A 72,089-nucleotide genomic window follows, 5' to 3' on the forward strand; every position below is an offset into this window, starting at 1 on the left:
AACCTGTGTACAGAAGAGATTGTCTTTAAAGAGTGTACAGAATTTTTGATGGTTAAGTTTTGAATGGGAGCTTCAACAAAAATATTAGTTCATTTAACTTATTTTAACCATGTACTACTCACATTTTAACCAAAATGTCAGAATCCCGTTACACTTTTTTCTAATATGCCGAAATGTCAGTACCACAATGCACATCATGAGGTATGTCTGCCAGAAGAAGAGGAGAGAGAGAGCGGGAGAGCGGGAGAGCGGGAGAGCGGGAGAGCGGGAGAGCGAGAGCGAGAGCGAGAGCGAGAGCGAGAGAGAGAGAGAGAGAGAGAGAGAGAGAGAGAGAGAGAGAGAGACTGATCATGAAGTAAAATAAAATATGTCAAGCGACTGGTAGTAAAGAGCATTAATTAAATACTTACCATGAATGAAATCGTCTCTTCATCTGTGATCACCAAGTTAGTGACACATGATAGAACTTTAAACAGAAATTTAAAGAGAACAAGAAATGTTGTATAAGTGTAAACTTAACTTATCAAATGTAAAAACATGTTTACTAGTTTACTTACATGTGTGGTGTATAACACCATCTAATATTAACAGTCCGTAGCTCTTTGCTTTGTGAGGGAACACGGGTTTATTCCAGAAAAAAGCATTCTGAATTTACTGTATTGATGATTGCTATATCGGTGGCTGTGAGTAAAATGGGCAATACGCCTAATCAATTCAGTTTATAATCAGTTACTGGCTGCCAAAATATCCACAACGCTGTTGTGCCACAGTCAAAATGGACTGCAAAGATTGTCTGCAGAAAGAAAGTCTGTAGTTTTCAGAACTATATACAGGACAAAGTAAAAAATTTTCCATTTAAGGGGTTTTCCCAGGCCACCACACACACTGCGAAGCAACTAGAGACATATCTCTACTGCTTAATGAACCGAAAGTCTAGCTGAAGCAGCATACTGTTACAATAACAGCATGTTGAGCTTAACACATTACAAGACTTTAATGAAAATGTAAAGCCAAAAACTTTGTGGATAAACAAGAAGTGTGACCCCACTGACCCTTGAGTCAAATTACTGGGACCAAAATTGCTTAGTATTGGATTTCAAATCTGTTCAATATTTCAATTCTGATTATCTAGGGCAAATTTTCCCAAGCTTTAACACCTCTAAATGACTGATACTGCACTTTACGGTTCATCACACCATAATCACCATAAAAACATAACACACTCTTTAAGACTGAATGTAGGAAGAACTTTTTGCTAATATATACTAAAGTCTACGCTTTCACCCCAGACTCACGCAGGAATGTATGTAATATTACTCTACATTGGTAATACTTACTTACTGTGAGCTATTACCAGTGTTAGATCCATTAAATAGGGCATAAAGCATGCTAAACATAGTTATTCACATACCTGCTGTTTATCAGTTCAGAACAATTGTGTGCATGAGTGATCAGAAGCTGGAAAAGGGGATGAAGAGGTGTTTATTTTTATTTTTATTACTGTAACTTTGTTTATTTAGTTATTAGTAAACTGATTGGTGTCATTGTGACGGTACAGCACTCTTATAAGCCACCTAGGTACATAGTCCACTCTGAGTGAACTGTAATGCTGTTTAGGCAATTTTCATGTTTCATGCCTTTTTTGTTGTTGTTTTTTAAAGGGAATGCACTTTATTAATTAATAAATACATGTTCGAGGTGCATCATTATTTAATGAGTCATATATAGTGCTAGTGTCTTTATTTTTTAACTTGTGATTTGTCTGTAATTCTGTTTGGACCACAGACACCTCTGAAATATTATGCAAATGAAATATGGTAAGTATAGCAACGTTGCATTCATTTGGCATCGATTTGTGGTTTTGTTTTTGTTTTTATTATTATTATTTTTTTAATATGTGATATTTTGCCTAGTTCTGAGGCCATCTGTGACCCTCATATCTTCTTTTCTTCTCTTCTCCTCCAAGCACAATGCTGTGGGTGAAAAATGAAATGGGAACACTAGCACTCATTATAGAGCACTGATGTTATGCTGTATGGTATATTATCACTAATCACACGCTTAATACATTAATGTCATTGCTTTATGGTGTCTATATCAACTTCCAAGATTAAAAAGATGTTTACCAAAATTTGTTACTTTTTCTCTATTTTAAAAATGGAGGGTATGTTCAGGGGTTTAAGAAATGCACTGATCGTTTTTCCAAATGTATATATTATATTTACAAAAGTATTTTAACAGTAACTAAGCATTACTTGGAATCATATTTTACAAACATCACATATTTACAGTGCAGTCAGCATAGCAGTCCTAAACCCATTCAATCAACATTATACACACTTTTTAGATCCGTTTCTGTATAAGTAAGGCAGAGCGCGTCCTTTAACACTGGTGCAGTCTAAAATCAGGTGGTTTGAGGAAATCGGGCAGGGACTCGAGCTGTTCGTCAGGAACAGAGCGCATCACATTGCGCATGCATTGCACGAAGAGGGACGGTGGACACTGACCGATGAGCCACTGGAGCCCCTGCTCCCCGATGATGCGGCTCCACAGTGCGGGGTTCTCGCGCAGATCATTGCGCATGCGGAAGTGTGGCGCGGGCATGAACAGCACCAGATATCCGAGGCACACGCGCTTCGTCCTCATGTCTATGCCGCTTTGGCTGATCTGCTGAAGCAGCCAGTCCAGAGGCGTGTCTCCTGAGCGGTCTGTGACGTACGGGCACGCGCCGTTGGCTAGCAACAGTATCAAGCACTCTGGGCGCGCGAGGTCGCACGCCAGGTGCAGCGCCGTTTTGCCGCCCTCTGTGTGCGCGCACCCGCGCTCATTCAAGAGCGCATTTTTCTCGCTTTCGTCGCCCGACTCCTTCAGGGTGCTCATGATCATCTTGAGAATGCTCACGCGGTTGTAGCGCACGGCCACGGCCACGTGCGGCGCGGCGGAGTGCACGCAGCAGCGGAAGCTCGCGCTCGGCATGGCCAGCGCGCGCACGGAGAAGCGCTGGAGCAGGTGGCGCGCGTACTGCTGGTGGTCGTGAACGAGCGCGTAAAGGAGCGCTTCGGAGGGCGTGAAGGCGCATGCGCGGCCTTCGTCCTCCCAGTGGAACGCCTCGGTGGCGCGTATGTCCTCCAGCAGCCACACCGGCAGCAGATCCCGCACAGCCTGGTAGAAAGCCAGCGAAGTTCTCTGGCACTGTTTTTCAGATTTGTAATCTGCACGGCGCTCGTATATTCCAAAATCCAGAGGCATCGTTACCCACCTACTCTGTTCTCCCCACCCACCTTTTTGCACTCTGTTGTGATTGAAGTTACGATTATTGGGCTGGTTGCTTTGACTTTGAGGTCAGGGAACACCTGAAACATCTGCACACTTACTAGAGGTAGTTTATAGCATTTCTATTTGTCTTTTTTTGCAAAGCCTGAGCAGTTATCAGTATAATGTGTTATCACGCATCAGCAGGCAAAATGACAGATCACTAACGTCAATAATCCATGTGGGTATTAACCGGAAAAACAAGAGCAGCTTGAGTGAAGCTACTGCTTCTGTCCTCCGCCGTCAAAGCCCGCTGCAATCCCATTCAGTTACTTTTATACTACAGTGCAGAAACACGCCCCACCTACTGCTCTCTTCCCTCCCACCCCCTCCCCAAACCACTCAACACACACACACACACACACACACACACACACACACACAGAGCTCTTGTGCATGTGGTTCATTGGCCATGAATGTAAGCATGCAGATGTGACGTCAAAAAGGTCTGAATGAACTCTATAAGTTTCCATATAGAGAAGAGCAGCAGTGCGAGAGATCTTTCATTACCAGCAGACGTACGTAAAGGGTTAAACGGAAGGGGCAGGGTGTGTCAGATAGCCTGGGCTTCTCACATTCGGAGAAACGAAACCTTCTCTGCCCTTGATTTAATAGACATGACCTAAAGAATTCATGTTTTCTATATTCATATTGTGATCACATCACCAACAACTTTGCACAACCAAACGTTGTGCAGTTTTACACAGATATAAAATAGGCAATTACATATTCAAGCCATTTCATACATAAATTAATTTATAACTTTTTTTTTTTAAGTTCCTAGAAACATAAATTGGGGGGGGGGGGGGGGGGCTGAAATAAGAACCAAACGCAATTCTTCTTCTATGCAAATGAGAACATCCACAACCACAAAATCCACAAGGAGTCTATGTGTCCATCATTTGTAGCGTTCAGGTCTATATATGGCCAATAGCCTATATATAAAAATGACAAAATCTGTAAATATTCTTTACATGTATTCTGCACTGGTTTCAGAGCAAAAAATCTATCTAGAATTTAACAAATGGAATCTGGCACAAATATACCACAGGCATGAATGAATGGTACTAGAGAGTGATTTGGTAGATTGGATGTGATCCACTAGATTTTAGAGCACAGCTGTATTCATTTGTGATCTTTTCCACAAGAAGATCGTTAGTACGTTCAGGGGTGCGGTCGGTATTACGGTTCAACCCAAATGTTGTTTGTTCTGGTTCATGCACAGGGACATTGTCATGCTAGAACACGTTTGGTCCTTTTAGTTCTACTGAAGGGAAATCTTTGAGCTACAGCATAAAGACAACTGTACAACTGTATGCTTCCACCTCTGTGGTAACGGCTTGGGAAAGAACTGCATATGGGTGAGTTGGGCATGTGTCCCTTCGTTTTACACGTAGTCTATCACATTCTGCCGAATGTATGTAATAAGGGGTTAACCCACAGGATAGTTTAACAAATTCTGTGACTAATACACTGAAGGTTTAGCGGGAACTTGTTTTACCTGCCGAAGCCGAATGTGCCACGTTTTCCAGCATAGGTTTGATTTGCATATTCATAACTTTTGACAAATTATTGAAGGTGCATTGTTTGTTGAACACACTGTTGTTTTGCTACTAGTAGCTAAAAAAATATAGATATTTAATATTAAAATTAGGACTTAAAGTTGCATAAACGAGATATGGCATGGAGATTTGCAAACGAGCACAGTTTAAATGTATTTAAAGCCTAAATTTACAGTTTATTCATGCTGGTCCCTGTCCTGTTTACACTAACCATTATGGTGAAATGTTTATGGACATGAGACAATGAGTCTTGTATCTGAGAATTTCTCAATCTGTTGTCACTAAATTGGCAGCTCAGAATTGTAATTATCTTAGTTTGTTGTAGCATTACAATTTTCTTTCACTGGACGTATAATCACCAAATGTACAAATGCATATAAAAATTTAATATCATGAAAAAGCTATTTTAAAAAGTTGTCATGAGAATATTTTTGTAGGAAAATTAAAAAATATAGATATTGTAGCGTTTGTAAGAAGAGTGGAGAGGCACATAATCCAAGTTGCTTTACATCCAGTATGAAGTTTCCACAGTCGGTCATGGGGTGCACTGTCATCTGCTTGTGTTGGTTTACTGTGTTTTATTAAGTCTAGAGTTAACACAGCCATTTACCTGGAGATTTTAGAGTAATTCATGTTTCTGTCTGCTGACAAGCTTTATGGAGATGCTGATTTCCTTTTCCAGCAGTATTTGACACCTGCCCATTGTGCCAAAATTACTACCAACTGGTTTGCTGACCATAATGTTGCTGTGCTTGATTGGCCAGCCAACTCACCTGACATGAACAAAATAGTGAATATATGGGGAATTGTTAAGAGGAAGATGAGGATACACAACACAAAACCCAACAATACAGATCAGCTGAAGGCTGCTATCAAAGCAACTAGGGTTTTAAAAACACATCAGCAATGCCACGGGCTGATCACCTCTGTCGTGCTGCATAGATGCAGTAATTAATGTATTAATTACATGATTTACTGTATAATTAATAAAAAATAAAAAAAATGAATTTTCCACATTTTAAATGTTTTTTTGAGATGTAAATGTATGTCAGCATGACAAACTCACTGTGCAAGTGAGGTCCTTAAAAGATGGTTTGTCTAAGACTGAACACTGGAACACTGACTGCACCCGAGGGCTCTTGGGGCAGAGTCTAGGCGGAGAATCTGATCTTACTAATGCTCTAGGGGCTCTATAAGCAAATTCCCATAACCACACTCTTAATATCTAGTGTTAAACTATCCAAGCACATTGAGTGTGATGGACAGTTCATTATTTTTCATAAATTATTATGTATAATTTATTTTCCACCATGCACTCATTATGCAAATCTTTGCATGAAAAGTGTGTGACATAATTTCCAATCTGGATGTTTCATTATCTGCACTTTCTCCTTACATTATGCCTGCTGGAGGTCACAAATGACTGATTACCTTCTAGTGATATTTTGTTATAGATAGTAATATGTACGTACACTCATGGTGCTGTGACGTCACATGATCACATCCCATTGGGCTTGTTGGGTAATGCTGTGTGTTATCAAGTGACACGTGCATACAGAACATTCAGCACCCGCAGCTCACCTTGTACAACATCCCTCAGTGCAAACACCAAGCTTAGAGCTGGGGTCATTTAACAGACCAACGTGTTTTTAGGTATTATAGATGTATTTCAACATCTATGCATCCATTTCACATGTAAAACTTCCCACTTATCCATTATAATTTATATCTTTAACATGCACTTTTACCCAAAGGTATGCAGCTGAGCTATTCTCAGCTTTCTCGATGACACAAAAAGAAGTCTAAACCTGGGATTTAATCTAAGAACCTTCCAGACATTAGCACAGAATCCTAAATCTATTTATCTATCCAACTATTTGTTAAAAACTAGTTGTTAAAATAATAATGGGATTATGTTGAACAAAACAACAGATAAGCATTAGATAAGCATTTAAGCTTGGGTTACACACCCAATGAAACTTAAAATCTGATTTAATATGAAACCTAATCAAGCTTGAAACTTGAACAATTAGTCAGCCATTCTAACTGTTTATTTATCCAGCTACCCATCAATCAGTTCTTAATGTGTGAGAACTTAATCAAGCCTGAACAGCAGCAATCAAAACAAGGCCTGGGAAAAGTAGGAGATCGCCCTGAAGACATACTAACCACAACAACCACACCACCTAGTGGATGAACATTTAATGCAAATTTCAAACAGGCTCCTTTTTATACTTCACGTTGTTATTCAAGACTTCTCCAAGAAGTATTAAAATCCATTTTAAATTAAATTAAAAATTATTTTTTTTTTTAACCTAGGGGCAGAGAATGGTATTCACCTACTTTGTATAGAACGTAAAAAGAAAAAGAAAAAAAGAAAACTTTGGTGCAAGTGAAATGTACTTTATACTACTCTTACTAAAATTAATCAGTGGTTATTTCATTATCCAGAGATAATGTCAAGTAAAGAGATAATGTTCAATAGATTTTTTTTTTCAGGTGATAGGACTAGACAGACAAGTGTGTGTGCTGATCAAAGTGATTGCTCATGTACTATTGCAAACATTAAATTATTTTGTGGCTGATGTTGTATAAAAAACATCCCAACTGAATCAAACTCAAATCAATAATTGTAATATAAATTATAATAGTCTATAAATGTTCAGTGGATTTTAAACAAATATTAATGATATAAAACAAATAATGTCTGCTTGGGAATTGCATGCCTGCCTGTGGAGGTGGCTTTAAAGACAGACATAGTTTTTACTGCCATGTTTAAAATTTAGATATTTTATTTATGAACTGAATGATCTTTTAATATAATATTCTCCCTTTTCACATCTGAGAGTTAAACACACTTTGAAATGCTAGAACATTACTGGTTGTGAGAGATGCAAAAAAAAAAAAAAACATTTCATTTTCACTTTCAAAATTTCTCATAGCAGAAGTTAAAGTTTCACCATGGGAAGGTTGTTCCCAGAATGCTTCATGTATGTATCAGTTCAGACAAAGTTACACCATTGTGCATTTTCTTCACTGAATAATGAATACTGGATATTTTGAAAGCTGTATATTTTAGTTCACTTATAAACCCTTTGTTGAAATGATATGTATTTGACAAAAATGGGAATGCTGTTTTGTCTTACACAGTAGTTTAATAATAATGTCTGTCAGTTTTAGACCATAAACCAGTCATTTTCATACAAAGCAAAGTGAAGCAATAACAGAGTAGTCTTGAAATTAAAGTAACCCAATCATGTCACATAAATGCAATGTATAAAGTCAAAAGCTTTAGTTAATGTTCAAATCAGATATCAATATGAGGTAAAGATGTGATCTAATTGATTCTGTCTAACTGTGGTATGTTTGCTGGTGCCAGACTGTTGTTCTACCTAACTCTGAAACTGCTGATCTTCTGGGATTTTCACATACCACAGTCTCTAGACTTATTACAGAATGGTGTGAAAAGCAAAAAAAACGTACAGTATGCCACAGTTCTGTGGGTGAAACCTCTCTATGTTTTGAAAAAGGAGAATTAACCGACTGGTTACAAATGACAGGAAGGTTTCATCAATCAAATAATTACTGTCTACAACCATGTTGAAAAGAAACGCATTATCTGAAGCTCTTGACCTTTATCTGTGCGATTTTATGTATTGTGCCACTGTGATATGATTGGCAAAGAGTTACATACATATTGTCTTTAAACAGTCTGCAAGATTACGGAAATTGGTGTAATGACTGTTATAAACTTCTGATTGGTCAATTGTCATAATAAGAAGTTAATGGTAGGAGATCTTTGGCTGTGAAAGGGCCTTGTTTTAAAAACAACTCAGCCAAGACCACTACAAGTCTGGTTCCTCTTTATAAGAAATTTTTTACTGAAAGCACCATGAGCAATTACAAAAATCATGTGACCTAACAGAAATTTCATTATTCCGGAACAAGGCACAAATGAACTCCCAGGGTTATTTTGGTCAGGGGAAAAAAAAGAAAAGAAAAGGCACTGTCACAAACCTCTCACAAAAATCTTATAGAAAATGTGTGGAATGAACTTCAGGTTCTGTAAATCAGGTGTGTTGCAAGGAGCAGCACAAACTTGACATTGCACCAGTTCTGTTAGGAGCAAAGTGCAAACATTCCTACATAATATTGCTACTACCAAATACTATAAAAGTGACTTTTTGACTTGGTAAAAACATTTGACATGTGAATAAATCTGCCTCTTAGCCATTATTGTTTAAATGATTTCTTATGGAAACAAAGAAGATACAATAACACATTCAATACAGGACATACCATGTAACATAAAGTGTGTGGAATTGTATAAAACTTTCAATTTTGTAAAATATGTACATTATCATTAGAAAAAACATTTACACTATAACCAAAATATAATTAAATAATCAAGCAAGTCTGCAGCCACCATAAAACCTATATGTGGTATTTTTTATCTGTATTGTTGGAGTTGTGATCATGAAGTCTTTATCTCTTATTATTTTGAATCCTGTCTGACACCCTACTTCTGGATGAAGATTTTTTCATTACGAGACCACTCCCTTCTACTGAAGATGGTTCCACATCCGCATCCACATGAGGCAAATGATCCATGTAGTTACTTAGCATGGTATACTTAAGACCCATAATGATGGTTTTGCACTGTAATGAATATAAACATTCTGCTACAGTGGATTAGAACTACAGCTGCCATGAATGTTTTTGCATTTAATCATCCATGTGAACAGTTAATAACATCAACAATGATGAATCTATTATGAATGGACATTTTGTGTCACCCAGATGAGGATGGGTTCCCTTCTGAGTCTGGTTCCTTTCAAGGTTTCTTTCTCATACCATCTCAAAAAAGATTTTCCATGCCACTGGCTTACTCATTATTACTCACTATACATCTAAAATGGAATGGAATGGAATGGAATTAGACTACATGTAATACAGGCTTCTGTCATGAAATGAACAACTCATGGACATGGACATGGAAACAAAAGAAACTGTAACCATTTTAATAAATTCTGAAGGTCTTACAAATAAAAGTGACATCTGTGGTGCCACAGGTCAAATTTGACCCGCCAAGAGTATTGACTGTTATATGCATCCATGCATCATAGAAAAGTTATGCACTGCTCTAAAAATTACATTTGGCTTAACTACCCACATCAAAGACACATCTTAACCCCTCCCCCACCTACCCTGTTTTCTATAGGGACACATGACCCAAATGTTTCTTGTGGAATATTGATACTCATAATTTTGGGGGGTTTGGTGTGAACAATATGAATTGTGAAATGAATATGAATTGTCTGAACATTGTTATCTACAAATACGGCTCATGTGTGTTATCAGCTTCATTCTGCATCATCAGTCTATTTCAACATGAGCAAGAGATTCAACGTCTTTGGGCTGTCCTCCTCTTCAGATGTGTCTTCTTGTTCAGGATCATACTCCACATGACCAAAGGAACCACTCCTTCCATGACCAAAGATATGGTCCATAGATTCGGTGTATGTGGGGTTGTTGACCATATCTTTGGTCATGAAAGTAATATTGAGGACAGAGAGCAAAGTGATGTGAAGTTTGATCCAGAACAAGAAGACACATCTGATGAAGAGGACAGCCCAAATGGCAAAGATGCTCAAAAAAGAACTCTTCAAATAAAAAAAGGAACATTTCATGGTCATCAATTCTTTATGACAACCAAGGCAGAGCACCAATTGAGAACATCATCAGAATGGCCCCGGGGCCTACTAGATATGTATGCTTTGTCACATTTTCAAGTTATTGGGGCAGCATTTGAGTTGTTCAAAACACTATGTAGTTTCATATAACTATACACCCCTGGGCAAAAAAAAAAGGCAAAATATTAAGCAAAATGATTTTATTGACAAATTATTGGTCAGAAAATGATTAAGTATTAAATAAATACTATTAATACACTAAGAGCTGTTGTGCCACCATTAGCTTGTTTGTATTATAGATGTAGTTAACTTCGTGGGGAAAAGTTGGAAACAGGGAAAGTTTGACGTGAAATTAAATTCATATCTGGGTCCACAAAATGTTTCAACTATGTATCAACTATGTGTGTGTATATATATATATATATATATATATATATATATATATATATATATATATATATATATATATATATATACATAATTTTTACAATCTGTAATAAGCGGTCTGAAAAAGGGGATACACTATCCCATACTTAGATCACCAAAAGCTTAACAACTTTTTTAGTTTCAACTTTATAGTTAGAGGTGAAACTTCAGTTCAGAGGTGAAACAAATAACATCTTATATATGTGAACTTGTACTTTTTTTCAAACTAGGAGATGGCTGAAGGCAAGTAATACACCAATGTTACATGTATTAATAATAATATGTTTACTTTAGAGCAAGACTCGAGCTTTGAAGTGGGACTTCAAATGTGCAGGGAGATTTTCATTAGAAGACCACACATAGTATGAGCTACGAGCTATAAGTGTTCACTGTTTTCCAGGAAGTGAAGAACTTTAAAATTCAAGTATTTTTAATGGTAGTGTGTTGTATTGGTTCCCCTAAAGGCAACAAGGAATGGTATAGAAAGCTCAGAGCATCAAACACCTTGAATTTAATTTCAGGGGCACTTTGAACAGGACCAGGGGCTTTGAATGGATGCTGGTGAATCGAATCATTTATTTATTTTTTATGTGGTGTATTTTTTTTGCACCTCATGTGCACCAACTGCACTTTTAAGTGACCTTATACAAATGAATTAATAAACTAAGTGATGAATCTCCCTGACTTGGCTATCCTTGTGTCTAGTTTTCCTCTCCCTCCCCCTTGTTTTCTCCCCCGTCAGCAGTTTGACTGAGTGTGTTTTCTCTCACACACATCTCAGTAGGGCTCTTCACTGTGGAACTAGTGTGGAAGTGCAGAAGTGAAGTTCACTACTCTCTCCGTATGAACAGGCTCATACTTTATTCAAACACAGTTGCGTTTCATATCAAAGCGACGTTTTTTTTTTTTTATCCATACCGGACCTCGACGCGTGTCCTGGAGAAAAGCCAGTTTATATCGAGGAGGGTTTTAAAGTGTTTCGAATCTCATTCCGGGGCCGAAATGATCCAATTAAATTAGCGTTAGCCGATGCTATTTCGCTAGCACGCTACCAGTGCTCGGCTAAAGCTTTACCACACAGGAGTTAGCCTGCTAGCTAATGCAATAGACTTAATATTGTTCTCGGGGAACTTAGCTGGCTTGGTATTGCTAACTTCATAGAGCGAGGTAGTTATAAAAAAAAGATCGATGCAGTTTGGAGACTCGATGATTGGTGTTTTAGATGTTTGGACTCGTGTTTGAGAGGATTTTGCAAGTATTCACACTTCAGGGTTTTTTTTTTTTTGACAGCGAGGCCGCGAATTAGCCAACATCTCAGTCTCGGCTTAGCTTAGCCTGTTAGCTAGCTAGTCTTGTGTGTGTGAGTGAGAGAGAGGGGGAGAGGGAGACAGGGAGGAAAAGAGAGAGGTAAAGTTCGTCGCTGTTGCCTCGAGATGCCCGCGATGTTGGAAAAGGGGACGACGGAGATTTCAGGGAAGAGAAGAGGCAGAAACTCGGTGAGCAATCCGACCAAAAGTTTCACGTCGAACGGCAACAGTAACAACTCTTGGGAGGAAGGAAGTTCGCCTTCCTCCAGCGATGACGAGCACGGTAAGTCAGTCACACTTTGGTAGCCTCGATCACTCGGCACAAGTTCGGACACTTTTTTAACCTTTTTCCTATCTGATTTGTCGCCTTGTTTTTTCTCCGCTAAGGTGCAGGAGGGATGCGAGTCGGCCCACAGTTTCAGGCTGTAGTTCCAGACTACGACCCCGGTAAATTGTGCGGCAGTTTTCTGAGCTGTAGTGAAGGAGCAGGTTCCAGCGCGGACGAGCCTCGAACACTGCCCGTTGTTTCACTCGTGTTTAGTTGCATCAGATCTGCAGCGCACTGCACCACTGATCGCTTTCATTATTCATTACTAATGATTTACTTCATTTTGCTGTATTTATTATTGTTATTATTACTATTATTATTATATTATTATTAGGGGGAAATCCCATTATTGCAATAAAAAACAGAGTCGTTTGCTTCCCTACATTGGAGTGCTTCATACTTAGTGTTCAAGTCAAGTAGGATTTTATTGTCCTTCCTTTTAAAAGTTCATATACACCAGAAACAAATGCCATTTCTAATGAGTTAAATAAAATGGCCTATTACTTACTCGGGAAACCTGCCCATTCTCTCATCTATCTAATCAGCGAACCATGTCACGTTTATTTCTATAGTGTTTTTCACAACGGATATTGTCTCAAAGCAGCTTTACAGAACACCAGCACACTACAGTCACAGAAGTCCAGGTTCTAATGGTTATTGTGAGCATTAACCACAGATCTTGAATTTAATTTGAAATGTATTTATTTATTTTTGTGCTGCTGCCGCATGATTTAGATAAGTGAGTAAATGTACAGAATTCTTGCTTGGGTTTATGGGTGTAAATATACACAGACAAATGCATTTTTCATCTATCCTCCTACAAAAAAATGCAGTTTGTTGAGCTAAGTAGTCAGACTTTTAGATAGAACCAGTTTTTAATGAAGTTATTAGGATACTGGAAAATAACAATATAAGATATAAAGATCTGGTCTACCAGCTTGACTAGTTGAACCTGTAATCTGTCAGACTACGCTTGATTTTTCAGTTGGGCTGTTATATTGTTTTATTTTCATGTGTGAATAGTATTATTATTTACATGTTACCTTTTCTTATCTTTGTACAACAACACAAAGAGCACTGCACTTTAAGGCTGTTGCTATCGATCATTTTAGGAATCAAGTACAGTATTTTACAGATTATTACATCGATTAATCAAGAAATTGGATAAGAGGTTATTTTTTTCTTATTAAAGAGCAATACTAAATATACACGAGAAAACAAGATGGGTTTCTTAAAATGACCAAGTGATTTGTTTCTTTTTTTTGTTGTTTTTTGTTGAAAAATTTACATTTTATTGCTGAAATTACGTACAAGAATATCTGTTCTAAACTAAACCCATTTAGTGCATTTAATTGCCATATTACAACAAAATAGAAATATATGAATAAAAGATCATAAATAAAAATATAAAAATTAATTTCAGATTACTTTATAAAAAAAAAAAAAAGAAAAAAGGAAACGCACTGTATGGTTTTTTTTTTTCTTTCTTTGTTTTAGTTTGAAATGATTCCAAATTCTGGAAACTTTGTAAAAAATTTTTGTCATTAAGCCTGTTTCTGCCACTGGAAAAATGTTTGCCCAATTTAGTTCAAAACTTCATTACGCGCAATTCTGACCTTATTTCTCGCAATTACGACTGTTTGAAATGGGCTTCCATTTGAATCTTTTCCTCGCGCCTCTCTGTTTTCACCCCGTTCTTCAATTTTTTTATTCTGCAGCATCTTCTGTCTTTACCTGTTTAGTGCAGGGGTCACCAACGTGGGGCCTTTTTGCTCTGTGTGTAGTTAAATAAAACAAAAAAAATTTTGTAATCGAATTACTTGAGTTACTCGTGGAATTGTTTCAGCCCTACTGCACTTTGCACTGTACAATATTCAAGCAAATGTATTTAAACACAAGAGGATCTCATTTTCTTAACTGACACAGAGATCATGTTATCACAGAATGTTAGCATTTAGTATAGTATAGATTTTATTTTATTTATTTATTTATTTTTTTATCTGTCCCTGCAGCATAAAACAGGCTTAAGGAAAAATAAATGTATATTAAATCACATGTTTTTTTTTTTTTTTTTTTTTTTTTTTTTTTTTTTTTTTTTGCTTTGCTATGCTTGACGCTTGTGTATTTTCTTTATTCCAGAAGTGGCCAAGGCGAGCCAGGAGAGGGAAAACTTGGGAATGCTGGTGTGGATTCCTAACCAAAATCTGTCTGAGTCTAAATGTGAGTCATTTGTTATGGTGTTAACATTTGGGAGGAAAAAAAATAATATAACAATAACAAGTTCTCCCCAAGAGTTATTGTCAAAAGCGAAATCTTAATGCACTCAATCCTCCTGTTTTTGATTCAATAAATGAAATCATGTTACATAAACAGTGTCTTTATAGCATAAACAATTATCCATAAAGATTTGTTTATTAAAAAGTCAAAACTAATAAAACACGACTTATTAAATGGTTAAGCCTGTACTAAGAAGCTTGAAATTAACTGTGTCACATCTTCTCATTAATTTAGAGATGCTTGACAGTCTTTATTAAAGTGAAATTTAGTTGATTGGACATGGTACATTTTAAAGAAATAGATCCCATAGATCTCTGGTGCAGCATTTCTAGCTGACTGGTTGGTCTGAATATTTGTGTGAATGTAATATTTAATCATTTCAATCAGTTTAATACAAAATGCATAGTCAATTTTATAATTTTATAAAACTTTGGGAAACTGTTTGATTTGTGACCAGAATTACAGGATAATAAATAATCTACACTGTGCCTTTTGTTTTTGTTTGATACAGTGGATGAATATATTGCTATTGCCAAAGAGAAACATGGGTACAACATGGAGCAGGTAAATAAAAAAGATGTTTTTTGATTTTAGTGCATTTATGTGTTTCTCGATCTTTTTCTGCAGAGAACATTGATACTTTGTATTTACTACAATGATGGTTAGTTATTTACAAAATACATTTACCTATGTATATACTTAAATGTGTATGTGTACAGACATAAAAAGGATACTTTGATTTCTATGGTTTTATGTATCAGGACATCATAATAATAATAATTGGGTCCCTAACAGGTTTTAGTATTAGTTAATACAACTTTAGATGAACAATACCACAACATTACACTGTGATTATTTATTTTTTACCAAAGTTAAGCTGAAATGGAAAAGCCATGTGCAGGGTTTTTAAAAAACCTAACATTTAAAAATCTACATTTTAGGCCTTAAAAAGTCTTAAACTCACTGTTCAAGGTCTTAAATAATTTTAAACAGGTCTTCATTTTTCAATGTCCATAAAACTACCTCTAATGCTCATTTTATTTTTTGTTTTGTTGCAGTGTTGTAGTTCTTTCTTTTGCTAGTCCAAATATATTTGACTGTGTTACGACTACAATCAGCTTTCTTTTACTGGCACAAATCTCTCTTGGATTGTACCACAGAGGTGAAACTGATTTTAATTTTCAGCAATGGGAATGGGCAAGTTTAGGGATGGCTAGAAATGAATCAATTTAAATTTCATTCTGAATGGTCTTAAAAACATTTGACGTGGTGAAGCCTGCAGAAACCCTGCATGTGTTAAAACTAGGGCTGCAACTAAAGCAACTAAAATAATCGATTAATCTGATTATTATTTTTTGATTAATCAGTTCATCTGATAAAAAACAAAACAAATTTTTAATTAGTTATTTTGCTTATTATAACTATATAAAACCCTAATTAAGGGTATTTATTATTAAAATTGTAAAAAAAAAATGCAAAGCCACATGGAGTTTAACAATCTTCTGAAGATATAAGCATCGAGAATATATAATTTATTATATAGAAGCAGTTGAACGTATATAGTAAAGCTGCAGTAAATCATTTGTGAAAACAGAAGTTACTGTTGTATTAGACAGATGCTATAAAAAGAGAATGGATTGGAGAAATGCAGCAAGATAACAAGCTGGATTCTTAAAAAGGAAAAAAAATGCATTGGTGTACAAATTTGCTGAAAACCACAAAAGTGACAAAAAATGTTATTGTTGCTGCTGTTATTTGCTGCTTTTGATTTCGCGTTTGTTCGCACCGCTTTAATTGAATCCATCATGTCGCGAGCGAGCTGATTTCGCAACCTGATGCTCGCGAGTCACGACAGAACAGATCCAGTGCGACTTTTACACAATAGCACTTCATTAAATTCTACCATTTACCATTACCATTATATCTTGCTGAGGAAATAATCTTTGCTCACCGTGCTGATGTTTCGCCCTCATTCGTGATAACAGTGTGTTTTCTTTTCCTGCTGCCGGTAGAGTTCCAGTTGACTCTGACTCTGAATGTTTTCCACTTGTAAAGTGCTCACCGTAGAATGATGGTTAAAAAGGGCCTTATAACCCTTCCCAGATTGATGGGCAGCAACAGTTGATTTTCTATCATTGATGTCTTTCGTCCTTGATGTTGTGCAGAACTGCTAAAACGTATGCTTCAATAGAGTTGATCATACTTGCAGATGATCAACTGATCAATCATTTGATTAGCATCTTATAAATCCAGTGGAAGCAGCACGGGTGTACTTAGGTTTATCATGTCCTCATACATGACACCATAGAATCCAGAGGGTGTACCTTATATATTTATACACACACACACAAACACACAATGATACCTTTATCTTTTAACAGGCATTAGGAATGCTTTTCTGGCACAAACACAACATCGAGAAGTCTTTAGCAGACCTTCCTAACTTCACCCCATTCCCTGACGAATGGACAGTGGAAGACAAAGTGCTGTTTGAACAGGGTTTCAGCTTTCACGGCAAAACTTTCCACCGCATCCAACAAATGGTGAGCAACTACAAGCAATTACTACACTGCACTTATTAAGAAAAAACTTAAATGTACCCGAATTGTGTCTTGAGGAATTTAAATGTTAATTGAGCCCTCCACAGAAAGTCTGTAGTTGCCAATTATCCTGCCAATCAAGTGTAATAATGGTGATTAGCATACTTCTATTTGCTGTTATCCAGGTTAATGACTGAATATTCGTGGCATGTTCAGCACTTTCATTTGGGTGTATTTTTTTCAGCTTCCAGACAAGTCTATTGCAAGCCTTGTTCGATTCTATTACTCCTGGAAGAAAACACGCAGCAAAACCAGTGTCATGGACCGCCATGCTCGCAAACAGAAGAGAGATCGTGAGGAGAGGTCAGCCATTCATATATGTACAGTCATTACCATAAACATTTGGACACCAACTGTTATTATTTTAGCTGCTACAAAAATGTAAGTGTCCAAATGTTTATGGACATTTTACAATTTCATTATATTGTTGCAATTTAAGTAGGGTGTCGATTTCTTTCTTTAATTTAAGGATATAGATCTTAAAAAAAATGTAATGATTAGTGTAGGAATCACAAGACTCTTTATATCTGATGCCCCACCCCGCACTCTGTATTAAAGATATACAAAGCAAATTACCTTTATTTCAGGTTAATATTAAAATCATGGTTGTAAATGTCTGAAGTCTAAAACCTACACACACCACTTGATACGGGGGGGCTTTTCCCTTTATGTTCTGCTAGGGCTTAACTGCAGCTGTTTTCAGTTCCTGTTTGTTCTTCTGGCATTTTGCTTTCAGCGGGTAAAATCCATGCTCAGTCAGATTCAGATTAAGTAATTGATCTGGCCAGTGCAGAACACTTTGCATTGTCTTCACATCGTTCTGGTACATTCCAGATGTTTTTGTCTAACTCTAATTGCTTCTTCCTGTTTTTGAGGCTTATTATTTATTAACAATGTGTGTATATTGTAAAGTCTTTTCTTCATTGTTGACATTTACACAGATATGGCTATCTCTTGGAGAGTGTTCTTGAACTAGCCAGCAGTTTTAAAGCGTTTTTTTTTAGAGAAAAAAATCCCCCTGCCATCCATTACACTTTCTTTCATTGGTCATTCAAATCAAACATTAGTATTAGAGAAATAATGTTTCTTACTGACCTTGACTGTGGTATGATTTTCAGTGCCAAAGTTGCTGCTTTGTGTATGTAAAAAAATTCATGCACAATAGCTTCATGTTTTCCTCCTATTCTATTTTGTGTCGTGAACATGTAGTCGAGTGATTACCTGATTGGGTCATTGCATGCATGTGTTCTTATTAAAATGATTGTGTATATAATGGTGGTTGGCACTTTATTTATGGCTGAGTGCAGGCTAGCATCTAGATGTAAATGTTTTTTTTAATATATAGTTTTCAAATTCTATAAAAAAAGAAAAAAAAAAGCCAGTTAAACTCTTGGGTTCTGTCCCATTTCTTTGTTTCATATTATCCCTGAAAAGTGAATAAATGATGCTGTCGGTTGCAGCGTTCACTTAGTATTAATTATTAAACAGATACACTGTGTGAGCTGTGAGTTTGTTGTATTGCTCAAATAATTTAATTCTGTTTGAATTTCTCCTCGTTTTGTTTTTAAGCGATGACGAGGCTGATGAGACACACTGCAACTCTCCAGGTGACAACGAATTAGAGTCAAACAAGGAGGAGAAAAAAGAGGTAACATAATTTTTCTTACTTAGGGTAAAGTTGTCTGCATATGAAGTAAAATTAAGCATTAAATGATCTCACTTGTAAATTTGTTTTTTATTTTAATTTTTTTTTTTTTACTTTGATCCATATTACAAGGTATTTGCTCCTTTTTCTTTTAAAGAGTGTGCAGTATTTCTCTTAGCAAATCCTCTTTTTTTTTCCTCAGGGTGCATCTGCTCTTGAAAAACAGGATACAAAACCTGCACTTGTCCAGAAGGTACCAGTGCAAATTGAAATCAATCCATGGCCTGTCTACCATGACACTCCAATAGTAACATTCACTTTATACAGTCTTGCCTTTTTACATATACGTTAGTAGCAGTTACACGGCATGCTTTTTAGCATAATGTTCATTTTTGTCCTGGTGGGGAAAAGTTTCCGAACAGTTATTGTTTTCCTGTTCTAACTGAGTAAACCCCCTCAATTATGCTCTTTTTTTAATAACAAACTATTAAATCCATTTTTTTTTAGCAAGCACCTCACACAGAAAAGCCAGCTCATGTTAAAAAGGAAGCACAAGGTCCAAGGAACCACCACCGTGCCAAGAGAAAGCCCCCCAAAGGCATGCACCTAAACCAGAGTGATGTGACAGCCATGTCAAGCAGTGGCCCTGCCGCAGCCAGCGTTCTTAGGCAGCTGGACATGGAGCTCATTGCAATTAAACGACAGGTTTGTTCTATCCGATCTATGTCAACTTGGCATAATGAGCATAGGCTCGGCGCACTTTTAAACGAGTGATTGTGAAACCTGTCTGCAGATTCAGAGCATCAAACAGAACAACAGCGCCTTAAGAGAAGCGCTTGATACAGGGGTAGAGGAGTTTCGGCCAGCTGAGGTAATCACGCTGTTTAGATGTAGAATCATGTTTCAAAATGTCAGATTTTCCGCTTGCTTGTTGGACTTTTTAAAAGTGGAAGTTGAGTCACAGCTGTGGCCCATGCATGGAGTCAGTGTTCTGTGGTGTTGGGCTTCTGATTGTCACGAAATTCTTTTTCCGCCATATTATTTGTCTTTCTGAAAGTCTAATTTAAGTGCATTGTTTTCAAAGGTGAATCAGAAATTTAACACACGCTGGACTACAGAGGAGCAGCTTCTTGCAGTACAAGGTAAAATTATAGAGCTTTTTTTCTTTTTTTACTTTTGTTTACATTTAGCTTTTTTTTTTTTAAACGTATGGAATTCTGAGAAGAAGGATGATCGATAAATACATAATGTATTTCCCTCCAATCCTTCAGCCATTAGGAAATATGGAAGGGACTTTCAGGCAATTTCCGACGTCATCGGCAACAAGTCAGTGGTTCAGGTGAAGAACTTCTTCGTAAACTACCGTCGACGCTTTAATTTGGACGAGGTGCTGCAAGAGTGGGAGGCAGAACATGGTGTAGAAGCCTCCAAGAGCTCGGAGGAAGAAAAAATGGAGGTGTCCTCTGAGGAAGGAACCACAACACCCGTACCACCAGAGGACCAGAAAGAGGTCTGAAAATCTTTTTGACAGGTCTTAAAAACAGTCCTGCTGTCTAAAGTTAAATAGCATTTTTTTATTGTTTATATTTTGTTTACATTTTTGTCAGTAATGCCAGGCACTACTTAGTTGTGCAGGAAAAATATTGAGGAGAAGGAGGCAAGTGCTGTATGTAATAAAACAAAAAAAAAACAGAGCCTTTCTGATTTTGGTGTCTCCAAATTTTTACAGGAGTCACTGTGTCCTGCACTAAAACAAAGAATAAAGAAAGTAATCTTAGGAACTCACTTTGAATAACAGCGTGTTTCTTTGTCCAGGAACCGATGCCTACAGAAGCACAGACCCCTTCTGCCTCTTGAGTGCACACATCTGATAGATCAGACACTTCTGATCTATATGCGATCTGCAATACTCTTGAAGGCATGTTGCGCTGAAGAGGCACCGACTCGTATCCACCATTCCCACCAGTCTCCTTGCTGCTCTGCTGAAATCTATGATTTTTATATGTCCTACAAAGTGGAATCTCAAACTATCCCAACCCATGGGGTACTTTTGTATTGTCACTGCCAACAGGAATTAGTCTCTCTGTCGGATCAGTGTTGTGCCTGGTGCTATAAGCACCGTATTCACTGAACCTTCAGCAACATTGAGGGTGCTGGATGGATTTTGTGACAGAGGAAGGCTTGACTTCTTTTGAAGGTTTAATAAACATTGTTTTGTTCTCCCTCATAACTTGCAAGTTACTTTAGTGTAGCATCCAGCTCCTGCATACATTTTTCCTTTATCATTTTGTACAGTAATCATATTTAGTATGTTTGATTTTAGATAGATTATCATTATTGCTATTATGACTTAAGCTATTCATCTATTTATTCACTTAAGTTGTTTTAAAGAAATAATAGTTTTTCCAATTACTAAAGAGCCTGTATTGAAGTGATCTCAATACCTGAATCTGAAAGTCATATGAACTTGTGTTTTCAAAGAGCCATCCTGTGATTCTGTTAATCGGTAGGACAGCCAGCTTTTGGCAATGCAAGTAAACAATATTATTAGCTGCCTTTATTAAAGATATGACAGTAAAGTCGTTTAGCAAAATTAGTTTTAGTACTTTTATTTATTCAGCCATGTACGGCATGTTTAACATGTAATTAAGTGGTTTTCCTCAAGTGAACCAACCAAATGTAGAGAAGTAAAATCATTTACTGCCTTTTTTTTTCTCCCTAATACTCTTTCCGGAGTCCCTCAGTAACGTACTACAGAATACAGTCGTCACTGTGGAACTCCGAGCAACTCGGCTTTGTTAAAGCTGGAATGCAGATGCAAGTTTCACTTCAGCTTTATTTTAACTTCTGGACAGTTGGACGGATAAAGGCTTTTAAATGACCAGAAATGATCTATTAAATTATGAATAAATGATTTACACAGGTGCATGTTAAGTGTCAAAATATAGAAATTCCCCATTAAGATATTCAAATAATTGAATTCAGTAGGCAAATTTTGCAAATTTTTTCTTTCCAAATAGCGTTTTAGTATATCAGGTTCTTACTTAAATAGACTTTAAGTAAGTTGCTTTTGTAATTCATTAAGGAATAATGGGCAATTAAAAATTGTTGAGGGATCTATGTGAATATTGCAGAATAAATGTCCTTAAAGGCAATGGAACTAGGGCTTTTAAATACAAATTTCCTGTAATAGTATGCCGGATTTCTATTATATATATATATATATATATATATATATATATTTTTAATATTATTTTGGTATCTGCTTTTCTGTTGGGTATTAAATGATGTGTACTAAGGTCTTTTTGCATGCATGGGCAAATATTTGGTGAACTTGGTCCAAGTTTGAAGGTGTATTTTTCCCAGTATGAGGTCACATGTTACGAGTTGTTTCAATTATTAAAAGCACTACACCCGTCATAGATGCAGACTACTGATTTTCTTTTTTTTTTAAGGGAAAAAAATCAAGTCTGTCCTGAGGTTATTTTTTTTTTCCATTCATACTCATTTTCTTACTGTGCCAGAACCACAAATGGGAAGACTGATTTATATTTTTGTGTGTGCGTGCGTACATGCTTCAGTGTGTCTCAACAATACAAACATATAACCGGTTTGTCACATTAGCCACTGAATAAACAAATGGGATTTAACCAAATAATGAAGTATGTGTGGTTTATTATTCTAATTCAAACACCACATTCTCAAAACTCAGCACGTTGAGTTTAATACATTACAATACTACACAACAATAGTTAGTTATGCAGATTATTCAAGATTATTGTCGAGATTATTGTAGACTGTGCAACGAGTGAATTTTTTGTTGTGCAATCTCTTTCACTTACAGGTAAGCTTGCATAATTTTTATTTTGCCACACAATTTAAACTCTTGTTTATAATAGTTTTATTTACCCAGAATTATGACTTGTACAATATGTAAAAGAAAAAGTGAATTTCTGTTGTAGACCTAGCTATTGTGCTATAAAAAAAATCCAGAAATTGAGGCCCATAAATGTATTTATTCAGAAAATATTGTAATAAGCAAAATTGTCCAGTTAATCCTCAGAAGTAAAAGGGATCATGTGTATACTAATCATTTTCATGGTGGTTCTCAAGTAACTGACGTTTTAAGTCACTAAAAGGGTTGTAACTCTAGCTTGGGGTATTGTTTTGTTCTGAGCAGAAACTACCACATTGCATTGACATTACTTGTGTACCTTATGTAACTTTAAGCTGAACAAAAAGCTATCATAATAAAGAAGAAGAATTATCTCTGCAAAAATGTTTATCAATGAAATAGAACGTGAAAGTGAAAACAGATCCACATCTGAAGTATTGTGTAATAATCTATTGTGTTTTAACATTCATATATAAACCCGAGAGTAACTTCTTTTTCAAGTCACCCAGAACCGTGGTCAGAGTACCAGTAAAGAACAGGGTGTGTTCACTCCCAAATCGAGCTCATGGTGATGTAAATCATTATTGCATCATCCTTGCACGTATTTGAAGGACATGTAGGTAGGGTAAAGCTACAGAGATGCCATATAATGTCATTATGCGGCTATTCCTTTCATAATAAGAAACAACCAGGCATTATTATTGCATTATATTGTCTTGTGCATAATCAGGTTGGTACACCCTTCATAGGAAAAATCAACCATGAATGACTTGTATGCCTTTTTTTTTCATAACTGTGATGTACAAACCCGTTTCCAAAAAAGTTGGGACACTGTACAAATTGTGTATAAAAACAGAAAGCAATAATGTGGAAGTTAAAAATTTCAATATTTTATTCACAATACAACATCGATGACATATCAAATGTTTAAACTGGGAAAAAAATGCATCATTTTATAGGGAAAAATAATTTGAATTTAAATTTCATGGTATCAACACATCTCAAAAAAGTTGGGACAAGGCCATGTTTACCACTGTGTGGCATCCCCTCTTCTTTTTATAACAGTCTGCAAACGTCTGGGGACTGAGGAGACAAGTTGCTCAAGTTTAGGAATAGGAATGTTGTCCCATTCTTGTCTAATACAGGCTTCTAGTTGCTCAACTGTCTTAGGTCTTCTCTGTCGCATCTTCTCTTTATGATGCGCCAAATGTTTTCTATGGGTGAAAGATCTGGACTGCAGGCTGGCCATTTCAGTACCCGGATCCTTCTTCTACTCAGCCATGATGTTGTAATTGATGCAGTATGTGGTCTGGCATTGTCATGTTGGAAAATGCAAGGTCTTCCCTGAAAGAGACGACGTCTGGATGGGAGCATATATTGTTCTAGAACTTGGATATACCTTTCAGCATTGATGGTGCCTTTCCAGATGTGTAAGCTGCCCATGCCACACGCACTCATGCAACCCCATACCATCAGAGATGCACGCTTCTGAACTGAGCGCTGATAACAACTTGGGTTGTCCTTGTCCTCTTTAGTCCGGATGACATGGCGTCCCAGTTTTCCAAAAAAAACCTTCAAATTTTGATTCGTCTGACCACAGAACAGTTTTCCACTTTGCCACAGTCCATTTTAAAATGAGCCTTTGCCCAGAGAAAACGCCTGCGCTTCTGCATCATGTTTAGATACGGCTTCTTTTTTGACCTATAGAGTTTTAGCTGGCGACGGCGAATGGCACAGTGGATTGTGTTTACTGACAATGTTTTCTGAAAGTATTCCTGAGCCCATGTTGTGATTTCCATTACAGTAGCATTCCTGTATGTGATGCAGTGCCGTCTAAGGCCCGAAGATCACGGGCATCCAGTATAGTTTTTCGGCCTGACCCATACGCACACAGATTGTTCCAGTTTCTCTGAATCTTTGGATGATATTATGCACTATAGATGATGATGATAACTTCAAACTCTTTGCAATTTTTCTCTGAGAAACTCCTTTCTGATATTGCTACACTATTTTTTGCTGCAGCATTGGGGGAATTGGTGATCTATATTAAGTTGTAATCTTGCGTACCAGTGTAGATTTATTTATTGCTAGAGACTCAAAGCACTTTTGTATGTCGCTCTGGATAAGGGCGTCTGCTAAATGCCGCAAATGTAAATGTAAATGATTCTCTGCGCATCTTGACTGAGAGACACTGCCACACTTAGAGGCTCTTTTTATATTCAATCATGTTGCCAATTGACCTAATAAGTTGCAAATTGGTCCTCCAGCTGTTCCTTATATGTACATTTAACTTTTCCGGCCTCTTATTGCTACCTGTCCCAACTTTTTTTGGAATGTGTGGAATGTGTAGCTCATATGAAATTGAAAATGAGCCAATATTTTGCATGACATTTGAAAATGTCTCACTTTCAACATTTGATATTTTATCTATATTCTATTTTAAATAAAATATAAGTTACATTACACATACCAACCCACACTACACTATACCAACCCACATTACACTACACTAACCAACACCACACTACACAGCACTGTACTCTAGTATAGTACTGTACACTACACTATACACAGTACTGTACACTACACTATATCATACCAACCCAAACTACACTAACCCACACCACCACATTACACTATACTACAGTACAGTACACTAAACTACACTATACCAACCCATATTACACTACACTAACCCACACCACCACACTACACTATACTACAGTACAGTACAGTACTGTACACTACACTATACTAACCCACATTACACAACACTAACCCACATCACACCACCAAACTACACTATACTACAGTACAGTACTGTACATTACACTATACTAACCCACATTACACAACACTAACCCACATCATACCACCAAACTACACTATACTACAGTACAGTACTGTACACTACACTATAGTAACCCACATTACACAACACTAACCCACATCACACCACCAAACTACACTATACTACAGTACTGTACACTACACTATATTAACCCACATTACACAACACTAACCCACATCACACCACCAAACTACACTATACTACAGTACAGTACAGTACTGTACACTACACTATATCAAACCACATTACACTACACTAACCCACACTACACCACCACACTACACTATACTACAGTACACTATACCAAACCACATTACACCACCACACTACATTATAGTACACTACTGTACATCCTACACCACACAACACTACAGTGCAGTACTGTACACTACACTATGCTACACAACACCCCACTATACTATACCAACCCACACTACACTAACCCACACTAAAATATTACACAATACTACACTACACTAAGCCACATCACACCACACTACACAATACTACACTATACTACAGTAAATAACACTACAGTATACTATAATTTGCCATACCACACTACACTACACCACACTTACACCACACCAGTGGTAGACGAGTAAAAGTCGTACAAACGTATTTGCCTTCAAATGTACTTAAGTGTCCAAAGTACTATGATTCATTATGGCTATACTGTTCCTGTTATCATTTTTGTCACAAGAATCTTCCTCAGTTTATGTAAACAAATCCTAATGTTACTCTTAGCACACCAATCTATTAATGGAATTATATTAATGAGTCAAACACTGATTGATTATTATATGCCCCAAACCTTCTTTTTAATTACTTCAAAAAATCACTACACAGATTATTTTTCTCAAAATGTGTATTTTTGTGCTAAGTAGATAAAACCAAGTGGCACTCAAAACCCTAATTGGTGGCTTGCTGTGTGCTTGACCAGTTAATTTTGTGTCCACTCATAAATAAAAAGGAATGACTGATTTCACAAAATGTAGTTGAGTAAAAAGTAAGATATTTAACTTTTAAATGAAGTGAAATTAAAGTAAACGTCTCCCCAATTGGAAATACTTTAGTAAAGTACAGATAAGCAAAAAAATACTTAAGTACAGTAACTAATTACATTTACTTACCCTATATTACACTACACTACACTATCCCACATTAAACTACACTACACTACACTATCCCACATTAAACTACACCACACCACACTATTCTAACCAACACTAAACTACACCACACTACACTATGCTTACCCACACTAAACTTTACCACACTTACACTACACTACCCTATATTTCACTACACTTCACTAACCCACACTGAACTATACCACACAACACTATGCTAACCCACACTAAACTACACAATACTTACACTACACTACACTATATTTCACTACACTACACTAACCCACACCGAACTGTACCACACAACACTATGCTAACCCGCACTAAACTACACAATACTTACACTACACTACACTATATTTCACTAACCCACACTAAACTACACAATACTTAAACTCCACTAACCCACACTGAACTATACCACACAACACTATGCTAACCCACACTAAACTACACAATACTTACACTACACTACCCTATATTTCACTAACCCACACAACACTATGCTAACCCACACTAAACTACACAATACTTACACTACACTACCCTATATTTCACTAACCCACACAACACTATGCTAACCCACACTAAACTACACAATACTTAAACTCCACTAACCCACACTGAACTATACCACACAACACTATGCTAATCCACACTAAACTACACAATACTTACACTACACTATATTTCACTAACCCACACAACACTATGCTAACCCACACTAAACTACACAATACTTAAACTCCACTAACCCACACTGAACTATACCACACAACACTATGCTAACCCACACTAAACTACACAATACTTACACTACACTACCCTATATTTCACTAACCCACACAACACTATGCTAACCCACACTAAACTACACAATACTTAAACTCCACTAACCCACACTTAACTATACCACACAACACTATGCTAACCCACAATAAACTACACAATACTTGCACTACACTAACCCACACTTAACTTTACCACACCATACTATGCTAACCAACACTAAACTATACCACACTACACAATGCTAACCCACACTAAACTACAACATACTTACACTACCCTATATTTCACTACACTACACTAACCCACACTGAACTATACCACACAACACTATGCTAACCCACAATAAACTACACAATACTTGCACTACACTAACCCACACTTAACTTTACCACACCATACTATGCTAACCAACACTAAACTATACCACACTACACAATGCTAACCCACACTAAACTACAACATACTTACACTACCGTATATTTCACTACACTACACTAACCCACACTGAACTATACCACACAACACTATGCTAACCCGCACTAAACTACACAATACTTACACTACACTACCCTATATTTCACTACACTACACTAACCCACACTGAACTGTACCACACAACACTATGCTAACCCGCACTAAACTACACAATACTTGCACTACACTACCCTATATTTCACTACACTACACTAACCCACACTGAACTATACCACACAACACTATGCTAACCCGCACTAAACTACACAATACTTACACTACACTACCCTATATTTCACTACACTACACTAACCCACACTGAACTGTACCACACAACACTATGCTAACCCGCACTAAACTACACAATACTTGCACTACACTACCCTATATTTCACTACACTACACTAACCCACACTGAACTATACCACACAACACTATGCTAACCCACACTAAACTACACAATACTTACACTACACTACACTAATCCACACTTAACTTTACCACACCACACCATGCTAACCAACACTACACTACACCCCCACTACACAACACTAAATTACACTACACTCCCCTACACTACACTAAACCACACTACACTCCCCTACACTACACTAAACTAAACCACACTACACTCCCCTACACTACTCTACACAAGAAACTAACCCACACAACACTACACTACACTACACTCTCTACTACACTAAACTAAACTAACCCATACTACACTACACTAAAGTAAAACACACTACACTACACTAACCCACACTCCTCTACACTACACTAAACCACACTACAATACACTCTCTACTACACTAAACTAAACTAACCCATACTACACTACACTAAAGTAAAACACACTATACTACACTCCCCTACACTAAACTAAACCACACTACACTACACCCCCACTACACAACACTAAATCACACTACACTACACCCCCACTACACAACACTAAATCACACTACACTCCCCTACACTACACTAAACCACACTACACTCCCCTACACTACACTAAACCACACTACACTCCACTCCCCTACACTACTCTACACTAAAAGAAACTAACCCACACAACACTACACTCCCCTACACTAAACCACACTACACTACAGTCTCTACTACACTAAACTAAACTAACCCATACTACACTACACTAAAGTAAAACACACTACACTACACTAACCCACACTCCTCTACACTACACTAAACCACACTACACTCTCTACTACACTAAACTAAACTAACCCATACTACACTACACTAAAGTAAAACACACTACACTAACCCACACTCCTCTACACTACACTAAACCACACTACACTACACCCCCACTACACAACACTAAACTAAACCACACTACACTACACTTCCCTACACTAAACTAAACTAAACCACACTACACTTCCCTACACTAAACTACACTTAACTAAACCACACTACACTACACTCCCCTACACTACTCTACACTACAAGAAACTAACCCACACAACACTACACTCCCCTACACTAAACCACACTACACTAGACTCTCTACTACACTAAACCAAACTAACCCATACTACACTACACTAAAGTAAAACACACTACACTACACCACACTACACTACACCACACTACACTACACCACACTACACTAACCCACACTCCCCTGCACTACACTACACTACACTCCCCTACACTAAACTAACCCACACTACACTACACTACACTACACTACACTACACTACACTACACTACACTCCTCTACACTACACTACAGTACACACCACAGCACACTAAACCACACTCCCCTACACTACACAAACCCACACTCCCCTACACTAAAGTAAAACACATTACACTTACCCACACACCTCTACACTACACTACACCACAATAACCCACACTCCCCTACACTACACTAACCCACCCTCCCCTACACTACACTAACCCACACTCCTCTACACTACACTAAAGTAAAACACACTACACTTACCCACACTCCTCTACACTACACCACACTACACTAAACCACACTCCCCTACACTACACTAACCCACACTCCCCTACACTACACTAAAGTAAAACACACTACACTTACCCACACTCCTCTACACTACACTACACCACACTACACTAACCCACACTCCCCTACACTACACTAAAGTAAAACACACTACACTTACCCACACTCCACTCCACCACACCACAATACACTAAACCACACTTCCCTACACTACACTACACTAAAGTAAAACACACTACACGTACCCACACTCCACTCCACTCCACCACACCACACTACACTAAACCACACTCCCCTACACTACACTAAACCACACTCGCCTACACTACACTAACTTACACTCCCCTACACTACACTACACTAAAGTAAAACACACTACACTTACCCACACTCCTCTACACTACACTACACCACACCACACCACAGCAAACCAAACCACACTCCCCTACACTACACTAAAGTAAAACACACTACACTTACCCACACTCCACTCCACTACACCACACCACATTACACTAAACCACACTCCCCTACACTACACTTACCCACACTCCCTTACACTACACTAACCCACACTCCCCTACACTACACTAACCCACACTCCCCTACACTACACTACAGTAAAACACACTACACTTACCCACACTCCTCTACACTACACTAACCCACACTCCCCTACACTACACTAACCCACACTCCCCTACACTACACTAACCTACACTCCCCCACACCACACTACACTACACTAAAGTAAAACACACTACACTTACCCACACTCCTCTACACTACACCACACCACACTACCCCACACTCCCCTACACTACACTAACCCACACTCCCCTACACTACACTACACTACAGTACAGTAAAACACACTACACTTATCCACACTCCTCTACACTACACTACACCACACCACACTACACTAACCCACACTTCCCTACACTACACTAACCCACACTCCCCTACACTACACTACACTAAAGTAAAACACACTACACTTACCCACACTCCTCTACACTACACCACACCACACTACCCCACACTCCCCTACACTACACTAACCCACACTCCCCTACACTACACTACACTACAGTACAGTAAAACACACTACACTTACCCACACTCCTCTACACTACACTACACCACACCACACTACACTAACCCACACTTCCCTACACTACACTAACCCACACTCCCCTACACTACACTACACTAAAGTAAAACACACTACATTTACCCACACTCCTCTACACTACACTACACCACACCACACTACACCCCACCACACCACACTAACCCACACTCCCCTACACTACACTAACCCACACTCCCATACACTACACTAACCCACACTCCCCTACACTACACTAACCCACACTCCCCTACACTACACTACACTAAAGTAAAACACACTACACTTACCCACACTCCTCTACACTACACTACACCACACCACACCACACTAACCCACACTCCCCTACACTACACTAACCCACACTCCCCTACACTACACTAACCCACACTCCCCTACACTACACTAACCCACACTCCCCTACACTACACTAAACCACACTCCCCTACACCACACTACACTACACTAAAGTAAAACACACTACACTTACCCACACTCCTCTACACTACACCACACCACACTACCCCACACTCCCCTACACTACACTAACCCACACTCCCCTACACTACACTACACTATAGTACAGTAAAACACACTACACTTACCCACACTCCTCTACACTACACTACACCACACCACACTACACTAACCCACACTTCCCTACACTACACTAACCCACACTCCCCTACACTACACTACACTAAAGTAAAACACACTACATTTACCCACACTCCTCTACACTACACTACACCACACCACACTACACCCCACCACACCACACTAACCCACACTCCCCTACACTACACTAACCCACACTCCCATACACTACACTAACCCACACTCCCCTACACTACACTAACCCACACTCCCCTACACTACACTACACTAAAGTAAAACACACCACACTTACCCACACTCCTCTACACTACACTACACCACACCACACCACACTAACCCACACTCCCCTACACTACACTAACCCACACTCCCCTACACTACACTAACCCACACTCCCCTACACTACACTAAACCACACTCCCCTACACTACACTAAAGTAAAACACACTACACTTACCCACACTCCACTCCACTACACCACACCACATTACACTAAACCACACTCCCCTACACTACACTTACCCACACTCCCTTACACTACACTAACCCACACTCCCCTACACTACACTAACCCACACTCCCCTACACTACACTACAGTAAAACACACTACACTTACCCACACTCCTCTACACTACACTAACCCACACTCCCCTACACTACACTAACCCACACTCCCCTACACTACACTAACCTACACTCCCCTACACCACACTACACTACACTAAAGTAAAACACACTACACTTACCCACACTCCTCTACACTACACCACACCACACTACCCCACACTCCCCTACACTACACTAACCCACACTCCCCTACACTACACTACACTACAGTACAGTAAAACACACTACACTTATCCACACTCCTCTACACTACACTACACCACACCACACTACACTAACCCACACTTCCCTACACTACACTAACCCACACTCCCCTACACTACACTACACTAAAGTAAAACACACTACACTTACCCACACTCCTCTACACTACACCACACCACACTACCCCACACTCCCCTACACTACACTAACCCACACTCCCCTACACTACACTACACTACAGTACAGTAAAACACACTACACTTATCCACACTCCTCTACACTACACTACACCACACCACACTACACTAACCCACACTTCCCTACACTACACTAACCCACACTCCCCTACACTACACTACACTAAAGTAAAACACACTACACTTACCCACACTCCTCTACACTACACCACACCACACTACCCCACACTCCCCTACACTACACTAACCCACACTCCCCTACACTACACTACACTACAGTACAGTAAAACACACTACACTTACCCACACTCCTCTACACTACACTACACCACACCACACTACACTAACCCACACTTCCCTACACTACACTACACTAAAGTAAAACACACTACATTTACCCACACTCCTCTACACTACACTACACCACACCACACTACACTAACCCACACTTCCCTACACTACACTACACTAAAGTAAAACACACTACACTTACCCACACTCCTCTACACTACACTACACCACACCACACTACACTAACCCACACTCCCCTACACTACACTACACTAAAGTAAAACACACTACATTTACCCACACTCCTCTACACTACACTACACCACACCACACTACACCCCACCACACCACACTAACCCACACTCCCCTACACTACACTAACCCACACTCCCATACACTACACTAACCCACACTCCCCTACACTACACTAACCCACACTCCCCTACACTAAAGTAAAACACACTACACTTACCCACACTCCTCTACACTACACTACACCACACCACACCACACTAACCCACACTCCCCTACACTACACTAACCCACACTCCCCTACACTACACTAACCCACACTCCCCTACACTACACTAACCCACACTCCCCTACACTACACTAAACCACACTCCCCTACACCACACTACACTACACTAAAGTAAAACACACTACACTTACCCACACTCCTCTACACTACACCACACCACACTACCCCACACTCCCCTACACTACACTAACCCACACTCCCCTACACTACACTACACTATAGTACAGTAAAACACACTACACTTACCCACACTCCTCTACACTACACTACACCACACCACACTACACTAACCCACACTTCCCTACACTACACTAACCCACACTCCCCTACACTACACTACACTAAAGTAAAACACACTACATTTACCCACACTCCTCTACACTACACTACACCACACCACACTACACCCCACCACACCACACTAACCCACACTCCCCTACACTACACTAACCCACACTCCCATACACTACACTAACCCACACTCCCCTACACTACACTAACCCACACTCCCCTACACTACACTACACTAAAGTAAAACACACTACACTTACCCACACTCCTCTACACTACACTACACTACACCACACCACACCACACTAACCCACACTCCCCTACACTACACTAACCCACACTCCCCTACACTACACTAAACCACACTCCCCTACACTACACTAAAGTAAAACACACTACACTTACCCACACTCCTCTACACTACACCACACCACACCACACCACACTACACTACACTAAACCACACTCCCCTACACTACACTAAACCACACTCCCCTACACTACACTAAAGTAAAACACACTACACTTACCCACACTCCTCTACACTACACTACACTACACCACACTCCCCTACACTACAGTAAACCACACTCCCCTACACTACACTAACCCACACTCCCCTACACTACACTAACCCACACTCCCCTACACTACACGACACCACACTACACTACACTAAACCACACTCCCCTACACTACACTAAACCACACTCCCCTACACTACACTAAAGTAAAACACACTACACTTACCCACACTCCTCTACACTACACTACACTACACCACACTCCCCTACACTACACTAACCCACACTCCCCTACACTACACTAACCCACACTCCCCTACACTACACTAACTTACACTCCCCTACACTACACGACACTACACTACACTACACTAAAGTAAAACACACTACACTTACCCACACTCCTCTACACTACACTACACCACACTCCCCTACACTACACTAACCCACACTCCCCTACACTACACTAACCCACACTCCCCTACACTACACTAACCCACACTCCCCTACACTACACTACACGACACTACACTACACTACACTACACTACACTACACTACACTAAAGTAAAACACACTACACTTACCCACACTCCCCTACACTAAACTAAACTAAACTAAACTAAACTAAACTAAACTAAACTAAACCAAACTAAACTAAACTAAACTACTCTTCTCCAAATCAAACTACAAACACAGGCGGAGAGAGAATTGTTGAAGTGAATTTACACAGAGCACAGCTTAATCCAATCAGATTGCTCCCCTTATGTAAAACTCCGCTGAGGTTTGCGTGCGCGCACAGCGCCCTCTCGCGGTCCCGCGTTTCGCTCACTTCAATGGCGTCCTTTTACTACGCTTTTTTTTTTGACGGGGATTTCCTGAGGAAGTCGGAGGGGGCTTTCCAGTTACTCGAATTGACATCAACAGCGCACAAGGCTTGAGCGCTGGTGGATTTTTTAGCTTCTCCACGGGCCAAATTGCGCACTTTTTCTTCTCCAAACTGGACATCCGACCATGAAAAGGTTTGGTGTCTCGGTGGCGGCTGCCTGTGCGAAAGCCAACGAGGACGGATTTTTCTGTGAATTGTAGCCGCTGGAAACCTTCACGGCGTCTGGGAGCGTTCATGAAGTGGACAAGCCACCGAGGCTCCGGCTGTTACATTGTTCAGAGGCGAAAACCAGTGTTGCAATATCGGACGACGTCCATAACTGATTCATGTAAGTGCTTGAACCCAAATGTTGTGGTTTGGAAGTCCAGCTAGCTTTCCACGTTTAGCGAGGGCACGAGAAGCGTGGCTTAGTTAGCAACAACCTGTGTCAAGGCAAGCCCAAAGCAGCCATGGGCTCATTTAACCACAAAGCTATGTGGCTAGCACCCAAAAGTTGCCTCTTTGGGACAGGCCTTTCTAGCTAAATATTTTAAGAAGAGATAATCTATGAAAAGTCATTTTCGAGGAATGATTAAAGAAATAGAACAAATAGCCTCAAACCCTGCTCTGAAGTGGTGCCTTCAGTCAGCCATCAGCTCAATACATATTTGGGCTGTCTGTGTTTCCTGGCTCATAGATGACAAGTTTCTGCATCATCTATCACAGAACTAAACAATTTTTACTTTAACTACAAAACCCTGCTCCTTAAAAGATTGGCTTTTGCCAGAGATGGGTAGAGATCTCCTCCACCATCATTGTGGTCTCTTGTGTTTTTCTTTTTGACCTAGGAAAGTGTGGTTCAGGCTTGTAAGTTACTGATGGAAAAACCATGATGACACACACAGCCGAGTTTAACACACATGAATTTGAACAATTTGTGCTGAGGCATTGTCAGTCTTTGGGAGGATGCTGGGGTTTGCTTTTGATCACTCTTTCTCACTTCATAACCTGGGCCATTTGAATCTGACATCTGTCGAACTCTCGGAATAAACACGGTAAGGTCCCCTGTCATGCTTCAGCACACACACACTGTCTTTAGGGACTTGGTTTCAGCAAAGAAGCTGATTACTCGTATATATGTCCTGGCACGCTATATATATATATATACACACACATACATATGTATGCACTCTTTTACACTTATTAACTAATCATAATCATTTAACAACATGGAAATACAACTATTTCTTCCCGTTAAGAGTGTGTGTGTGTCAGTACCAAACTATCTCTTCCTCTGTTGAAAGGTCAGACGAGAATAGGCTGATATTCCCCTTTAGACTTTTGTTTCATTTTTGCTATGATTTCTCCAGCAGTGAAGGCATGTTCAAAGAAAACCTTTACCTGCACGCCATTCAGCCCTGAACTTACACTCTTGGTGGATTGGGTTACACACTTCACCGCCAGCTCTTTCTGGTGTTAAATTCTGGTGGACTTTGTTGGATGTGGCGCTTTGGGTGAGACAGCATAAATAGTCTCACTGCATTTTACTCTCTGTCTTTTTGAGGCAAGTTTCCTACTTTGTGTGTTCTGTTGTAGTCATGTGTGGGTCAATTCAAAGTCCTTCTAGTGCAGTTGTAGGAACAGATTTTTTCTTTTAAATATAAATGAACTGGAATTGAAATATAATTTGCTAAAGTGTCTGCGTTTTGATCTTTTTTAATGCAGGAAAGTTCATGAAAAATAGTGTTTGGGCTTACATACACTTTGTTCAGTTACTAGTGAGAGTCTATCATAGTGAGAGTAATTAGTTTGGTATAGTAGAATAATGAAGTAGTTTAGTTTAGTTTTAGCATATTGGGCTATGAGATTTGTCTGTCTCCAGCATGAATTGCACATGTACTGTTTTTTCGTGTGTGTGTGTGTGTGTGTGTGTGTTGTCAGCAGTGACTGCAGGGAATGAGCCAGCAAAGTGAAAACCCCCTTAAATATTCCTGGAAGCTCCTAGAGAACTACACATATTGGTCAGCCAATAATGCATTGCTTTCCCCAGGATGGTTTTGACTGTTAATTAATTTCTCTCTCATGTGATGATGCAGAATATGGGTTAAGGCTTAAATGTCCTACTTTTAGGGGCAGTACTTAACCATGCTTGATAGGCAAGTTTATATACATATATATATATATATATATATATATATATATATATATATATATATATATATATATATATATATTACTAAACAAGAGATGCAAATGTGAAGCAGACAGATGCAAAATCATGAATGAGTTTCTCAGTAACTTGGACACTTGAATGTATGGCAGATGTGATCATGTAGTTATAATAGTAACAGAATTGTGCATGTATATGTGTGTGAATATATATATATAATATTATATTATATTATAAAGAAAAAGAAAATGAGTGTGCATAAGAAAAACTATATTATATGACAATAGTTTAATTAGTCAAATCATTTAATTTAGCTCATATTTCTTTGTAATTTCCTAAGCTCTTTCAACAGATGATTAGGCATCTTCTTATGACACAGCAGACAGTTTTGAAGGCTTCGCTCACACTGCAGCTGTGCACTTGTGTGACAAGGTGTAACATGCATCAAACTTATGTAAAGGTTCTTGAGTTCATTCAACTAATAGTTTATGTGAATAAAAAAAATGCTGGGATTGTAAATTAAATATATAGTCATTTATCTAAATGAGCAAACGTCATAAATAAGATCACCTCTTTATTTTTATATATAATTTGCTGTGTATAATGAAAATTTTTAGAAACACATTTGCACTGTTTTTCTAAATGACAAAAGACATTTGTTAGGTTTTAATGTGTCATTAATCTTTATGACATATTTAAGATGTGCTGCAGGAATAATTTTGTCTTATTGCCACTATGTTTTTAAATCTCTGTCTCCCTTTCAAAATGATCACAACTGATCAATTACAGTTCGACAAAGGCTTCAGCGTATCTTGGTGATGGTCTGTTTTTCCTGTTCTTTAACATTTTTTGCAGAGCTGTGCTCATCTACTCTCACACAACTTGTGCTAAACATGAATTGAAAAAGTACTGGCGTGTTACTCCCAACAGCATAACTGTGGCAGTGTCTGTAGATGGTATTTTATGTTGGGCTGTGTGGCAATGCTGGGACCTTCCTCTGTGCTTGGTTTAGTGAGGTACTTAACTCCAAGGAGATATTATTAGTGCCTAAGAGGTATGCCTGTTATGAAGGGGTTTCCCAGGCTGTGAGCTGCTGGTCAGGAGTTCTTGATGTGGCAGTGCAAGGCCTGGAAAAAAAATGGAGCAAGACATGTTGGTAACTTCTCTGCCTGCCAAGTTATAAACATTTTTGAAGTAAATTTTGTGTGTGTGTGTGTGTGTGTGTGTGTGTGTGTGTGTGTGTGTGAGTGTGTGTGTGAGAAAGAGAGAAATGCTGATGTTCTATAGAGCTCAGCATAATCTAAAATCACACATCTTTGTATCCCAATGTATTAGTGACGGCCATATTACAGTCCACGCCTATAGGACATCAATACTTGGTACTTTTTGGTGTGTTTTTTTCTGCTTTGACATGTGACTCAGCTAATTACCATACCTTACCTGAATTTAATCCACAGAGATTAAAATACATTGGTGAAACTGAGAGAGGCACAGTGGCAGTTTTTGTCTCTGCTATCATTTCCTCTCATGCATAAACCTATTTGCTTACACCTGCTCAAAAAGGGAGTCCTCAATCTCAACAGTAGGAATATACTTTTCCCTGCATTTAATTCGTTAAGGGGATTAGTTGCTGGAATATCAAAATATATTGCTTAAATATTAAGGTAATGACTGAGCAGCTAAGGCACTGGGCTACTGATTTAAAGATTGTGAGAAATTTCAGCTATTTAACATTTGCTTATTGTTTCTGTTTTTATCTCCAGAAGTTTGTGTGCAGAAAATGTATATGGCATTTAAATTTGCATATCAATTTTAACCACAGTCACTGTTACAAAGCAGCGTTATAAATAATTTGGATGTAGATTCCTAATGAGCAAGACATGAAAACACTCTCTGAAACAATGAAACCCATTTCTTTTCTGGTACAGGCATTGAAACAATTTCAATTCAATTATACTTTGGATATTGTATATTTATATTCTTCTTCTTATTATTATTATTAAGATTAAGATTAAGATTAAGATTAAGATGAGGTGGCAAAACTTAGCCAAAGGACAGAAGTGCTGTGGAAATATTCTGCTTGATTTGTACGAACATCAAAAGAAAGAGAACAACAGAAGAAACAGTGGCTGCACTACATCAAATGTTTCAAACAAGTTATATCTGTAATAATGTGTCAATGTATTATTTAATATTTATGTAGCTCTGTTTTTTTTTTCGTGGTTTTTATGTTTTCAGTGAGAACTTGCCAAAGATTTGTTGACTTTTTCTGTCAGTGGTTTTGAAGAAGTTGCATGCACCTTCAGCTTTTTAGACCCCTCATCCATCTTTTATTTTTCTTTTGTTAAATCATGTGCTGTGAGAAAACATCCAGATTATATTTCAAATGATCCAACGATATACTCTGAATTCATTGGGTGTGAAGGCACTCCAAAACAAATACAATATGTCTGAATATAATTATGCAATCGAGAATTTTCTTGACACTGTGTCTGGTTTTTGAATCAGATTCTGTAGTTTAGCTAAAATCTACTTTTTCACACCTGCCTTTTGGGCCAGTTCCATCTGATTTGGTCTTATTGTGGTGCAGGAATGCAGTTTCTCTTCCTTTCTTTCCTTTCATATGGCTTCAGGGTGTAATATAGTGGAGTACCATATTTGGGTTGTAAGGCTCTGGTGCTTTTTCAGCAGAACAAAATAGTTGCTCATTAATCAGACGTGTTGATCAGCGAGTGACTTTTTGTAAACTTTTCAGGTGCATGATATTTTTGGAACGTTCCCATATTTAAAGAGGTTGAAATCATCCCTAGGACTCAGAAACAGAATCCACAAGGCCTTCCATTAAAAAAATAGTGAACTACATACATTTCAAACTTTTATTTGCTTGCTGATCTGATTATCTATTACCTCTATGTTTTCTATGTATAAGCCTGTACAAGAGCCATGCCATATTCAGGGAGATAACATGTCCACTTGTCCCCTTTTGCAGGTCATGTCCTTGCCGCGCCGTGTGGACGGGCGGGAGCAGCCGATTGCTCTGCATCAGCAGCAGTCCTTACTCCCGCTTCGTGGTGGTTTTCAGGACAACTTCATCATGCCTCCTGAGCCTAAGTACTGCTGCGAGCACTGTCGCATGGTGCTGTGTAATCCTCGGCAGACCGAGTGCGGACACCGCTTCTGCGAGAGCTGCATTACCCAGCTGCTTGGGTTGGGACACTTCAAAATTTCTGTCATTACCACATTTATCAATATAATGTGCTTATTATTGTCAAGCTGATGACCTAATGCATTTTATGATCTGTTAAAAAATGGTAGAGAACGCAAAATGTGGCTTCCAACTGTTCCTAAATCTTTGAAATTCAGAATAACCCCTGCTCAGCCTTGAGCATTCTGTTCATGAAAATACAAATAGACTATTAGTGCTCTCCTCAAAGCACATTCAGCTGCTCTGTTATTTAATACATGCGGCAGTTTAAGATGCAGAAACCTTGAGTGTTTTAGAAGAGGCATAACCTGTTCACTCCCAGATTTGTAGTTGTTGTGTGGTAGGGGAACACCCACATCCTGTAGAGGGAATTTGTATTCAATAAATCAGGTTAAATATATGACTAGCACTTGGGTTTTGGGGTGTAATACCTATTATATCAGTCTAAATACATTACTTTTATTAACTGCAATGTAGAGTTTTATAATATTAATAGGAAATAAATCTCAACATCTAATATCTGTCCTGTCTTGTTATTTATTTAGAAAGAATTACAATTGGCTGCTTGCATCCATAGACAGCAGGGAGTCTGTCACTACCTGATTCACTACCCAATTTACGCCATGGTTACCTACCGTGTTTACAGAGGCTGCAATTATTTACAAAATAAAAAGCTCAGGAAAAAGCCCATTACCTGAATGTATTAAACATTGTCACTGTCATTGTCATATTTTTATTTTCGTAACGATTAAAATATTTATGTAGTATTCACATGACTGCTGAATTTGTTGTATACTTGAAATATATATTAAATGAAAATGTACAGCAACATGTCAGTTGAACACTCACTTTATATAAGAACATGTGCATCATGATTATGGCTACAGTGTAAAATGCCTTTCTTTTTACTTCTTTCAGTAAACTAAATCCAGTGTGCCCAGCTGATATGGAGCCATTATCTCAAGATAAAGTAAGCCCTCTCCCAGTATAGATCTATTACCAAAACTGCATATCTAACTGAAAGTAAAAAAGTCTGTGTGTGTAGGATGGGAGTAGTGTAACGCCCAACTCTTTTTATTTATTTTACAATTTTTTTATGCTCAGATATTTCGCGATGTTTGCTGTCATAAAGAGATTATGACATTGAAAGTCTTCTGCCGCAGTGCAAAAAACGGATGTAAAGAACAAATGAGTTTACAGCAGGTTACGGTGAGCTTGTTTGCAATTATTTCAGTTTTATGCATTCTAATAGCTTTATAACTTTTTTTTGTGCATTGTTTGTCCTTCTACATTTCAATGTCCATCTGCCTGTGTGACCAACAGGACCATTTGAACATGTGTGAGTACTTTGAGGTTCCCTGTCCGTTGTGTAAAGAGAAGATCATGAGGAAGGACATGCCTGAACACTTGAGCCGCAAATGCAAATACCGTGAGGCCACCTGTGAATTCTGCAAACACAAAATAGCCTTAACAGAGCTACAGGTACTTAGAACTATTTTATCAGAGATTTTTTATTTGCAGACTCACATTAAAGTGTAGTTCATTGATTTGTTAGTACTTCCTCTATGTTAAATATTTCCCCTCATCTGTGCCAAAAATGCCCCATGACGCTTTGGTTTCACATTAGTCCTGGGAACTTTGGGGGAATCTCCTGTACGACATTTAGAGAATGCTGGTCCTCGTGCTTTGTCAGAATTGTGGAAGTAGTTACTGTACATAAATGGGCTGTGGGAAGTCCTAGGAAGTCTAGGTGAAGCATTTTTGGTCTTATCTTATGATTAGAATGATAACTCTCTCTTTCCCTGGTTCTGTCATTCTGTTTCACTCCTTTAGAAACACAAAGAAACAGTATGTCCTGCAATTCCAGTAGCATGCCCTAATCATTGTTCAGCTCCATCCATTTTAAGAAGTGAGGTAAGAATTATGTCTGTCTAGTGATTTCTATCACCATTTTAAATAGCAGCATTTTACGGTAATTTTTACAGGGTTTTTTTTATTATTTCTTTTTTTTTATAGCTGTCCATACACCAGCAAGATTGTCCGAAGGCTCAAGTCACTTGTTCCTTCTTTCGTTTTGGCTGCACCTACAAGGTGATGACTTGTTTTGCTTATTTGGGACAGTAAAAGCAATTTTAGGTCTTCATTTTCTCTTAATTAATTTTAACTTCACTTAAATATGTAGTTAGTTGGTTAGCCTTGCTGCAGTTTCCTAATTAATAATAATTGATAGGCCTTTAGCGCTTGATGAGTGAATAACACAATATAGTAAGAGGGAATATATGTATTTATGTGTATGTAGATAAACACATGTATATTTAATTGCAGGGTCTAAACCAGGAATTGAGGGAGCATGAGTCAAGCTTTGCGTCAGAACACTTGCGACTAATGGTGGCCAGAAGCAACACCCTGGAGGCCAAGGTAGGGACGCGTTGCCATTTATACTGAACTGTATAGCAGTTGCATTTGTGTGGATTTAATGTGTAGTAACAGTTGGAGCATAATAGATGATACTATCACAATGACTCTTGTGCATGAACATTAATCTCTGGTATAAAATTATGAATAATTGCTTATGCAAAATTACATTTGGGCAGGTGTATGTGACACTAAAAAAATTTCAGAATGACACCAAGACAAAATTTTACCAAAATTTTCTCTGGAATCTCTCTAACAAATATTTGTTCGCAAAGGTGGAAGATGTCAAGAACGAGCTGCTGGAACGCTACAAGGTTCTCCCAGGTCTGAACAGTCGTATTACAGAAGTGGAAGAACAGTATAAAGAGATGAGAGAGAAATACCGGCAGGTGGAGCAAAAACTCTCCACTATGCAGGTAAGAAACATCATTTGCTTGCGTTGCACCGGTCACCTGATACTTGTTTACATATCATGCCTGAAGCGGGACTTTACCTTATATAGCTATGAACCCAGAATGGGTTTGAGATTCCATGAGTTTATGATGTTGACTATCCTGGCAAAGAAAACCCAGATTTAATCAAAAGTTTTAAATAGGTGTGACAGGTTGTTGATGGTTTTGACTTGAAACATTTTTTTTTCCTTTGCCATCTAAATTAGAAACAGCACTACAACTAATGATTAATCTGCTATGGACTGTTCTCTTACATTTTATTTGATCTTACAGTAATTTGTTTGCACTGCATTTTTATTACTTATTTTTTATTTATTTAAAATAGTAATGTATATGCTTATAATAAAGTGTTCATTGTTAACAAAGAGCTGATTAGTTAGTGGTTAGATTAGTAACTGATTAATTAGTGTAATTATTGGGATCTTCTAGAATTGATACTTCCCAGAAATATAATCTGTTCAATATATATATATATATATATATATATATATATATATATATATATATAATTTATATATTTTTTTTGTTTCTAAACAAATAACCATGGTTTTTATTAGTAGACATTGAAATTTCAGTGTGCCAAAAATTCTTATGTGCATGTAGAAGCTAATGAGTACACACTCCGAGAAGCTGCTGGAAGTGGAGATGGAGCTGAGGGAACTGCGGCCATTAAGGGCCATGCGTGAGGAAGTGGAAGCTCTCAGGGGGGCCGTGGAGAGCATGCGCTCTATGGTAGCATCACTTGACTCTGTCCGCACTGGTTCGGGTACCCACACGCTGAGTGAGTGTCATCTCTGTATTCCTCCTTCATGAACCATCTAACTGAACCGAACAACACATGCAAAAAAAACTTCCTCAAAGTTCATATTGTAGATGTATATTTCAGTTATTTTGTAAAAAAAGCTGTCAATCTGCAAAATTATTTATATTCAGGAATGTTCAAATTAGGCCTCCAAATAAACAGTACATGGACACATACAGCCTTGCCAGTACAGTGGAAATAAACCCATGCTTAGTACTGACTGCCTGGGGGGGAATTGTATTTGATTATTAACAATTACAGTGGTTTGAGTATTATTAATACTGTCCTGTACCAATTCTAGCCTCATTAGAGACGCAGCTGTCGCGGCATGACGAGCTGCTGAGTGTGCATGACATACGTTTGGCCGACATGGACCTTAAGCTGCAGGTGCTGGAGACGGCCAGCTTTAACGGAACTCTTATTTGGAAGATTTGTGACTATAAACGGCGCAAACAAGAGGCGGTGGCTTCTAAAACACTGTCGCTTTACAGCCAGCCCTTCTACACTGGCTATTTTGGCTACAAGATGTGTGCGCGTGTTTATTTGAACGGTGATGGTATGGGAAAGGGCACACACCTGTCACTCTTCTTCGTAGTGATGCGCGGTGAGTACGATGCACTGCTGCCATGGCCTTTCCGCCAAAAGGTGACACTCATGCTAATGGACCAAGGTCCTACACACAAGCACCTGGCTGATGCCTTCAAGCCTGACCCAAACAGCAGCAGCTTCCGGCGGCCCACAGGGGAAATGAATATTGCCTCAGGGTGTCCACTCTTTATCACCCAAACTGTGCTGGAAAATGGCAGCTACATCAAAGATGACACCATCTTCATCAAGGTCACAGTGGACACCTCAGACCTGCCTGACCCATGACACCTGGACACTTATCCCATTGGTCAGTACCACTGTCATTTTCATGTCACTGAAACTCAAATTGCTAAATATGTGAAATAAATGTTTTATTGGTCTGTGCCACATCCCTTAGAATGCCACTTTAGGTCCAAATTTAGGTTTGAACACTCCTGTAGGTCTGCACTAAAAAGAAACATAAATGCAACTGTAGCATAAATACAGGGGGATTCAGAAAAATTTTAACATCTATATGACACTAAAACATTGCAACACTGTCACACAAAGGGTTAGGTTACTATTTACAGACTGTAAAATTTAACTTCATTCCCATACCAAATAAAGCAGCAGTACTCTGAACAAAAGAAAACGGAAGAAAAGTGTTGCCAGTAAGTGATAACATTTTATTAAATCACACTGCATAATTTGAATCTGATAAAGGCCCACTGTGGTCTGACAATTCAGAAAATACGGCCTTTGGTCTGTGAAAGAATCTTTCCTTCCTAAATATCTGCTTTAGGAAATTTAAAGGGGAAGATTTTAAAGCTCATAATTAAGACTAGGTTATTAGTATAAAGTTAACCACAAACCTGTTGTCCTACTACATACTTGGTTACATTTAAAACTTTTTTTTTTTTTATTATTTAGACCCAACCCGTTCCCCATCACACGTAGAATTCATGAAAATTATACTTTTATCATTTAGAACTGAAAACTTCTAATTCTCAGATCATTCCCTGACAATTAACCAAAAATAGCATTTAAATGCAGTGTACACTTGGCTTAAATTTCTGTTATTCATTTGCAAGTGTTTTATCCAGTTTAGTTTTTATAGAATGATCTTTTTCTTTTTTGTTTGTTTTTTATAATTTTTTTATTGAAGTGATCTTTTTCAGCTCCCATCTCTACCGCTTTAGATTACATTTTTTATAACAGATTTTTCTGTCATGCCAGAGGGCCTGGTGCTCATCACGGATGTTACGAAGTCACAGGATTGGGAAAAACAGAGCAGGAACCGATGAGAAGAATCAACCAAACACAAGAGCGAGCTGAAAGTCTCAGGCTGGTACTCCTGAGACTGAGGCACAGATTCTTGAGGGACAGATTGCACTCTCCTTTGGATCATGACCAGAGTAGGAGAGGTCTCAGATAGCTACAGTGTTCAAGATGGAGCAGAAAGAGCAAAGGGTTTTCACATCAATTCAAACAAATTATGTCCTTGTCTGTGCTGGTAGAAATGAACAGAAAGGCAAAATAATGATAGTGATCATGATGCCAACCTGATGAGTTGCCTTTCACCCAGAAAAAAAATGTATAAGGGATCGTTTTTGTTCTCTGTAACTGACATTTTGATTTTTTCAAGAATTAAGAAATATTTCAATAAAAATGAACAATATTTCAATCCAATATAGCAAATAAATGGGCCTCATTTATCAATATTTTAGTAAAGTTAAAGTTTAGTAAATTAACCAAAACAAAATACAAATTCCTTTAGGTTTAGGTAAATGATTTGTACTCCAGGTCTTATGTTGATAAAAAGCTAGCTTGCTGCTTGCATTTAGTGATACCCATAAAACATATCAGCAGGGGATAATGATGAATAAAACGATGGCTTAATGATAAGAGTAACTCCAAAATTTTAGCAAAATTTGCTAAAATGGCCTAATATAAACACACACTAGCTCTTCCTCCCTTTATAGGGTGCTATTTCTTTTTATCCTAGCTGAAAAGCTGGTGTTATTGTTCATAATTTATGGATTGGTTTTTGAATTTATAGTCCGGTTTTCATTCAAGTCACATTCACATTTTTTTGTACATTTTCATGAACGTTTGTGTGTACTTGAAACTCATCCAGGAAGTGTTATTCAATTAAAAAATCTGTGAATTTTCATAAAAATGTGTGTATACTTGAAATAACAGCAATTTAAACTTGACAGTGTGATCTTTATATAAAATTATCAAATCTGAGTAACTCATTAGTCTACATCAGCTTTAGTTCATGTGCTTGGTGAGCTTCACATTAGCGAGTACTTGCACGTGAAAACAAATTTGCAACAGTAGCTTTTGTAGGATACAAAATCAAAAATCCAGTTCCAATTAACTGGATTTTGGTGAGTAGCAAATATATTATATAAATGCTCCGATGAACACTTAATGAATAGATTTGCTCATATCCAGCTTGATAAATGAGGCCCAAGTTAATATTTCAGGCTGTTGATCTGGAAGATAAGCTTTTACTTTCAGTGAAATTCAACTGTATCCAGTGATATATTGGTGGTTAAAAAGGCTAAAGAAATAAACGTTCAGTGTAGCGTGCTGAGTCATTCATATAGAGAAGAATGTGTATAGAATGTGTTGTGTGCACACGGTGGTAGAACTTTCTTTTTTGGTGTACTGGTATTGGATTGTATTGGACCTGTGCTGTAAAGCATGAAGAGAAAAGAAATGCAGGAAACACATAGGGGCGCAAAAAAAAAAAAAAAAAAAGGATGCATGTTAAATCAACAAAACCGAAATGCGTTTTATTTCCCAAATGTGTTTACTATTCTGACATTATTTTTTGTAATGTTAAATATTGATGGATGCTGTGCATCAGAATATATTGCTCTTTTTTTTAACACCGTTTGTAATACTAGCCAACAGCTATGCTGACAGAAACATTTACAGTTAACCAGATCACTTTTCAAAGAGAATATTTGCACAAGTATGTTTTTTGTATGTGTACTGCAAATGTATATGTATATGAATATAAAAAACACAAACATTTTACCATGATTTGTTGTCCTTTTTTAATTAAGAGCATTTTAAAGTCTCAATTTAATCCACAGGTTTGGGTGAAAATTTGCAGCTATCATTTTTTGTATGAAACAAATTAAAACACTCAGATAAAATAACTAAAATATCATAATGTTTTTCCGTAGGGAAAGCCGTACCACAACAGCATTTATCATCAATACTAACGGATCACTGTTGCACTAGTAGGCATGTTTAATGGTTCATTCATAAACTATATGGACAAAATTTTGTGTATGTAGAATCGTATGTACTTTTTAAATATCCCATTCCACAGTTAGTTCTCATTAGATGTTATAATAACCTTCACTCTTCTGAAAAGAGTGATTTTTAGAGTGTGCTTTTGGAGATTTGCCCCCATTCGAGCAAAAGAGTGTTAAAGTCAGGTGTTGATGTAGGTGAGGTGAGGAGGCCTGGGGTGCAGTTATTGTTCCAATTCATCCCAAAGGTGTTCAGTAGGGTTGAGTTCAGAGCTCTATAGTAGGCCACCATGTAAACCATATTTTCAAGGAGCTGCCTTTGTGCACAGTCACTGTCATGCAGGAACAAGATTATGCCACAAAATTAGGGTATTAGTTTGGGGAAGAACTACATATGGCTAAAAAAGATGCGTTCCAATACGTTTGCCCATAAACTGTACAATTTTTGACATTACTAATAAAATAATCTTTTGCTGAAATCCTAATGTCTTATTTTCTACTAAATATTTTTAATTCCACATATTTGCTGTCCACACATGAGATATATATTCTTATATATATATATATATATATATATATATATATATATATATATATATATATATATATATATATATGGTTGTTTTACTCCTTTTTGTGTCTTTCCACTTTTAGATGTAACATATTACATGAATATTTAATGCAGAGTTTTAAACTAAACTTTGAAATTGCGTTGCAAAACATATATTTCTAAACCTTCATCCACTTACGGTTTAGAAGATTCTTTTCATTTTTATTTCTATAGCACTTTTAACAATCAACACAAATAATGTGGTAATAAAGAATGAATATGAATGTTCTTTATAAGTGTAAGTTTGTCCTTTAAGATAAATAAAGCTGTTCAGGCTGAAAGAGATTTAATCTTGTGCTGGTAGATATTGGCATATTTGTTAATCTTCTCTTCTGCACACTTTATAACAGTATTCTTGGTTGCCAGTGTTTTCCAAAATATCATGAAGTTTTGACCTGGTTCTTTCTCTTAGGAACAGGTGAAACTTAGCCTCCCTGAAGCTTTTTTCTTTTTTTTTTTTTTTTTTTTTTTTTGCATGGATTCAGTTTTGATTAGTGATCTGGAAATCGAAGCTTTAAAAAAAAAAAACTGGTCAAAAGCTTGTTTTCTTTTACATCATTTTTCTTCATTGTATTTTTGTCCATATAATTAAAAGAGAATTTACTTTCTTTTTTACTTGAATGTTCATATATAAACTTTCTATAAAAATAAATACACATACATTTACAGCATATTTATCCAGAGCAATTTGCAATTATCTTATTTTTATCAATTATATTATGAGCAGTTGAATATTCAGGGCCTTGTTCAGGTGGTCAGCAGTGGCAGCTTGGTGGTGCTGGGATTTGAAATCACAACCTTCCAATCAGAAGGCCAACAGTTAAACCACTGAGTTACCACTTTCTTCATGTTTTGCAAGAAATTCTGCGAATATCCCAACATCTCAGGAGGCTTGTATCAGAGCAAAAGGTAAGCTTTTATACAACATCCGTAAAGCAGAAAGCGCAAGGGTCTTGCCCAAAGACCAAATTGCCCAGCAATGGCAGCTTGGTGGTGCTGGGGTTGAATTGAAACGCTGACCTTCTGATCAGTAACCCAGAGCATTAAATGTTAGGCCACTAATGATCAAAGGGTCTTTTAGTTTGGAGATACAACAAATCTATTTAAAGTGTTGGCACAATTCATGAAAAATTTTTCTGATTATTATATTACCAGATTATCAAGCGGTCAAATTAAGAGTTAGTGGTTTTCAGGAAAACAGCTACCAAAAGCGCTAATATAGAAATATAAAATGGATGTAGACATGGAAGTGTTAGACAGTACTGTAGTACAGGGGTCTCCACGCTTTCTCTGTGAGGGCCATATGCATGTACGTATCCTTTCTTTAATTGGGGGCCAGAGTGACTAGCAGTATTGTGGAGATTTTTATTATGATTTAAAATGTTTTTTTTATGCCTAATGCTAGGTTACTTTATTATTTTCTTATGCACTGTAGAGACAAATATTAGCATTATAGTTTCAAGAAAAAAAAATATCCAATCGAAAGAGCATTATTACTATCATTATAGTAATAATATTAATAATAATATTACTAATATATAATATATATATATATATATATATATATATATATATATATATATATATATATATATATATATATATATATATATATTCATTGCTATTGAAATTAAAACATTTTTTTGCTTATGCATATGGATGGTGGGTGAATCTAACAAATGTAAGCCTATGTTAACTATAGGTCGACCGATAGCTGGGTTGGATTGTACTTGCCAGTAACCGATAAATCAACCATTTCCAAAATTGATACTAGATAAAAAAAAAAAAAAAAAAAAAAAAAAAAAACCACAAAAAAACAGTACTAAATCATGAAAATGTGCTGAAGGAAATTAACCTGAATATATTAATTATAATTATAATTCTATAATTAATACATTACAAATAATAAATACAATATAGCACCTCACGTGTAAAAACAAACAGCACGTGGCGTCAGTGATTCGCCTCTAGAGGCCGCTCTCGTAATGACAGCGGACCGGAAGCCGTTCTATCTGTATGGATTTTTGCCGATAGTTATATTCATAACTAAGGGACATTTTATTCTTAAAGCCAAATTTTATTATCAAATACAGTTATGATATGGGTAAAACATTTTTTAATTAATTTTCAAAATTAAAATTAAAGTTTTATAAATGGTTCAATAAATGGGCCTCGTTAATTTTCCGGCTCTTTCCTTTATTTAACACACGGTGGCAGTGGCGCACAATCTTCTGTTACATTGAAGCAGAAGCGCTGCCTTTCTCACCACGTCTTCACATTTTTATCTAAAAAGAAAGCGAGCGTAGATCTAATACTATATATGTAGTGCAATAGCACGACATTCAGCCATTGTATACCAAAATACACAAATATTAAACAGGAAATTAATGTTTTAGACTTTTTTACTTCTCCCCGTCTGATCTAATTCTGGTCATGAACTAAAACTTACAACATTTTCCAATCATTCAAGTAGCCTTTATTCAATTGCTGGTTTATGTGTTTCACTTGTAGAGTTCAGTGATGTGAACCATAAACTATTAAAACAAAACAAAACATGGGGCCTGATTGCCACAAGGAAGCCAAAATAAAATGCAGGGAGCGCTACTTCTAATGTTAAAACTACTACTGCTGTGGCTGTTACTGCTACTACTGTTACCTCCACTAGGTTTACTACCACTACTACTACTTGTACTATTGTTATTACTACTCTAACTATTATTATTAGGTGATAGATCACCAAGCTACCATTACTGGGCCCCTGAACAAGGCTCTCATCCCTCAAATGCTCAATGTATAAATGACAATTGTAAGTGACGGGCAAATGCAACTACTATTAATCTTCTTCTACTGCTATTACTAATACTATTAGTATTACTACTATCACTCTGCTGCTACTACTACAACTACTAGAACTTGTACTTCTATTATTGCTACTATTAATCTGCTGCTACTGCTACTTCTTCTTCTTCTTTTGGCTGCTCCCATTAGGGGTCGCCACAGCAGATCATCCGTCTCCAAACTATTCTGTCCGCTAACATCTGCCTCTTTCAAACCAACTACCTGGATGACATCCCTCACCACATCCATAACCCTCCTCCTTGGTCTTCCTCTTTTTCTCCTTCCTTTCATTCTCCTACCGATGTACCCCATGTCCCTCCTCTACACATCCAAACTATCTCAATTGGGCTTCTCTCACTTTGTCCCCAAAACGTCCTACATGCGCTGTACCTCTAATAAACTTGTTTTAAATCCTGTCCATCCTCATCACTCCCAATGAAAAGCTCAACATCTTCAGCTCTGCTACCTCCAGCTCCACCTTCTGTTTTTTACTCAATGCCACTGTCTCCAAACATCGCAGGTCTCATCACATCCACACACAGGTCCTATACACTTTCCCTTTCACTCTCACAGATACCCTTCTATCACAAATCACTCCTGTCACTCTTCTCCACCCACTCCACCCTGCCTGCACTCTATTCTTCAATTCTATAACACACTCCGTTACTTTGCACTATTGACCCCAGGTAACTGAAATCCTCCTTCACCACCTCTTCTCCCTGCAATTTACACATGTACACACATGTACTCTCTCCTACTGTCTTTAATTCCCCTTCTCTCCAGCACATACCTCCACCTCTCCAGGCTCTTCTTCACCTGCTCCCTACTCTTAACCCCAAATCACAATATCATCCACAAACATCATAGTCCACAGAGACCACTGCAAACAGGAAAGGGCTCAGAGCCGATCCTTGATGCAGTTCAACATCCACCTTAAACCAGTCTGTCGTTCCTACTGCACACTTCACTGCTGTCACACTGTCCCCATACATGTCCTGCACCACCCTTAAATATTTCTCTGACACATCTGACTTCCTTATACAATACTACAACTCCTCTCTCGGCACCCTGCCGTACGCTTTCTCAAAATCCACAAACAACACAATGCAACTCCTTCTGACCTTCTCTGTACTTCTCTATCAACATTCTCAAAGCACTGCCGCTACTGCTACTACTACTACTACTATCATTAGAACTACGGTTACTCTGCTGCTACTACTAGTACATGCATTACGATTATTACTGCTGCTACTACTGTTAATACTTACAGTACTACAATTATTACTACTATTTGTCTGCTGCTACTTGTTCTACCACTACTACTATTATTTGTCTGCAACTGCTGCTTCTATTACTACTACCACTATTACTCTTCTGCTACTTTTACTAGTACTACCTTTATTACTACTATTAATTTCCTGCTACAGCTACTAGTATTATAATCACCACTTTTACTACCACAAGTTCTACTATTACTAGTACTACTATTACTGTGTGGCTACTGCTACTACTACTACTAGTAGTACTTGTACTACTGTTATTACCACTAATAATCTGCTGCTACTGCTTCTACTACTTCTACTACCACTACTATTGCTATTTCTAATATTATTATTACTGTGCTACTACAGGAACAACTACTATTATCACCAAGACTACCACTCCTCCTCCTACCACTACCACTATTAAACTGCTGCTACTTCTACTACTATTATGAGTACTACTATAAATCTTCTACTAGGGCTACTTACTACTATTACTACCATTATTAGTACTACTATTATTCTGCTGCTACTACTACTACTTCTATTAACACCCCTACTACTACTACCACCACCACCATTATTATAACTATTATTCTACTACTACTACTATTACCACCACTATTTCTACTACCACCACCACTACTATTATAACTATTAATCTGCTGCTCCTACTATTACCACCACTACTACCATACTACGTCTGCTACTAATACTACAATACTATTACCACTACTAGATTAGATTAGATTAGATTCAACTTTATTATCATTGCACAAGGTACATGTACTACTGATCATAATAATCATATTCCATATTATTTTTCAAAATTCTATATGCCTCTATTGACTTTTCCTAAAGCTGCTGTTGTTTATTGAAATTACCACTTTATTATAGATCCAGTTATTGTTCTTGCTTGTATGCTTGTAATCCATCTCTGAAAAATATAGAGGAAATGACACATATTCAACTGGACTTTATTCATCTTCACAATGCTACAGTTTGCATTTCTGGGAGATGCTGAATCAGCGTTTTATTGCCCTGTAACGTGCAAATGTTGTATCTATCTATCACTGAGAAAGGTGGCACAAACCAAATCTCAGGGATGTTTAAAGGTTTAACTGAATCACAAAACAACAACAATGGAGCTGGTGTTTGAGGCAATAGATACCACTATGTAAATGCACCATGTGAAAGTGGACATGTTTCCTACATAGCCATGGCCTGACAACCTACTAAGGAACCCCTACTCAGACTGACATAAAAGAGTCTGAGTAGAAAAAAGTGATCACTAGCCTTTCAGAGGAAGATTATTTGGTCAAATGAAACGAAAAACTGGACGGTTTGTATTTCATAATCTGTACTATGTATGAGGAAAACAGTAATCTGTTATCTGTCAATAAAGTTGGTGTTAGTGTTTTGCTGAAAAAAAGGTAAATACAAGGTAAATATTTTTGTTTAACAGACCCGTTGCTAATAATAATTGACCGCTGCCTGTCTGTCAATACTATGAACGGTAACAAATAAATAACAATATATAATAATAAATAAAAAACTTTTGTAATTTATTTATTCTTTGAATTGCAATGCATTGATTTTAGTGAGGTTAGTACACACTCATAGCCATAAATGCAATGGTTCTAATAATTGACAATCTTTTCTTTCGGTTTTGGCCTTGGTTTCCTAATTTTTTGTTTTTGGTTTCGGCCAAGAATTTTCATTTCGGTGCATCCCTAAAATATTATCGTTGGTGTGGCCCTCTGACACATTTCGGGTTTCTAATGTGGCCCCTTGCAAAAATTAATTGCCCACCCCTAGGCCCTAGGTGTAATCACATATGTTAAACTCAAGGCCAGGAAATGTACACAAAAGTAGAACATACTGCTTTTACTGAATGCACTGTTTTATTTTCGCACTTTATTCCGTATTATTTTGTTCTTTTTTTTTTAGCTGTTTTTTTAACCCCCCTCTAGGATTGGGTTTGAAACCACTGGTGGAAACCTTTGGCCTGTTGTAAGTGTTACTGTAAAGCTGTATGTTGGACGTGGCACAGCAGATTAATAGACGTGGGTCTCGCGCATGAGACACGCCCCCCACCCTTATTTCCGTTAGCGGGGTGTTCAGGTTTAAACGTGCCAGGGGGCGGGGCTTGCGGCGTTCAGGTGACGGCTGCACAGCTGGACGTGCGCGTGCGGACACACAGTCAGAGCTAGCAGCAGTGTAAGCGGCTGAGAGAGAAGCCGGACTGTTCCCCCCTGCTGCGGAAAAGCGAAGTGATCTTACACAATCCCGGTTGGGAGGGAAAGAAAAAAACCACACACACACACACACACACAATTGAGCATTATGTTCAGCTGGGTGAACAAGGAGCAAGGTGGAAGAAACAAAGAGGGCGACATGTTTCAAACGGTGACTGAGGGACTTCAGAGTCTTTATGCCAAAAAATTACTGCCTTTAGAAGAAACCTACCTTTTCCATGACTTCCATTCACCTGCGCTGGAAGAAGCGGATTTTCAGAGCAAGCCAATGGTGCTTTTAGTGGGACAGTACTCCACAGGAAAGACTACTTTCATAAGGTAATTCATGTTTTCTGAATGTTGTAGCCAGTTAAAAAAAACAGACGTTATAAATAAATAGAAAAAAGCCTGTAAGTGCACTCATGTATAGTGTACAGTGGTTATTAGAGGCGTCTCCTTTTGGCAGTGATGAAAAGCCACCTCACAGTAGCCTCACAGTCCCACAGGCGCTTTTACATCGTACCCAGGAATCTCATCGTGTGGAGATCAGCGTGAAAGTCTAAAAATAACCACCACCATTGTCTATTTTGAGTCTATTAGCAACATTCGAAATGAAAATGTGGATAGGATGGTAGGAGTTTCATTTGTCAAGATTTTGTCAAGAAGAACAGTCTAACAATTTTGTTTCTTGAGAAGTCATCAGGACGGAGGTCTTACATAGTGGTTTCTATTTGTTTATTTATATCATAAATGATACTCAATACAGATGGATACAGAATTCCACAGAAGGTTGCCAAATTGTCAGAATGTGTCTCTTATTAAAGCCTCTGGCATTATGTGTGTGACATATAGTGACTCCTAAAAATTAAACAAAAGCCAAGTAGTGTACTTTTGGAGTTAGGGCAGTGAGGGTGGCTGGGGGTGTGGGTGGTGTGTGTGTTTGTGTGTGTGTGTGGGTGTGTGGGTGTTGGGGGGGGGGGGTGTCACCTGGTACACATACAAAAAAAAAATATATATATAATATAATATGTGTGTATATATATTTTTATATATATATATATATATATATATATATATATATATATATATATATATATATATATATATATATATAAATATATATATATACACACATTAAAAAAAAGTGAAAAATCTATTTTTTTATTATTTACTGCTTCTAAAATTGTAGGGGGTGGGGTGGGGGGACCTAGACTCCCACCCCCCTCAAGAACTTTGACACAATTAGAACATTGAATATGTGAATACTCTGAGGCAAGAATTAAGTTTCGGATTCCCTTCTTTCTCATATTTTAAAGAAACGAGAGCTTACTGATGCACAGAAAAATTGCTTCCTCATCTACATTTTTTTAAATCAAGAGGAAATTACTAACTACATTATTAACTTGATGATGCAATACATGTCTAAACATTGTGCTTACATTCAAGATTTACTCCCTATTTGCTGTTATAACCATTCAGCCACAAGAGCATGGGTGAGGTAGTCTGGGGTGCAGTCTATATCCCAGTTAATGCCTAATGGTGTTCAGTGGGGCAGATGGCAAGGACTGTGTCCAGGCCTCTATGGTCCAAAAATTGGACAACTCAAGAAGACTACTCCCTTTTTTTCCTCTCACTTTTCACTGATTTCCCATATTTGCACACATGCACAGTCACAGCTCTGTGCAGTTCATTCATCTCTCCTCCCTTCATCCTTACCACTGCTCAATGAAACACAGAACACTTTTTAATATAATTCTGCATCTTACAAAGACATCCTGTAAAATTGTTTGCCTTCAAATTTAAGAGATCAGTCAGGGAAAACATTTATATGGTTGTAATGTTTACGTGCGCACAAACCTTTAGCCATATTGCACAATATATATATATATATATATATATATATATATATATATATATATATATATATATATATATACACTCAGGAAACAGAGTTGTTCTGACTGTCAATAACCGGTATAAGATTGGGATATATATATATATATATATATATGGGATATATATGGGATATATATATATATATATATATATATATATATATATATATATATATATATATATATATATATATATATATATATATATGTATATATATATATATATATATATATATATATATATACATTCCTGTGATTTGAAATGAATATATGGCATTACATACCGTTCAGTAGAAAATCACAGTAAATGAAAAAAAGAAATCATATTGTTGATCACCAGACCCTTGTTTACTTGCTTCATGTACAAGGTGTTGTTTTGAGCAGTTTCACAAATTCATATTATACAGATAAATATTTCAGATTATTCACAAGACTTTTTTTCCATAATGTTTCTCAGTAGTTTGTAGGAGAAACATAATTTCTCAAAGAGAAATTTGAAGAGTGTGAAATAAATCTACTTTTAAACTGAGTGTTGTCTTTCACTTTTGGCTTCTTTGGCTGCAGGTATTTGCTGGAGCAGGATTTTCCCGGTATGCGGATTGGGCCTGAGCCGACAACAGATGGATTCATTGCTGTAATGTATGGGGAGAGCGAGGGAGTTGTACCTGGAAATGCACTGGTGGTGGACTCCAAGAAACCTTTCCGGAAACTGAATGCGTTTGGAAACGCCTTTCTGAACAGGTAAGGATGATGGTTTTCCTCATCACTAGCTGCTGGAATGGAGCCAGAACAATTTTTTTAAGTTTAATGAATATGGAGTGTAAAGATGCATTAATTTGAAATGGCAAATTATTCATGATGAACACACAATTAAAACAAGCAAAAGGTTGACTTATTTACTTTCATTTGAATTGTGAATTGCTGTATAGATAAAATGTAATACAACCTTTTTCGTATTATTATTACTATTAATATAGCGGCTCTGTTGCGCAATGGATAGCGCATTGGACTTCTAGACTCGGCGGTAGAGCTATTACTATTACTATTATTATTATTATTATTATTATTATTATTATTATTATTATTATTATTATTATTCACAGTCAAATTGTTTGCAGTGCGCAATTTTGTTTGATCAACTCTCAAGCATCTTTTAAAGCACTGTCTTCAAGCACATGCACAAATGATGTAATTCTTGTATAGCATTTTTACTATAATACTATACTGTTACTATAATACCATTTTTATAATATATAATAATAATAATAATAATAATAATAATATGTAATAATATAATAAAGAAATGTGTAATTATTGATATTGCTTTTTGTAGGGGGATTGTTTTAATTTGAATAACATTGATGTAACTTAAACTGATCAGTTCAGTTCATGCAGTTATTGAAAAAAAAAAATCACACTATACCATCATTCTTTGACTATTTTTCTATAAATGCACACCATGTTTATTTTATGTTGTATTAGAGATTCTTTTACTTTAGGATTTAGCTATAGGCTTTTCTTTTACAATGTATGAGTATTTACATTTAGTTCACTTGTGAAAAATTGAGGCATGAAAGAATAGTAAGGAAGTAGGCTGAACCCACAGTTCCCCATTTCAAACTAGTCTACTTAAAGAATTATGAAGAAAAATACTTCCTCTGTTCATGGTAGCCTATGTGTAGAAAGCAAATACAAGTTTTTTCAAGATTTAGATTTTTCAGAATGGTAAGAGAACAAAAATCAGTGGAATTTCTGTGTGAATTCTCATGACCCTGTCTGCTTCTATTCACTAGAAAGGTGTGCATATACAGTCACAGCTGGTAGCTGGCATAATAGGTTCAACATCTACTGAAGCTGTTGCCAAAACATGCTGTTTGCACTACTGTGTATTTCAAAACATAAAACAGCAATGCACATTTTACACAGCCAATTATTTAATTCCAGTTTGCAGTTCAAATAAACGACACACCCCATTCTTCTCTCATTCAGCATAACTGTCATTGTTATAGTTTGTTCACTTTTAATAATTTCTGTATATTGATAGAAAAAGGCATAGAACTGCAGTGCTCCTATTTCAGGTAGTAGAATGTATTAGTGGTTACTCATTGCATTCACTGATTGGTGCGCTCCAGTGCTTCCTCCCTTCCTGACCCATGTGACCTATTATAGTTGGCTTAATTTTTCATAAACAAGTTAGCTTTTGAAATAGTCACTCTCTTTTTGAGCTTTTTGAGTTTTTTGCTGCCACCTTTTTAATGTTTAACTTTAGAATGGTGGACAGAAAGGGGAGGGCTATTTTTCCTCGCTGGCTGGATATTTATGTAGAGGGGAAATTGGTAAATGCTTCTTTGACAATCCCTGTCACAGAGGTCAAAGACACACTTGGCAGAGAACCTCTCGCCTTTTCCAGAGGAACTTCAAACAATACATTTAGTTTCCTGTGGGCCACTGTGTGCGTCATATTTTGGCATGTTTTTAGGTGAAATTTTGAGGACCTTTTTTTTTTTTAAACAGGACAGTTGATCAAATGGTTATGGGTAAAGTTTCGTTTCAAATGAAACAAAAAAAAGGTCTTTAACAGAACTTTCTGGCTCTCAGTTACACTTTTTGCTGACATAGCAGCTAATACATTTATCAGCTTCCTCTTTCATCATGTTAAATCATGGTAAACTTCATTTGAGTCATGTGTTTTGACCTTTTTTTGTAGCAAATTACTTATTTTAAGATTACTTTTCAGAGTAATGATTAGAAATAGAGATGATCATATTTGTACATAAATACTTGGAATTTTAACTTTTATTTAAAATAATAACAAAACTTAAAAAAAATAAAAACATTTAAAAAGCAAACACAAAACGTGGTTTAACATTTAGCCTTTGCATTTGGTTAGGTAATTATGGAAAACAAGAAAATGTTGGTGGATTGTTTGCATCAGTTGTTTAACTACCCAGATCCTTAGACAGATGATATATAGTCAACAAACTGTTGTGGTGGAAACACCTGTGTTTGCTTTGGTAACACTCAGTACACTTTTCTCTCTCTCTGTATCAACAGGTTCATTTGCTCTCAGCTCCCCAACCAAGTCTTGCAGAGCATTAGCATCATTGACACACCGGGTATCTTGTCTGGAGAAAAACAGCGTATTAGCAGAGGTTTGTAACAAAAATACATATTTCTTGGTTATTTTTATCCATCCAAACATCACATGGCCAAACATTTTGGGTTGGGAGACGTCATTAAAAGTATACATAAAATAATAAAAATAGATCATATGATTACAATTATATTGCCATAAAAACCTCCAAACATAGTCCATCCTTCATCCTTGTGAATTTTTTAAACCTTTTTTTTGGAAAAGGTTTAAATGGAGGCGTTTAATGAATATCACGTGATCAAGCCACCTGCTGTTATATTTCCAAGGAAGTGTCTCTGTGCATTAGTCTGCACTGCACAGCAGATTTTCCACTAATGCATTTTTGTTGACCGACTGCACCATACCTTTATTAAGGGCTAGTCCACATTATTTCTTGCCGTTCCTCGGTACTGGGTCACAGTGCTTTGTTCATTAGTTTTAATTTCAGTCACCAAATGCAAGCCCACATCTTTGTAATGAGGCATCATTTTCCTCTCTGCATTTCATCCTGCGGGCTGGAAGCACAAAAAAAGCAGCTTAAATTAGAGTCACTTTACTCTCAGCACTTTCTCTTCCTCATTTGACCCATCTGATTCAGCTCTCTAAACAGATCACAATGTTCACATCTGTTTAAAGGTAAGAAAGTATTTATAAGTGTAACTGTTAATTAAGAGGGGCATTTCAATTGTAATATAAAAGAACTTAAGTTCATTTTAAAATAGTATCACAGATGGAATAGTGTAGAATGAGTTCCCTTTTTAAAAAATACATAAATATATGTATCTTAAGAAGAATAGCAGAGGAATCTGATTGTGCAGGTTTGTTTTTGTCAGTAACAAGTGCAGTCATTTGATTATCCAAAGGCATACAACTGTACTGGGAAAGCAGCAGTATCTGATTGACTGCAACTTATCGGGGTTTATTTAATAGTAACATGTACCATGTGACAAACAGAGAGAACATAAAAACATGCATAATTTTAGGGTAGATGAGATCCTGTGTAGTCTATAATTTTGATTTCTTTGGCCTAAGTTCAAATAATGTCACAGCAGAGGGTGAATGTGAGAAGATTTTCATGTTGTTTACTGTAGAGGACAAGAGTTTAATATTGGCTCTTGGCTTCATCAATAGGAAAGGAATCTGATAACTGCATATTGTATGTACGGTATATGAAGTAATGGCCCTAAAATCCGGCAAATGCTGGAAGATGCAACTATACAACTGTCCCCAATATACCCATCGCAGTATTCAAACCTACTTTTAGTTACGGAGCGCACAACATGCTAATAAAACACAAGGATGTTCTATATAAGTGATGCCTTTACAAACTTTAAATTTTTTTTGGGGAGTTTATAAGCACTTCTCAGAACTTCAACAAGATATATATTTGCCTTGCTTTCATATCCACATGCAATTTGACAAAGCTTTTTTCTATTCAGCCCCATGGTCTGATATATAAGTGATGAGGCCTTCTCAGAAACACTTGCCTTATCTTGAAACTTCAGGGTAGCAAGAAGCACAGTAGCGGGTAGCAAGAACACGTGGTAGTTTACACTCGGGCTGTATGCAGCAGATTACACTAGGCCATGGTGAAGCAGCAATGCTCTGGGCTCAAGGGATAACACTCCATGGGTGTTCCACACCTCTTCCTGTTTTGATTAAATCAACTGAAACAGCAAGCCATTAATACTAACTTCCTAGTTCTAATGATGATGCACATGTTTCAGTTTGCTATAACTTTTGTTAGGAATTTTCATATTTTTTTGTATAATAATAATAATCACTATCATAATAATAATTATTCTTATTAATAATATTTTTCTTCATCTTTTTCTCATTATTATAAGGAGAATTATGTATGTACAATATAAATAAAATGATAAATGAAAACAAATTTCAAGTTGTTATTAAAACAATGACTTAATCTGCTGAAAGGTTTTCATTAATTACATGGTCATGATGTGTTATTATAAATATTAAGAGCCAGCTTCCCCTGATTCTTTAATGAAGGGAGCAGTTTCAGCATTTCCCACACTCTAAAGCTCTTCCTTCTCAGAGCCTTGGCAATGTTCCCTAAAATTTCGATGCAAATATGTAATCCATGCTTTTTTTAACAGCCTAATATCATCATAATTAGATTGTTTAGACAGATGCACTGAATTGCTGCCAGGTAACTTTGCTAGCAGTATTTGACATATAAGAAATAAGATTTTTTTTAAATCTGGGCCATGTTTACCACTGTGTAGCATCCTCTCTTCTTTAAAGAACAATTTGTATACATCTGGGAACTAAGGAGACCAGTTGCTTGAATGTTGTCGCATTTGTGTCAAATATAGGACTTGATGAAGACTTAAGAGCTTCAGAGGGGGCTCTGGCAAAAGCCATAAATATAAATAAAAAATGTATAGTATGTGGCCAAAATGATTACTAATTTGAACACCAGGGCTAAAACCGCATTTAAAGGGCCTGATTTACCAAGATTAGCTAGCTTTATCTTGCTGTCGGCACCTTTCACACCGTAAACCAAACATTCTTTGTATGCAGTCCTTCTCACCTAAGAAAATCTTTATAATATATTCTCATGATTGGTAAAGGTTGTGAAACATATAGCAGCATACATATTTGGGCCCAAGATAAAGCTTAAATTAGCTTATACAGCTTATTTAGGATGTTGCCTTCATATATATATATATATATATATATATATATATATATATATATATATATATATATATATATATATATATATTCTCAATTACAAATTATAAATTTCTTAGGTCATGGTAATTATGCTGCCGGAAAAAACTAAGTACACAAGTAAATGTGTTTCTTTCGATGTATTTCATGTCTCCACTTTAGGCTACGATTTCTCTGAAGTTTTGCGATGGTTTGGTGAGCGTGTAGATCGCATCATCCTCCTCTTTGACGCCCACAAACTGGATATCTCTGATGAGTTCTCTGAGGCTATCAAAGCCTTTCGTGGACAGGACGACAAGATCCGTGTGGTTCTGAATAAGGCAGACCAGGTGGACACACAACAGCTAATGCGTGTCTATGGGGCCCTGATGTGGTCTCTGGGCAAAGTTATCAACAGCCCAGAGGTGGTAAGAGTTTACCTGGGCTCCTTTTGGGCCAAGCCCCTGCAAAACACAGACAACCGTCGACTCTTTGAGGCTGAGGCACAGGACCTTTTCCGGGACATCCAAGCATTGCCACGCAATGCTGCTCTGCGCAAGCTCAATGACCTCATTAAAAGAGCCAGACTTGCCAAGGTCAGCTATGTTTATCAGTAATAAGATTACTGCTGTAGCTATGGTCCATATCATATTATACAATTTCTAAAACACATATAGGGATCATTGGCAGGCTGTACAACTTTTCTCAGCAAATCATATGGTGACACATAGTATGGTATGTGTATAAATCTGTGCTACCAAGAATGAGTGTCTGGGTGAGGAAGGAAAACGTCACATTATTTATAAATGATATGAACGGAAATGTTTGGAATGATTACAGATTATACTGACCTTCGCTGCTCCATGTCATGGCTATTTTGTCTTGCATTTGACCTCAGTTCTGACACTGTTGTTTTTGGCCAGTTGTATTAGGTAAACACACCCGTGGCGCCACGTGAGCTCTCAGCATGATGTTTGAAAGAGTATAGAACAGCACTTAAGCCTGTACCCATTCAAACAATCCATTTATGGATCTGTTGCTGAGAGTGCCTCTTATCTCTTCCTCAATGCTTCCCCCAAACTGCCCGACAAACAGGAATCCTGGTTCTGCTTGCATTCCTTCCTAAAATGCAAAGACATGTTTGCCACACAATTCTATTGGTCTATTTTAACCCTTTTCCTGGAATGAGGGATGTGTATGACATACACCTGTGTATAAAATGTGTAGCTCTTATTTTTTTTTCCTCATCACCTTCCACCCTCTTTTGCACTGCCACTGTTCTTGTTTGTGCCACTCTGGTTTCTGGCCGCTGGCCATATATTGAAAGAACAAGTGTGGACTTATTTTAGTCCTTCTTCAGGAAAGAGGTGTGTAAACACAGTCACTATCAACCATTTCCTAGGCAATCAGATGTCTTAAGCTAGAGCAGCTGATAATTGTGTGTTTTGTTTTAATTTGTTTTAATTTGCATAATTTTCATATTTTTGTATTATTATTATTATTATTATTATTATTATTATTATTATTATTATTATTATTATTATTATTATTATTATTTTGAATAGAAAATGCTGTGTACAATGCCAACTGAATATACATTTTAAGTTGTTTTTAAAAGAATTACTTAACCTGCTGGAAAAAAACACATGGCCATTATGTATTTTTATAATGTCAGCTTCCCCTGACTTTTTTTATGAAGGGAAAAACTTTAGCATTTTCCACACTCTAAAGCGTCTCTTTCTTGAGGCTTTGGCAGGTTTGCCTAAAGTTTTAATACAAATATGTATTTCATGATTGTATTTTTTAAAAAGCATAATAATTAATTAATAATTAATTATTATTAATGATACACTAAATTGCTGCCAGTTAACTTTGTTAGAGTGGGAGGGGTGGCACAAACAAGTATAATGACAGTGCAAAAGAGGGTATAAAATGGTGGGAGAAAAAAAAAGACCTGTGCATTTTATACACGGGTGGTCTATTGTTCTGGCTTGAACCGAACAGAGACTGAATGGCCATTTAAACTGTTAAAAATTATTTATGTGAAGTTTACACCTCCGAGATTCTTTCTTGAGTAGAGCGACTGAGGCATAAATAACATGTTTAATGATAATTTTTTATGTTTAAAAAATATGTTTTTAAGTTCAGCACATTTTAAGAAGAAAAAAGAACAAAAGGTTTGAACTAAACTTGGACAGAGATCTAAATAAGGATCTATTAGCCTAATAGCCTATAAAGAATATAATGATGTGGATTGTAATGATGAGGATCACTGTAAATTTCTCTCATTTTAACAATACACACCCACATTAACTGTCTGTCATTCTATAAAATAGTGCTGGGAAATATAACAAAAAATAACACAGCAGATTCTTACTCATTCTTTAAAATACAGGACAATGCAATTTTATGTCTATGATTCTTTTGACAACAGTAAGTTTACTCTGAACAATGATTCTGTGTCTAGGTGCATGCCTATATCATCAGCTATCTGAAAAAGGAGATGCCTTCCTTGTTTGGAAAAGAGAAGAAAAAGGAGGAGTTGATTGCACACTTACCTGAGATCTATCAAATGCTGCAGAGAGAGCACCACATCTCAGCTGGAGATTTTCCCAGTGTCAATAAGATGCAGGTAAAGCTTGTAATAAATCATTATATTATTCAATTATTACTGAATCAGTTTTTTGCTAAACTACAACTATCAGAAACCTCCTACTATTATGCCAAAGCTGGGGAAGATGGAGGTTATTGCCACAAACTTCATTCAATTAGAGAGCAGAAATAAGGCAATTAACCAGACAAAAATCGATGCACAAGCATAGTGGAGAACAAGAATGAAAGAAAACAATACATATGTACCAGATTAGCAGGCTAGCATTTATTCCGGATGTTGAACAGTAAATAGAATAGTGTAGAATAGACACATGTATATCTGAGTCCCTTAAGACCGGACTGATTCCAAGCAGCACTGGACTCAAAATAGATTTACATTTATCTATCACAGATATGATTTAAAATAGAAATACATTTGTAAATTTTTTGACTCTTAAACATGCTTTCATTATGCTTTAGTAACAAAGGAATAGTTCACAGAACGTTACAAACATGCAGTGAATTAGAAAAAAACATTGAATATTTTATGTCAATAAGTGTTATTTTTGTGAAGATATTCATTTGTCAACTTTGTCAATGATACAGGAGCAACTCATGCACTATGACTTCAGCAAGTTTCCCTCCCTGAAAATGAAGCTTATTGAATCAGTGGACAAGATGCTGAGCAACAAGATTGCACAGCTGATGAACATGATCCGGGAGGAGGAAGGCAAGCAGCCATCTCAGATGGTGACGGGTGGGGCTTTTGAAGGCTCCGTGGATGGACCGTTTGGTCATGGCTATGGTGAGGGCATCAGTGCTGGAGCAGACACTGAGGACTGGATCGTGAGTCGTGACAAACCAAGGTACGATGAGATCTTCTACACACTAATGCCCATTAATGGTAAGGTGACTGGTGTCAATGCCAAAAAGGAGATGATGAACTCACGCCTACCCAACACTGTGCTCGGAAAGATCTGGAAGCTGGCTGACTGTGACAGGGATGGCATGCTGGACGATGAAGAGTTTGCTCTTGCCCAGCACCTCATAAAGATCAAACTGGAAGGCTACGAGCTGCCCTCGGAGTTGCCACCTCACCTGGTGCCTCCCAACCACAGGAAGAACCCCACTGCAGACATCTTGTACAACAACCAGGACGAATAAAAGCTTGATGTGACCACATAAACAACAGCTATTCATTTATAAACATTAGCCAACAAATCATATCACAGCCTTAATGGGATGATTCAACTTGTTGTTGATGTAAATTACAATAAATTATGTTTCTGTTGCTTGTTACATTTATTTTGCTTTCTAATGATATGCCTAAGGACAGAATTATGAAAAAGTTTGTTAATGTAATTCTTAACATAGAAGCACCAGACCACTTCAGAAAACAAATTCACCTTTTAAATGGATGATCTCAGACTTACGTTGAGAGCAGTCTGCTTTTCACAATTCACATGATACACATACATTTGCCATAGTGATCAACAGCAGTCTCTCAGAGTAAGTATTGGAAACTGAGTTAACAGTGCCAAAGCTGCAATTTAATGATCCTGCAAACAAAAAGCGGTGACCCTGTAATTAAAATATTTACATGCATTAGATGTGCACAGTTTATGGTCAAATATTTGTGAATAACTGGACATTAGTGTATCTTGCAGCATTAAGATTCCCTTACGCTGGGAATAAGGGGCCAAAACATCTTATTCAAGTTAGAGTGAAAGAACTTAAGTGGCTTGCAAAGAACTCTGACCTCAACGCCAGTCAACATCTTTGGGATTCATTGAAACACCAACTTCATTAAAAGCCTTATTACTGGACATATCAGTGCCCAAACTATTGTGCTCTTGTGGCCGGTATATACCTGTATTATATATAAAAGTTATATACCTATAATTTATATGAAACATCATTATGTATGCTACAGGGAACCTATAAAAGCCATTCAACAGTATACAGTGGAGTTAGACAAACCTACAGTGTTTTTCTTTTGCAGTTCTTTTCTCTTTACTAAGATTGTTTTACATAACTGAATGTAGATAGGTATTAGTGTGTGTGTGTGTGTGTGTGTGTGTGTGTGTGTGTGTGTGTGTGTGTGTGTGTGTGTGTGTGTGTGTTTGTGTGTTATTAAGCTGTTTAAGTCCAAAATGTTTTCTAACCCACTGTGTGATTTACAGTACAGCACTTGAATTATAATCAGATTTGACAGTTAGTAACTTTTATAAATTGGGCCAGTGTTAATATGAACATCAGAGTGGTTAATGTGTGAGCTTACTATGATTTATTTGTGCAGGAAAACATAGCCTTAATTTATATAAAAAAAAAGGGTGTCACTTTTGCTTAAGTGTTTCCTGAGAAATTTGTGTAATATGTACAATTACATTTAACATCATAATTAAATACTTAATACTAACTGGTTCTCCTCTTTAAAAAAAAAAAAAAATGTCTGGATCTGTTACACATTTTTTCCCCCCTTTGGAATTATTCCCTCCAGTGTTACATCACACTAGATGCTCGTTACACAGTGCTGTAGAGTTACACCCAGCCTCATTAGTAGCTCCAAAACATTATTATTTACAGTAAATCTGTAAAACTGATACTCATCAAATGATTTTCTATAACTGTCTAGTTGTCTTTGCAATATGTGATTATGAAAAGATGAGACTGTTTAAAGGCACAGAATTAAATTGATATTTTTTTAACATTATGTGATTGAGATAGAACCCTTATGGTTTTAAGTAAACAGGTTTAATATGCAGTGAGGGGGAAAAGGTGCTTTTAAGTTGTTCTTAAAGAATGGTTCTATTCCTTGTTCAGTATATTTTCCCCAAGCTTTTGGATGATTGATGATTTTTGAGTGTTTATTTTGCTTTAATCAATGCAATACTGTTACCTAAAATAATGTAAAACATCATCCTGATTTATTACCCAAGTTTATTTAGAGCATTTCTCTACAAATATTCTAGAAATAATCCTTATTAGCAATGTATACCCATTTAAATAGTTTCTTATTTTAACCAATAACTGCAAAAGAGTATTTCAAAACTGTTGTCTCTTTTTTAATACTTTTATATTCTTTATACTGAATTTCCTTTAAAGCACCATGGGATTTTAATGTCTTGCATATAACTGACTGTAAAGTAAGAACATCTATATACTTTTCTTTGAAATACAGAAATATATGTATATATTAAATAATATTTTACAACACAATGTGCTTTTTCTTAAACCCCACCCCCCAATTCTGATTTATAGGTGTGGAGTTCACCATGCCTGCTCACTTTATCTGTATTATCTTTTTATAACTAAGTAAGTCCTTAAAAGTGCCACTGTGTACTGCTCTAAATTATGTGAACCTTTATCCTTTTTATTTAGAAAATCAGGTGAGATACAACCCTCCCTGTCAATCTATTACATACTGTGGCTTCAAAGTTCAGTTCACTACTTCACTGACGAACCTGCAAGAAGGAGATCGCTTACAATCATGACTGTCTCCGCATCTTAGATCCATGTTTGGTTAAACTGAGAGCTTTGGAAAGGACATTTTGAGGGTTTGTAAAACAAAACAAAACAACAGATTTCTGTATATGTAGATGTAGATAATGATAGTAAAGTTGTATCTGTATGTTTCTGCTTTAACATTTGAAATAAATATAGTGTAATTTACCTATAGTGCACAATTGTTTAAATCAACCTTTGGATTTCACTATGTGCAGGTGTTAATGAAACTGAAATGATGTAAATGTACTGTATATACTTTACCTATTAAATCTTAACTGTACTACATTTTGTTCATTACATTATATTAGGATACACATTGGTATTAGGATATTCTGATTAAATGCTGTTGCTTTCTTTTGTTCACACCCTATAAGTATGACTTGTAATTATCTAAATGGCATTCAGCTTGATTTTGTTGACTCATGCCTGGCTGTAAAAAAGGACAACATAAAAAAACAGGAATTTTTATTGTCCTTTGAATGTATTTAAATGTGAAATGCAGAAGGATTTGAGTGATTTGTTAAAGAAAGTATATAAATGATATACATTTATTTTGTGTAGTTAACTGTAAAAATAAATCCCTGTTTCTCTACTCACTATAAAGTTCAACACAGGTTTGAATGGCAGTGTAAAGAATGATGCTTAATAATTAAACTGATCTTGTGACTTAATTTAAACCACCATTCAGTGTGGAACCATATAAAGGAATATTTGACCAAAGAAAGGCCATTTATGGCTCAGTCATAATTCTGTTAAAAGAATGATCATTCTGTTCATCAGTAGCAATACTGACATTTTAATCTTATAAAAATACTATGCTGATTTTAAATACTTGAATATACAGTTACTTAATAACAGCTTTTTAAACAAACTTGACTTACTTCTGTGAATGTTTATGTGATCTGACAGATGTCTGAGTCAGCAGATGTAGATGAGTATGAGCATGGACGCATCCGGGAGCTGCAACAGCAGCGCATGGCTGTCCAGAAAAAGACTTACACTAAATGGATGAACAGTGTCTTCTCTAAAAACGGGGTATGAACGCTTTCACATACCATTTTCGAGGCAGCATTAATTCCTGCATAGCTATTTAAAAGGATTTAGCATTTAAAGAGAAAAAGCAGTTGGTTTCAGTTGTATGCAAAACTTAAGACACCCCAAACCTGGATTTTATATTATTATTATTCATATCATTGATCTGGAATAGAAATAAACACAAACTCTGCAGCAAACTCTCATGTTCACAACAACTTAATTGACTTATTATTCATAAGGTCATTAGAAGTAACAAATCCAGAGCCCAAAAAAACCCCTTAACTATATAATGTTAGGAAACATCACCTATTGTACTTCGTGTTTTCGTTTGTTCTACTGTTAAAATCCCCTGCACTTATTTGTAAATTTAAACAGTATTAAGTGTGTTGAAAGCATCTTCAGCATGAGCAAATATTAATTAAGGCTCCTGGGATGACCATAGCATAGGCTTACAGAATGATTACAGTTGCATTGACTAGGCACTACAGCAGGGGTTCATATCGAAGTTTGTGTTTGTTTGTTTTTAATGTGCGTGTTCGCTTCGCTTGAGTTCAATACGGTATTTTTAAGACTTGAATGATCTTGCCCCTACTGGGAAACTTTGCGGTATATTCATGTCACGCACATGCGCATTTGACGAAAATACCGTACTGAACTGAAGCGAAGTGAACACGCACATAAGCCCCCCCCCAAAACAAAGTCTGTCTTTTCTGTCATTATGTTGGTGTGTGACATTTACAATAAATCTGGCTGAGCAGAGTTGTGTGTGTGTGTGTGTGTGTGTGTGTGTGTGTGTGTGTGTGTGTGTGTGTGTGTGTGTGTGTGTGTGTGTGTGCGTGCGTGTGTGTGCATGTGTGTGTGTGTGTGAGAGGAAGGGATGGGTGATGTTCATGTGTGCCCATGTGTATGATGTGGCTCTTTGCGGTAACACAGTAAAAAATGTGGCTCTCGGTCTCTGACTGGTTGGCCACCCCTGCACTACAGCATCCAGGAAACATTATCCATTGAAGCATGTATCCCTTAATTAAAACTTTAATAACCTCATGGCATTCCTTTCCGTATTATACATTTAAATATGTTCCTCTAATCCTTAGGATAATCAGGGTGAACCACCTTTAAACTCTTTTCTGAGTTCAATTATGTAAACCTCTGGTGGCATCTCATTAAGGCATGAAGAGAAAAACAATGAGGAGAGGATATAGCTCGTAACTCAAGGTTTTGCATAAACATTTCAGCATTGCTGAAGCCAGGAAGGAAGAGGACCTTGCAGTGAGTGTCACCTCTTAATATGGTACATTTACCATCATAACAAAAAGAAAACAAATAAAAATGAGCTTACTGATTCAGTAAACATGAATACCGCAAAATATGTTTTACCATTAAACAGCTGATACTCTATACTACTAACAGTGCTTGTTAGGGGATTATGTTTGTTAGTGGTCATGATGAATCAGGAAACCATTGATCTTTCTAAATAGGAAATGCTATGCTTATGTTTTCCTTTCTGTTAATATGTGATCATCTACAGAGACTAGTATGTTTCCCCATTGTGCTAAACAGGAAACGCACACAAACACATTTAAGAAATGCTGCAAGTTTTCACATATTTTTTCATCTTTCAAATTTTAGATAAGGTCTGGTCAGAAACTCCCATAGTTTTTGCATTAGGGTGTGTCTGTCCGGCTCTGAGTGGAACGGCATAAAGGGAGAAGTGTATGAATCATGCTGGAATAGTGCATAGTGGCCACCAGCCAAATTCAATATTTTTACCTTGCCCACTGCTCCTGGAGCACAGCACACAATTCTTCCTTCCCCCTTA

At 37.2% G+C, this 72,089-nt stretch overlaps 6 protein-coding genes and 2 long non-coding RNA genes across 14 annotated transcripts in view; 5 read left to right on the forward strand and 3 right to left on the reverse strand.

The window, feature by feature from the left end:
- The window catches only part of tecpr2 (tectonin beta-propeller repeat containing 2), a 38,713-nt gene extending 36,582 nt beyond the window's left edge, over positions 1-2,131 (forward strand). For both annotated transcript variants that reach the window (XM_083550570.1, XM_083550571.1), the window contains exons 21-22: positions 1,786-1,817; positions 1,967-2,131. In XM_083550570.1, the coding sequence (XP_083406696.1) occupies positions 1,786-1,817; positions 1,967-2,024 (90 nt within the window). In that variant the 3' untranslated portion in view covers positions 2,025-2,131. The remainder of the gene's footprint in view (positions 1-1,785; positions 1,818-1,966) is intronic.
- LOC310731178 lies at positions 124-6,024 on the reverse strand. Its single transcript, XR_014535091.1, has 3 exons — positions 5,941-6,024; positions 5,485-5,647; positions 124-207 (listed from the first exon to the last, which is right to left on the reverse strand). It is a non-coding gene; the product is annotated as an uncharacterized lncRNA (long non-coding RNA).
- On the reverse strand, positions 1,465-3,568 carry ankrd9 (ankyrin repeat domain 9). The gene is made up of 2 exons (XM_083550579.1): positions 2,341-3,568; positions 1,465-1,973 (listed from the first exon to the last, which is right to left on the reverse strand). The coding sequence occupies exon 1, from the start codon at positions 3,247-3,249 to the stop codon at positions 2,383-2,385; it is 867 nt and encodes a 288-aa protein (XP_083406705.1). The 5' UTR covers positions 3,250-3,568; the 3' UTR covers positions 1,465-1,973; positions 2,341-2,382.
- A 5,669-nt stretch (positions 6,025-11,693) lies between the features above and the next one.
- rcor1 (REST corepressor 1) lies at positions 11,694-22,808 on the forward strand. The gene is made up of 13 exons (XM_083550709.1): positions 11,694-12,583; positions 12,688-12,747; positions 14,768-14,848; positions 15,417-15,469; positions 17,287-17,448; positions 17,690-17,808; positions 19,075-19,153; positions 19,353-19,403; positions 19,658-19,855; positions 19,944-20,021; positions 20,235-20,292; positions 20,422-20,660; positions 20,966-22,808. Exons 1-13 carry the CDS (start codon positions 12,427-12,429, stop codon positions 21,005-21,007), a joined length of 1,377 nt encoding a protein of 458 aa, XP_083406835.1. The 5' UTR covers positions 11,694-12,426; the 3' UTR covers positions 21,008-22,808.
- A 6,032-nt stretch (positions 22,809-28,840) lies between these two features.
- Positions 28,841-29,863, reverse strand: LOC310731013. Of its 4 annotated transcripts, none has more exons than XR_014535048.1 (3): positions 29,636-29,863; positions 29,123-29,203; positions 28,841-28,936 (listed from the first exon to the last, which is right to left on the reverse strand). It is a non-coding gene; the product is annotated as an uncharacterized lncRNA (long non-coding RNA). The 4 variants fall into 4 exon arrangements; XR_014535049.1 differs by lacking the exon at positions 29,636-29,863 and adding an exon at positions 29,241-29,346 and having other exon boundaries at positions 28,841-28,926; XR_014535050.1 differs by lacking the exon at positions 29,636-29,863 and adding an exon at positions 29,241-29,346 and having other exon boundaries at positions 28,841-28,931.
- A 5,671-nt stretch (positions 29,864-35,534) lies between these two features.
- On the forward strand, positions 35,535-48,267 carry traf3 (TNF receptor-associated factor 3). Of its 2 annotated transcripts, none has more exons than XM_083550291.1 (12): positions 35,535-35,948; positions 40,759-40,976; positions 41,893-41,944; positions 42,079-42,183; positions 42,298-42,456; positions 42,808-42,888; positions 42,991-43,065; positions 43,300-43,392; positions 43,665-43,805; positions 44,445-44,622; positions 44,945-45,538; positions 46,447-48,267. In XM_083550291.1, exons 2-11 carry the CDS (start codon positions 40,762-40,764, stop codon positions 45,514-45,516), a joined length of 1,671 nt encoding a protein of 556 aa, XP_083406417.1. In that variant the 5' UTR covers positions 35,535-35,948; positions 40,759-40,761; the 3' UTR covers positions 45,517-45,538; positions 46,447-48,267. The 2 variants fall into 2 exon arrangements, with proteins under 2 accessions (XP_083406417.1, XP_083406418.1); XM_083550292.1 differs by having other exon boundaries at positions 35,536-36,654.
- Positions 48,268-55,339: 7,072 nt separating this feature from the next.
- On the forward strand, positions 55,340-68,147 carry ehd4 (EH-domain containing 4). Its single transcript, XM_083550704.1, has 6 exons — positions 55,340-55,771; positions 57,892-58,068; positions 60,382-60,479; positions 63,320-63,732; positions 65,604-65,768; positions 66,335-68,147. The coding sequence occupies exons 1-6, from the start codon at positions 55,542-55,544 to the stop codon at positions 66,890-66,892; spliced, it is 1,641 nt and encodes a 546-aa protein (XP_083406830.1). The 5' UTR covers positions 55,340-55,541; the 3' UTR covers positions 66,893-68,147.
- A 793-nt stretch (positions 68,148-68,940) lies between these two features.
- sptbn5 (spectrin, beta, non-erythrocytic 5) overlaps positions 68,941-72,089 on the forward strand; it is a 52,929-nt gene continuing 49,780 nt past the window's right edge. For both annotated transcript variants that reach the window (XM_083550589.1, XM_083550590.1), the window contains exons 1-2: positions 68,941-69,285; positions 70,145-70,270. In XM_083550589.1, the coding sequence (XP_083406715.1) occupies positions 70,145-70,270 (126 nt within the window). In that variant the 5' untranslated portion in view covers positions 68,941-69,285. The remainder of the gene's footprint in view (positions 69,286-70,144; positions 70,271-72,089) is intronic.

The sequence above is a fragment of the Silurus aristotelis genome (genome assembly GCF_946808225.1).
Source record: "Silurus aristotelis genome assembly, chromosome: 9".
Classification (NCBI taxonomy): domain Eukaryota; kingdom Metazoa; phylum Chordata; class Actinopteri; order Siluriformes; family Siluridae; genus Silurus; species Silurus aristotelis.

Bases quoted from the DNA above. Each gene is read 5' to 3' on its own strand.
- traf3 (XM_083550291.1), top strand. From the start codon at position 40,762: ATGTCCTTGCCGCGCCGTGTGGACGGGCGGGAGCAGCCGATTGCTCTG. The intron at 40,977-41,892 runs GTTGGGACACTT...TACTTCTTTCAG, and splicing joins TGCATTACCCAGCTGCTTGG to TAAACTAAATCCAGTGTGCC. The intron at 43,066-43,299 runs GTGATGACTTGT...ATTTAATTGCAG, and splicing joins GTTTTGGCTGCACCTACAAG to GGTCTAAACCAGGAATTGAG.
- ankrd9 (XM_083550579.1), bottom strand. From the start codon at position 3,249: ATGCCTCTGGATTTTGGAATATACGAGCGCCGTGCAGATTACAAATCT.
- ehd4 (XM_083550704.1), top strand. From the start codon at position 55,542: ATGTTCAGCTGGGTGAACAAGGAGCAAGGTGGAAGAAACAAAGAGGGC. The intron at 55,772-57,891 runs GTAATTCATGTT...CTTTGGCTGCAG, and splicing joins GGAAAGACTACTTTCATAAG to GTATTTGCTGGAGCAGGATT. The intron at 58,069-60,381 runs GTAAGGATGATG...CTGTATCAACAG, and splicing joins GGAAACGCCTTTCTGAACAG to GTTCATTTGCTCTCAGCTCC.
- rcor1 (XM_083550709.1), top strand. From the start codon at position 12,427: ATGCCCGCGATGTTGGAAAAGGGGACGACGGAGATTTCAGGGAAGAGA. The intron at 19,154-19,352 runs GTAACATAATTT...TTTTTTCCTCAG, and splicing joins ACAAGGAGGAGAAAAAAGAG to GGTGCATCTGCTCTTGAAAA. The intron at 20,661-20,965 runs GTCTGAAAATCT...TTCTTTGTCCAG, and splicing joins CACCAGAGGACCAGAAAGAG to GAACCGATGCCTACAGAAGC.